General features: G+C 42.2%; 3 protein-coding genes and 1 pseudogene across 3 annotated transcripts; 1 reads left to right on the forward strand and 3 right to left on the reverse strand.

Annotated features, from left to right (window-relative positions):
• Window positions 1-25,690: 25,690 nt before the first annotated feature.
• On the forward strand, window positions 25,691-30,225 carry LOC139376153 (ranBP-type and C3HC4-type zinc finger-containing protein 1-like). Its single transcript, XM_071118399.1, has 9 exons — window positions 25,691-26,155; window positions 26,593-26,767; window positions 26,900-26,995; window positions 27,104-27,245; window positions 27,329-27,419; window positions 27,520-27,805; window positions 27,887-28,005; window positions 28,185-28,295; window positions 28,399-30,225. Exons 1-9 carry the CDS (start codon window positions 25,898-25,900, stop codon window positions 28,441-28,443), a joined length of 1,323 nt encoding a protein of 440 aa, XP_070974500.1. The 5' UTR covers window positions 25,691-25,897; the 3' UTR covers window positions 28,444-30,225.
• A 1,161-nt stretch (window positions 30,226-31,386) lies between these two features.
• On the reverse strand, window positions 31,387-37,696 carry LOC139377042 (glycosylphosphatidylinositol anchor attachment 1 protein-like; annotated as a pseudogene).
• A 675-nt stretch (window positions 37,697-38,371) lies between these two features.
• Window positions 38,372-40,035, reverse strand: LOC139377367 (exosome component 4). Its single transcript, XM_071120391.1, has 3 exons — window positions 39,782-40,035; window positions 39,116-39,322; window positions 38,372-38,864 (listed from the first exon to the last, which is right to left on the reverse strand). The coding sequence occupies exons 1-3, from the start codon at window positions 39,950-39,952 to the stop codon at window positions 38,505-38,507; spliced, it is 738 nt and encodes a 245-aa protein (XP_070976492.1). The 5' UTR covers window positions 39,953-40,035; the 3' UTR covers window positions 38,372-38,504.
• Window positions 40,036-42,187: 2,152 nt separating this feature from the next.
• On the reverse strand, window positions 42,188-55,610 carry LOC139376154 (cAMP-dependent protein kinase catalytic subunit beta-like). Its single transcript, XM_071118400.1, has 10 exons — window positions 55,153-55,610; window positions 51,238-51,299; window positions 50,838-50,966; window positions 48,908-49,006; window positions 48,553-48,635; window positions 47,262-47,388; window positions 45,918-46,013; window positions 45,637-45,759; window positions 45,208-45,372; window positions 42,188-44,477 (listed from the first exon to the last, which is right to left on the reverse strand). Exons 1-10 carry the CDS (start codon window positions 55,196-55,198, stop codon window positions 44,352-44,354), a joined length of 1,056 nt encoding a protein of 351 aa, XP_070974501.1. The 5' UTR covers window positions 55,199-55,610; the 3' UTR covers window positions 42,188-44,351.
• Window positions 55,611-65,527: the final 9,917 nt, after the last annotated feature.

Raw genomic sequence — 65,527 nt, forward strand, 5'->3', positions numbered from 1 at the left:
TGCCATGCATTAGCTGAATCAGGCCAGGCCAAGCGGCTGGCGCTAATTAGGTTCAAGTCCTCACACAGTGACTGTATCAGTGATGTCAATGTGGTGTCAGCCTGCTAGGCGCTATGGTGCCAACTGCCCTTTATTGGTGCTTTGGAAGCATGGGCTGATTGTTGTCACTGTCATCTTCCTGGAGTCAATGAATAACCAGAATACCTTAGTCAGACACTTAGGAAATTAGTAGATTCTTTGGAGTGGTCATTAGGGCTGGGAATTGCATATATATATATATACAGTACCAGTCAAAAGTTTGGACACACATACTCATTCAAAGGTTTTTCTTTATTTTTACTATTTTATGAAAAAACACATATGGAATAATGTAGTAACAAAAAAGTTTTAAACAAATCAAAATATATTTTAGTTGTTAGATTCTTCAAAGTAGCCACCCTTTGCCATGATGACAGATGTGCACACTCTTTGAATTCTCTCAACCAGCTTCACCTGGAATGCTTTTCCAACAGTCTTGAAGGAGTTCCCACATATGCTGAGCACTTGTTGGCTGCTTTTCCTTCACTCTGCGGTCCAACTCATCCAAAACCATCTCAATTGGTTTGAGGTCGGGTGATTGTGGAGGCCAGGTCATCTGATGCAGCACTCCATCACTCTCCTTCTTGGTCAAATTGCCCTTACACAGCCTGGGGCTGTGTTGGGTCAATGTCCTGTTGAAAAACTAACTATAGTCCCGCTAAGCGCAATTCCGATAGGATGGCGAATCGCTGCAGAATGCGGTGGGCCTTGAATTCTAAATAAATCACAGACAGTGTCACCAGCAAAGCACCCCCACACCATCACACCTCCTCCTCCATGCTTCATGGTGGGAACCACATATGCGGAGATCATCCGTTCACCTACACAGCGGTTGAAACCAAAAGTCTCATATTTGGACTCATCAGACCAAAGGACAGATTTCCACCATTCTAATGTCCATTACTTGAGTTTCTTGGCCCAAGCAGGTCTCTTCTTATTATTGGTGTCCTTTAATAGTGTTTTTTTTAACTAGGCAAGTCAGTTACGAACAAATTCTTATTTATAATGACAGCCAATGAACAACTGCCTTGTTCAGGGGCAGAACAACAGATTTTTACCTTGTCAGCTCGGGGATTCAATCTAGCAACCTTTCGGTTACTGGCCCAGCGCTCTAACCACAATGCTACCTGCCACCCCCACTGTACATGCTAGAATGAACTGTGTTCCTTGGCTGGATCTGACTGACTCTCTTAGAATCAGAGCAAAGGAAAGTTACTTCTGTGGACCCAACAGCACATTCACCATACCACCGGTTTATTTTCTGCAATTCGACCATGAAGGCCTGATTCACGCAGTCTCTTCTGAACAGTTGATGTTGAGATGTGTCTGTTACTTGAACTCTGTGAATCATTTATTTGGGCTGCAATTTTTGAGGCTGGTATATCTAATGAACTTATCTTCTGCAGCAGAGGTAACTCTGGGTCTTCCTTTCCTGTGGCGGTCCTCATGAGAGGCTGTTGTGAAAGCACTTGAAGAAACTTTCAAAGTTCTTGAAATGACTGACCTTCATGACTTCAAATGATGATATACTGTCATTTCTCTTTGCTTATTTGAGCTGTTCTTGCCATAATATGGACTTGGTCTTTTACCAAATAGGGCTATCTTCTGTATACCACCCATTTCTTGTCACAACACAACTGATTGGCTCAATCAGAAGGAAAGACATTTCACAAATGAACTTTTAACAAGGCACACTTGTTAATTGAAATGCATTCCAGGTGACTAACTCATGAAGCTGGTTGAGAGAATGCCAAGAGTGTGCAAAGCTGTCATCAAGGCAAAGGGTGGCGACATTGAAGAGTCTCAAATATAACATGTATTTTGATTTGTTTAATAATTTTTTGGTTACTACATGATTCCATATGTGTTATTTTATCATTTTGATGTCTTCACTATTACACTACAATGTAGAAAATAGTGAAAATAAAGAAAAACCCTTGAATGACTAGGTGTCCAAACTTTTGATTGGTACTGTATATAAAATATTTTTTTACAAATTGATACTTGGAATTAAGGTATTGATACAATATCAACAAGAATAATTGTCATGGCCGTCGAAGTGAAAGTGGTGAGCGTACATTTTCCTTTTATTTTAAATGTCACCAACAAACGAAGAAACAACCGTGAAGCTCACAGGGCTATTGTGCCACTAACAAAAGTCAACTACCCATACTGAAAGGAGGGAAAAAAGGGCTACCTAAGTATGATTCCCAATCAGAGACAACGATAGACAGCTGTCCCTGATTGAGAACCATACCCGGCCAAAACATAGAAATAAAGAAACATAGAAAACAAAACATAGAATTCCCAACCCACATCACACCCTGACCTAACCAAATAGATAAATTAAACGTCTCTCTAAGGTCAGGGCGTGACAATAATATTGTGATATGTAACTGGACCGATTTTTTCCCCCCATCACTAGTGGTCATAGGCTATAGTATATGGTACCCGCCATTACACTTATATTATGTGCATTAGTGTCTGAAAAGGGAACGTGAGGGGACTTGATCCTTTTAAGATCTGGTTCTCAGCTTTACTTTTTCTGTCAACCTCAGTTGAGGATGGATATGGAGTCGGATGACCATTCCGAGTGTCTGTTCTCAATATTCCTAGTATTTTATTTCTCAGTGCATAACACGCTGTCATGATTTCACTTAGTAAGTCAATCCAACACTACAAACAAGGCATACAACAAGAAAGGATCATTGAGTTTTGGAGGGAATCCTGATGACAGAGGGATGCCCCTGTCTGCCATGCACCACGACAAGTGTTTTCCAGCTGGCATGGGAGTTTATTATCAGAGCCCCTGACATCCATCATCCTCCATGGCCTGGCGGATATCACAAAATGCCTCCACCCCCTATTTTGAAGCCCTATCCAAAATAGCTGTGTCAACACACTAATGCCTTATGATTTGGGCTTGGATATGGAGGGTTGGTGAGGTGGGGGAGTCATCCATCTTGGACAGATGGGAGAGAGGGGCACCCTGAGTGACAAATGAGACCGCGTTGGTCCAGATTAGAGGACGGCTGTCTCATAATGGGATTTTGTCACGGCATGGGGCCGACTGGAGGCAGGGGATAGACCCTCACTTGCCTGCAGGGCTGGGGTCAATTCCGATGACATTCCAGTGAATTCAGGAAGTACAGGTAACTGACAAAATAAAGGAAACACTTGAGTAAATGAGAGATACAAAGTATTTTGAAAGTGGGTGCTTCCACACAGGTGTGGTTCCTGAGTTAATTAAGCAATTAACATCCCATCATACTTAGGCTCATGTACAGTATAACAATGCCCAATTGCCCATCATTTTGTCTACCATGGCCATAAGAAGAGATCTCAGTGACTTTGAAAGAGAGGTCTCAAAGGCACATGGGGGGTTTAAAGGGTGTGTGTGTATGTGTGTGTGTGTGTGTGTGTGTGTGTGTGTGTGTGTGTGTGTGTGTGTGTGTGTGTGTGTGTGTGTGTGTGGGTGTGGGTGTGGGTGTGTGTCTCAGTCACCAGATCTCAACCCAATTGAACACTTATGGGAGATTCTGGAGCGGCAATTGATACAGCGTTTTCCACCAGAATCAGCAAAACACCAAATTATGGAACTTCTCGTGGAAGAATGGTTTCGCATCCCTGTACATTAAAATTCCAATTATCTTTAATGCTTTGAAATTGAAATTGTAATTTGGCTTACTTTCTGAACTGACTGGAATTGAAATGGACCCCAACCCTGCTAGCCTGGTCCCAGACCTGTTTTGTGTTGTCTTGCCAACTTATATGGTCATTGTCACACCATAACATGTTGATAAGGCAGGAAAAACAAATCAGGGACTAGGCTAGAACGTCACCACAACGGTGGGTTCATTAGGCTGGGGGTGCTGGGGTACTGACTGAGGTCCTCAAAAGAATCCAGATCTTAAGTTAGCCTATGGAGTTAAAAGAGCTAGACTTTCCTCGGAAGGCGCCCCAGAAAGTATTTAAATATCTTAGCTTAACAACAGGAACACAAACGTAGCCTAGACCCAGCTCTGCAGCAGCTCGACTTTTATCTCACAACTTGCAAGACAATGCAGGAAGGATGTTTTTATCATCTATAGCCCTAATGGTAAATGTAGTGTATTTAATGTTTTGTCATGACAAAAACATGGCTGAAATTCATTCGTCATTGCATGTAGACCTACGTAGATCACTATTCTCTTATGCATTTATTGGGATGACTCATGTACCGAAGGCAGCTCTGCAGGGTAGTCATTAGCTGACATAGCAACAAAGACATACAATCTGATTTTAAACCTAACCTTAACCGCAATGCTAACCTTATGCCTAACCCTAACCTTAAATTAAGAAGAAAAAGTGCATTTTTGTTTTCATAGATTTTTCCCGATATTACTCCAATTTTGACTTTGCCGCTGGCAGATCTAGTAGAAATCGCTTTGCCTCCAAGACAAGATTCATCCCAATAAACACTAACCTACATTTGTTTCTAAGCCCTCTACAGTTAGCCAGTAACCTCTGTTTATTGCTCTTTGCCTTGGAAAGCCGCCAGTGAAGCTCTGGACAATTTAGGCCTCATGTCACAATGAGTACAGGCTATCTCTGTGTTTCAGATGGATGAAGAATGGGTGTGGATTGAAGGGGGATGGATGGAAAACAGTAGGGACAGCTTGGCAACACACACACCCCTCACATGGATCACAAGGGAACAAACCTGGGTTCAAACAGTAATTGTTTTCTCTCAGATACTTTGACAGCCGGTAGAGTTTGTATTTTTAGAACTATTCCATCGGCTTCATTGCGCCAGGAAAACTCCAATAATGCGCTGCTTTCAAAGAAAAAGGAATACTATTTCAACCAAGGTCCACTACGCCAGGGCGAAACATAAGACTAAAAGACATTAACATTCCTTCCACTGGCCCTTTAAGGAGATTCAGCTGTTGGTCAGTCAGGGGGCAGGGCAGAGATTTACTGTACCCTGCATCTCTACGGGGCTTTACCAGGGGTGATGAAATTTCCCCTCAGCTTGACTAATGAAACGGATATGTGTGTGATGACGTCGGGAATTGGCCTAGGGGGTTTGGTGTCACAAAAAAATGGTGATGACATGCCACCTTGACAATGATCTGTCCAAGGATATAGAATGATCTGTCCATAGAATCATTTGGCTATTTGATTTTGAATTGTAAGACCCCATGAGACCCCATGAGCTCCAAAAGTATTGGGACAGGGACATGTTTTGTTGTTGTTTTGTCTCTGTACTCCAGCACTTTGGATTTGAAATGATACAAATGACTATGTTGTTAAAGTGCAGACTGTCAGCTTTAGTTTGAGGGTATTTTTGTTCATATTGGTTGACCATGTAGAAATTACTGCACTTTTTGTACATATTCCCACCGTTTTAAGAGAAAAAAAAGTACATGTGTATTAAAGTAGTCAAAAGTTAAGTATTTGGTCCATATTCATACGTAGCATGCAATGACTACATCAAGCTTGTGACTACACGTTTGTTGGATGCATTTGCTGTTTGGTTTGGTTGTTTCAGATTATTTTATGCCCAATAGAAATAAATGGTAAATAATGTGTTGTGATTTAGGAGTCACTTTTATTGTAAATAAGAATAGAATATGTTTCTAAACACTTCTACATTAATGTGGATGCTACCATGATTATGGATAGTACTTATTGAATCGTGAATAATGATGAGTGAGAAAGTTACAGAGGCATTACTACTTTGACATAATGCTAACCTCCCCTGTTAATGTAATGGTGTCACGCACTGACCAAACCAACTGTTTCGTTCTTTTTCGTTGTTATTTTTGTTATTTCAGTGTTCAGTTTAAATAAAATCATGAACACGTACCACGCTGCATCTTGGTCCTCTCCTTCCAACAGCCGTTACAACTGGTGAGAAGTAAGCATGTCTTGGGGGTATGATATTTGTGCGTCTAACTTTCTCAATCATCATTATTCACGATTCATTCAGGATTATCCGTAATCATGGTAGCAACCACATTAATGTAAATGTATAAGATGAGGATGTGCTTTTAAAAAGGCAAGGGGAAATGGAAAACGTCTCACTTTTGCTGACACAAGCCAAGTTGGTCAAGAACTACTTTAGTTATACTTTACCAAATTGACTCAACAAACATGATCTAGCATATTTATATATTTAGTATCATCCCAGGGAACACTTTGGCCTGTGGCAGCTCATACTGACTCATAATTTGTCATGCTCTGCCACGACCACTCTGCATGTGTGGAACCTGGATCTGATCAGAGGGAAGAACACGGGTGAAAAATATGCAGCAATACAGGTGAAGTAACCTGGTCGGCCCAGATCTGTTTGTGCTGTATAGCCAGCTCCCAACAGCCTTAGTTCTCTATACAGCACAAACAGGCCTGGGGCGACTAGGCTACAGGTGAAAGAGTGTTTTACTCCACTGACGAGTGCAGCATTTGGTCTTACAGTGCCACATGCTGGCAGGGCAGAAAGAGTATCAGTGTTTGTTATGCCCTAGTTTGGGGATGGCTAAGGAGTATGTAAGAGAGCTTCTCGGGGAACATTATGGGAGCAGTTTTTGGCAGGGTTTCATAGAGCAGCAGGATAGACTATAAAGGTGTTTGATGTTTCTGTCATAACCCAGCCCTATTTACTTATTGGATGCCTATTATGATATTAGCTATATTTGATAGAATCATACAGCCAGTTGCATGGCATATTGTATGCTGGACTCATGTAATGCAGTGTGCAGCCGTCATGACCCAGTTATCAGCGATGAGCGTACCTCTGCAGGTGGGGAAGAACGACTCCAGAGAAACCTAAATAAATGGCAAACCCATACATGGGTCTAAACAGTAACATAAATGTGTGCGTGTGCATGTGTGCGTGTGAGTCTATATTAATAAACCAGGAATGAAAAGTATGTTATGTGCTCTCATCGGGAAAGTTACAAATCGAAAAACAGGCGGGTCCCTAATCAGCAATTCAGGTCATATAAAGGGACTTGTAGGTCAAAATATGTGGTATAATTAGTTCATGACTGGGGACATTTGTGAAATTATGCTAAAATACTGTGTGTGTCTACGTATGTCTCCAAAACCGTATGTTACAACAATTTGTCTATTTACAGTATGACACTTTTTATTGTAAACTATTTGTAATAACTCATTAACAACGCAATTAATGTAAGCTTACCATTACGCTGTACTCTTATTCATACTGTAATTCCCAGTCTTACCTGCCATGACCAGCTGTAGGGCTGAGCTTCTTCCCCGTTCACAACCCTGCCACAACCTGAGACTAATGGATACATACAGAGATAATGACTGGCAGTGGAAGTGGTCTCTCAAAAAACACTATCACAAAATAGCGTCCGCTTAGGTTCATTACGGGTAGTGAGAAAATCCACATATGCCCTATTTCATGAGCTACAATCCATGTTTTGTAAACCACCTAGGATTCTATCATTTCAGTGACCCTTTTTTTTCCACTTTTCTGTCATAGCTTTTAGAATAAACAATTGAAAAATATCATTCTAATGCACACTCACATGCTAGCACCAAAACAAATGCCAGTTCCATAATTTCTCAATTCTCCTTCACCCCAAGCCAAGGTCATGCTGTATGAGCTCATAGACCATTATATACCCAGTACAACCTCTAGGCCTGCCTGGGATCAGACCACCCACTCTCCACCTGCTGATCAGTTTGTGACAGGTGGCATTGAAAAACGATTGACATCCTACTGTAATTTTCTAACTGTTATAATAATTGCATATAGGCATTTATGGATTTAAAGACAATTGTGATGTATTCATTAATCATGAACTATTGTGCACAAGTAGTAGTTATAGAGGTCTTCTGGAGGAACTTGTCTGGTCAAATAAATCCATTCAGTTAATGAATACAAACTGTACTTTAAAAGTACCTTTTTTTTAATCTAAAAAATGGCAGGTTAGCAGGGTTTTTTTGCCATGGAGACAGCTCTGCAGAATGGTCACTAGCTGGCACAGCCACAAAGTCATACAATCTGATTTGAAATCTAAACTTAACCACACTGCTAATCCTAATGCCCACGCCTAATCTTAGACCATTTCAAGACTCATGACAAATGTCAACGTGCTAAAAGAAAATCACCCTACAGTAGCAATAATTGTGGAGTGGTACCTTATCGCTCCACGACAGAAGGTGTCAGTGTATACACTGTCATTCATTATTTTGTGTTGTCACTACGGAAGTGCGAGACATGGCACTATTGAAAGGAGTGATTTCTGGGTTAGAGTTAAGTGTGGAGGTGGAGCAATGGAAGTTGAAGATTTCTGGTGATGTGATGATTTCTGGTGTGTCTGCTGTGTCGAAGACCCAGCGGGGAGCGTGGTGAAACAGAGGAGTCACTGTCAGTCCTTTTGACTCAATATCTGACAAAGTCATGTTAAACAGTGCATTCAGAAAGTATTCAGACCCCTTGACTTTTTCCACATTTTGTTAAGTTACAGCCTTGTTCTAAAATGGAATTTTAAAAAATCCTCATCAATCTACACACAATACCGCATAAAGACAAAGCAAAAACAGCCCCAAAAAATTTTGCACTGAAATATGACATTTACATGAGTATTCAGACCCTGTACTTTGTTGAAGCACCTTTGGCAGTGATTACAGCCTCGAGTCTTCTTGGGTATGACGCTACCAGCTTGGCATACCTGTATTTGGGAGTTTTCCCCCAGTTTTGCAGATCCTCTCAAACTCTGTCAGGCTGGATGGGGAGCGTCGCTGCACAGCTATTTTCAGGTCTCTCCAGAGATGTTCAGACTTGTCCCGAAGCCAGTCCTGCTTTGTCTTGGCTGTGTGCTTAGGGTCGTTGTCCTATTGGAAGGTGAACCTTCGCCCCCAGTCTGAGGTCCTGACCGATCTGAATCAGGTTTTCATCAAGGATCTTTCTGTACTTTGCTCCGTTCATCTTTCCCTCGATCCTGACTAGTCTCCCAGTCCCTGCCACTGAAAAACATCCCCACAGCCTGATGATGTCACCACCATGCTTCAGCTTTCCTCCAGATGTGTCGCTTGGCATACAGCCCAAAGAGTAACATAAAGTTCTGATTGGTGGCGTGCTGCAGAGACTGGAGTAAAAACTAATGGGGGCATTGTTTAATGCGTTTCACAGGACAAAACATTCCAAGCATTCCGATGTACTTAAGCAGGGGAGGTACTACAGGTGCCCTAAAGGGACAAACTAGAATATCAATACAACATATTCCTCCCCCTTTACTTTTGATGAAGAAAAAAAGTAAAGTAAAAGTAAATATTCACTGTTTTGCATATTATTTTCCTTTTTAAATAACTGTTCTCTTAATGTAAATAAAGGACATTTTCAGAATAACCTTTACTGAGCTAGGGAAAGACTCAGACTTCTCAGACTTAACCCTGGGGTGTATTCTGCCCCAATGTCAGAGGTTAGTCTGAACGAAATATTCAACCTTTCAGGGGGTCGTCTTTCTCTTGAAGGGTAATGACGTTGTACAGTTGAGTTTACAGTCACATTGTCTCTGAGTCTGAGTGGTGATGGTGTATGCCCACACTGGGGTGCAACAGTACAGGTGAGTCTACAGTCACATTGTCTGAGTCTGATTGGTGATGGTGTATGCCCACACTGGGGTGCAACAGTACAGGTGAGTCTACAGTCACATTGTCTGAGTCTGATTGGTGATGGTGTATGCCCACACTGAGGTGCAACAGTACCCTGAGTACAGGTGTGTCTGTAGCACTTTCCAAATTTGTAGGTTGCTGCAGTGGATGTTCAGGTGATGGCTCATAGTCATGGTAGGTCTCCAGTAGCTGATCTTGGTTTGTCATTTGAAAAGAGTCATCTCTGAGGTCGGTTCCTGGCAACAGTTGATCCAAGTGTCTCTTCCAGATGTTCTCTGGTCTGTGAAATGTGTAGGACAAAGAGCCCTTTTGTGTGACCACTGTTGTTGGTTTCCACTTTGGACCTTTGCCGGCTGTTCCGAGCAAGAACTCTCTCTCCAGGTCTGAAGCAATGAAAAGCTAATTAACCTATTGAACGATAAGCATGGCTGGTCAAATGCATTTTCGTCAGGGAACCGATTAACCATCCCTGTATTCTATGCGTTCTCTGTGTGTGTGTGTGTACCCATTCCGGTCTTGTTCCAGGGGAGAGGAGCAGTTCTTCTTCGGTGCAATTGAGTCCAACGGTAACATGTTCATCAGAGACTCCTCAGCAGCCCACCCCCTCGCCCTATTGCTGCTAATCGACTGACATCACAGAGAGGTACAATTCAATTACCACAACATCAGTACAACTTTATGGTTCCTGAGTGGCATTAGAAACTATTGGTACTGTAGAGAAATCACCATTCACCAACTACTGCACATACACTTGCAGTGACACTTAACATATGTCGTTGAGGGCCTCAGTAGCTTTATCAATACCAATGTCAATTGAGACTGGAATTATACAGTTAAATTCCACATTGGTAAAAGGGGTGCAAGAAGCCAGTTGAATAGCCAGTGTTCAATGTACATAGGGCAGAAGTCTCTAAGGTGCCGCCTCTAAGATAGAGTAACGGGTGGTAGCCGGCTAGTGTTTAAGGTGCAGGGCCGGATACCAGGTGGAGGACGGCTAGTGATGGCTGTTTAACAGTCCGTTGACATGGAGAAAGAAGCTGTTTTTCATCCTCAGCGTTGATGCACCTTCACTGACTATAGATGGAAGCAGGGTGAAAAGGCTGTGGCTCGGGTGGCTGAGGTCCTTGATGATTTCCTTGGCCTTCCTGTGACATAGGGTGCTGTAGATTCCCTGTAGGGCAGGCAGTGTGCCCCCAGAGATGTGTTGGGCTGACCGCACCACCCTCTGGAGAGCCCTGTGGTTGCGGGCAGTGCAGTTGCTGTAACAGGAGGTGATACAGCCCGACAGAATGCTCTCTATGGTGCATCTGTAGAAGTTTATGAGGGTCTTAGGGGCCAAACCAATTTTATTCCGCCTCCAGAGTTTCAATACTGCTGTTAACTGGTATCTCTGTTAATTGGGGGCGCGGCACAATGTTTTTAATTTGCACACTTTGTTTACAAACAATCTGCCAACAATGGATTCACAGTGGTGGGGTGTTGGACTGATCTTGTTGATCGTGTACATACCCGCTACATACGGACTAAATTATAAAAACAATGCTGGCAGCGGAATCCAATACAGCAGGGAGTTCTTACTACAATGCAACTCCAACACAAACGCGATGGATATCCCAATGACCCATCTAATCCGTGATTGTCTGCGAGTGGACTACAAACCCAAATGCAAATGTGGGAAACGCGGGGGAATCAGACAAAGACTTAAAAACTGTAAGAACAAACTTCCCTTACTGATTAATGCCAGGTCACTGAGGGGGAAAGCGGATGAGCTGTCACAAATATCGGGAGGCCTGTTTGCTGGCATTTACTGAGACTCAGAGCTGACCGTGATCTGACAGTCACAGGGAAACTATACGGTGGGGGCGTCTGCCTGCTTGTCAGGGATCAGTGGTGTAAATGGATCCTGGTAAGAGAGAGACTCTGTACCCCCGACATTGAACTGCTTTCTGTGTCACTGCGACCCTACTATCTGCCCCGTGAGTTCCCCCAATTGTTTGTTACTGTTGTGTACATTCAACCTTAAGCTAATATAACAAAGGCATCAGAGATTATTTATAATCTGCCACAGAAACTGGAATCCAACTCCCCCGACGCACCCAAATGTATTTTAGGGGATTTTAACAACTGTATGGTACAAAGTCCTGTGCACATACCACCAGTATGTGAAATGTCACACTAGGAAAGATAGGACTCTTGACTTGTGCTATGGGACAATACCAAATGTGTTTTCTGCCACCACCAGACCTCCTCTGGGGACATCAGACCACAATGTGGTCTACCTCAGGCCTGTCGGGTCCTGGAGAGGGAGAAATCCACATTTAAAACTGTTCAGATCTGGAAGGACCACAGTATCACTTGTCTCCAGGGGTGTTTTGACTGTACTGTGGGAGGTATTTGGTCTCCAGGGGTGTGTTGACTGTACTGTGTGGGAGGTATTTTGTCTCCAGGGCTGTTTTGACTGTACTATGTGGGAGGTATTTGAGGACAGCAGCTCTGATCTTGATGAACTCACAGATGTTGTTTCAGACTATATAAACTGTGTTGAGTCTGTGTTGAGTCAGTTGTGCCTACTAAAACTTGTAAAATCTTCCCTAACAATAATCTTCCCTAACAATGGGTATCAAAACATCTAAAATCACTACTTGATAGGAAGAAGGCAGTTTATGCTGAGGGTGATAGACAGGCTTTAAGAGATGTACAATGTGAGATCAAAAGATAGATACTGGTGGACAAGGAGCCATACAAGAGTGGAGAGGAGCCTCTCCTCAGGAAACGCAAGGGTGGCCTGGCAAGGGATTAAATCCATGGCTAGTGCCCCCCACATAGGCAAGGGAAAAAAACAGTGCTGACCTTGGGAGATATGAGGGCCAGAACATGGCTAATGAACTGAACGTTTTCTTCTCAAGATTTGAATCAGACAACTTTGTCTGAGGTAAAACAACTGGAAGCATCATTACAAATGTTTGAGAGAGTTGTTGTTCAACAGTCTGATGTTTAAAAGTTGTTCAGGGGATGTAACGCACACAAAAGCCCAGGACCAGACTAAATAAGTGGACATGTGCTGAACAACTGGCTGGTGTTTTTACAGACATTTTCCAATCATCACTCGACCAGCAACACGTGCCAGTATTGTGGAAAAACTCAATAATTATACCAATTCCTAAAGCATCTAATCCCTCTGTGCTGAATGACTACCGCCCTGTCGCCTTGACATCTTTAGTAATGAAATGCCTTGAGAAACTTGTGAAAAGTCATATTCTCAGCGTCACCCAGAAGCTTCTCGACCCATTTCAGTTTGCCTATCAGCCTAGCAGAGGAGTTGATGATGCCATTTGTTTTTTATGTATAATTTCTTACATTGTTAGCCCAGAAAATCTCAAGTGTTATTACGTACAGTCTGGAAGAGCTATTGGATATAAAAGTGATGTCAACTTACCAACATTATGACCAGGAATACGTCTTTCCCGTTCGGAAATCACACTGCACACTGCCCTATCCCATCTGGACAAGAGGAATACCCATGTAAGAATACTATTCATTGACTACAGCTCAGCATTTAACACCATAGTACCCTCCAAACTCGTCATTAAGCTTGAGACCCTGGGTCTCAAACCCGCCCTGTGCAACTGGGTCCTGGACTTTCTGACGGGCCGCCCCCAGGTGTTGATGGTAGGAAACAACATCCCCCGCTGATCCTCAACACTGGGGCCCCACAAGGATGCGTTCTCAGCCATCTCCTGTACTTCCTGTTCACACATGACTGCGTGGACATGCACGCTTCCAACTCAATCATCAAGTCTACGACACTACAGTGGTAGTTCTGATTACCAACAACGACGAGACAGCCTACAGGGAGGAGGTGAGGGCCCTCGGAGTGTGGTGTCAGGAGTATAACCTCTCACTCAACGTCAACAAAACAAAGGAGACTCAAATCTCTGGCCACTTAAATAAATGGACTTAATAAAGGTGTCACAAGTCACTTTAAATATCACCACTATAATAATGTTTACATAGAAGTATCACTAGTTACTTTAAATAACAGCACTTTAAAATAATGTTTACGTATCCTACATTACTCATATGTATATGCTGTATTCTACACCATCTACTGCAACTTGCCTATGCCGCACGCCGTCGCTCATCCAGATATTTATATGTACATATTCTTATTGTCACGTTCGTCGTATGAGTGAGACCAAGGCGCAGCGTGAATACAGTTCCACATATTTTTAATGAACTGAAACTCAACAAAACAACCAACCAAACGAAACGTGACGCTACTGGTGTGCACACAGGCACCTGACTGTAGACAAGATCCCACAACAGAAAGTGGGAAAAAGGGCTGCCTAAATATGATCCCCAATCGAAAACAACGATAAACAGCTGTCTCTGATTGGGAACCATATCAGGCCAACATAGACGTACAAAACCCCTAGACATACAAAAACTTAGAGTACCCACCCTAGTCACACCCTGACCTAAACCAAAATATATAGAAAACAGAGATTTCTAAGGTCAGGGCGTGACACTTATTTATCCCTTTACATTTGTGTGTATAAGGTTGTTGTTTTGAATTTATTAGATTACTTGTTAGATATTACTGCATAGTCAGAACTAGAAGCACAAGCATTTCGCTACACTCGGATTAACATCTGCTTGCCATGTGTATGTGACCAATAAAATTTCATTTTATTTGGTTACAGCTATCATTGAAAGTAAGTATATATTTGACAAACTGTTTTATTCTGTTTTTGTTGGGAGTTAAGTAACTGGCTTCTGTTCAAGGTTTTAACTTGTGTTTGAGCTTTATCAAGCCAGGTATTGGGGTATTCTCTCAAGCAGAAACGCTCAAGGAGAGATTTTCATTGTCTATCATATTCTTCCTCTGTGTCACAGATGCAACCCAGTCTATGAAGTTGGCTGACTGGTAAACCAATTTTTAGGGGGAGAGGTTGATAAAAAATACTAAACTGACAGCTGATAGTTATCTGCAGGTTTTCTGTCAACTGTAGTACTTAGAGATTGTCCCTTCTTTGTAACAAGCACGTTTTAGAAATGTATAGAGTTAATGTTCTTTTCGTTAGTGAAGGAAATTGATTGTTCTCTAGAGTTAATGTAGTTAATGAAGAAATGTGTTTAATTTAATTTCGGAAACAATTGCAATTGCAAAAGCAATTGTCTATATAGTGGGTCCAATATTTAACATGATCTTTATAAGGATTATTTTCATAAATAAAATTCTAATTTCCCCATGACGAGATTTGCATAGTTCGGAGCTAATGGGTTTCCCATTGCTTTTCCAAAGGTCTTGTAAATTTAAAATGCTAACCTGCCGCCTCATTCTCACTCACTCTCATTCCACCTTTGTTCATTTTTCCTGCTACCTGTCATCACAAACATCATCAATCTTTATTCCCACCATCTTCTTTCCAGACACAAATAAATAGTACAAAAAAAGGCTTTTAAAATCCATGGGAATTAAGCAAGAAAGCAATATTGCAGTAGTGAATGGAGACCAACACATAACCATTTCAGGTCTATAAATAAGTAAAACAGTATAAGGTCAGTTACTGCAGGAAATTTGAGACAGTGACATCCTGCCCTAAGGGCACAGTCTGGTGGAAAAGTCCAGGTTTATGTATTTTTGTTTCTTTCTTTGCTGGATCTGTAGTGAAGTCATTGCCCAAAGGGCGCCAGATGGCAATAGAGATTGCATCATCTGTGGATCTGTTTGGGCAGTATGCAAATTAGAGTGGGTCTTGTGTTTCTGGGATAATGGTGATGTGAGCCATTACCAGCCTTTCGAAGCACTTCATGGTACGGATGTGAGTGCTACGGGTCTGTAGTCTTTTAGGCAGGTTGCCTTCGTGTTTTTGGGCACAGGGACTATGGTGGTCTGCTTGAAACATGTTGGTATTACAGTCTCAATCAGGGACATGAAATGTCAGTGAAGACACCTGCCAGTTGGTCAGCACATACCCGGAGCACACGTCCTGGTAATCCATCTGGCCCCGTGGCCTTGTGAATGTTGACCTGTTTAAAGGTCTTACTCACGTCAGCTACGGAGAGCGTGATCACACAGTCGTCCGGAACAGCTGATGCTCTCATGCATGCCTCAGGGTTGCTTGCCTCGAAGCGAGCATAGAAGTGATTTAGCTTGTCTGGTTGGCTTGTGTCACTGGGCAGCTCGCGTCTGTGCTTCCCTTTTGTAGTCTGTAATAGTTTGCAAGCCCTGCCACATAAGATGAGCGTCGGAGCCAGTGTAATACGATTCAATCTTAGCCCTGTATTGATGCTTTGCCTGTTTGATGGTTTGTCGAAGGGCATAGCAGGATTTCTTATAAGCTTCCAGGTTAGAGTCCCGCACCTTGAAAGAGGCAGCTCTACCCTTTAGCTCAGTGCGAATGTTGCCTGTAATCCATGGCTTCTGGTTGGGGTATGTACGTACAGTCACTGTGGAAATGACGTCCTCGATGCACTCATTGATAAAGCCAGTGACTGATGTGGTGTACTCCTCAATTCCATCGGAAGAATCCCGGAACATGTTCCAGTCTGTGATAGCAAAACAGTCCTATAGTTTAGCATGTGCTTCATCTGACCACCTTTTTATAGAGTGGGTCACTGGTGCTTCCTGCTTTAATTTGTGCTTGTAAGCAGGAATCAGGAGAATAGAATTGTGATCAGATTTACGAAATGGAGTGCGAGGTGATCTCAATGAACAGGAATGATGAAGTACGCATCCTTCAGGTTGAGCATGGTGAAATGTTGGCCGCTTGAGATTGCTTGCAACACCCATGCTGGCGAGAGCATCTTCAACTGGACCTCCTTTAAACATAGTAGTTCATAATAGTTCAAATACTACCGACCGACAGTACCAGCCTTAGTCTCATACAATATCTGAAAGAAAGGAGACATGAATGGGGTGTGAACTGCCTGACCATGGGGGAGGGGCAGAGAACACAAACTCACACACGTTTAGCGCAATCCTAGCTTATATATGTGTGGGTCGGCTGTAACTCACGCCACGTTTGTAGCTTATTCTACTATACGTGGGGGTGTTGGCAGGATGTAAGGAGTGTGCTTAGTCCTGCAGTGATCTACTCTCGTTAAACTAGCTACTGCATAGCTCGTTCACCGTGGAACACGCAAGAGTCTAAGTAAGATGGCTGCATCCTGTGTGAGATAAGAGTGGCACGCCTAACGACATGTGAATCACTCTCCGGGGAGAGGTGCAAGCCCACCAGAGCAAAACATACACAGACTCCCGATCTTGCGAAGGTAGGCGCGGTCCCTGAACCCGAAGGCTAATTGAGAGGGTTCTGGTAGATAAACAAGACATAGACAACTAGGACAAACCCTCAGTGCCGCAATACTGGTCTACCAAACCAAGTATCGCCCAGGTTGGAATACTGTCACAACAAGGACAAAACCCAAACGAGATGGCACAAGCCAAACCAAGTGGGGCGACAGCAGAGCAGCCAGATGGAGAGGCTCGCTAGCTTCTCCAAGCTATTGAATAGTTGTGCTTATGCACTCTAACATAGAGCTCTTACCAAGCGAATCCTCTCTGGAATGAAACAAGAAAAAGAAGAGGTGGGAGTGGTACGGCGGCAGCTGATTAACGGAGGCTGGCCGCAGCACTACCCGGTACACGAGACTAATCTGAAATTCTTACTCGGAACGTATCCTGCCGAGTGGAAGGATACCATATTGGAGTGATCCAATATAGTGCAACATAACCCTGATCACACTTGTAGGCGATGTCATGGCTACGCTGGCAAGCTAAGCTCATGCCCAGAAACACGTCATTGGGTCTAACAGTCGTCTCGCTTAGAACTGTGCATGTGCAGGCCATCAAATCAAAGGCGCCACTTCCAAATAAAGTTGTTTTAGACAAAAATGAAAACGTGTCAGTTTGTCACTTTCACACGGTTGGAGTAATAACATGTTCAACTACTTAAGACATTGGCTCGAATCTAGGTTGTGCCTTTAGATTTTGAGAATGTACAACTAAAAGGAATAATTTTTTACTTCTCTCATTGACTTCTCAAACCCCAACCCTGGCCTGGTCTGCTTGGTCCATTTCGCAAGCATTCCCAGAAGTCTAGCAATGTTGCGCCTTTGGGTTTAAAAACTCTGAAAAAACTTAGTGTATTTAAACTTCTGACCCACTGGAATTGTGAAACAGTGAATTATAAGTGAAATAATCTGTCTGTAAACAATTGTTGGAAAAACTACTTGTCATGCACAAAGTAGATGTCCTAACCGACTTGCCAAAACTATAGTTTGTTAACAAGAAATTGGTGGAGTGGTTGAAAAACAAGTTTTAATGACTCAAACCTAAGTGTATGTAAACTTCCGACTTCAACTGTATATGTACACCTCTCTCAAAGAGTTCAGTGTATGAAGTCAGAACATCTGCTGTCTCAGCCACTGCCTGTCACCAAGGGTGTACTCCAAGGCTCGATCCTAGGCACCTCAAAGGTCATGTGGTTTGGTAAGAAGAAGTCCCCTCTCCCCACAGGTGTGATTACTATCTCTGAGGGTTTAGAGCTTAAAGTAGTCATACATGTACTTGGGAGTATGGCTAGATGGTACACTGTCCTCTCAGCGCATATCAAAGCTGCAGACTAAAGATAAATGTATACTTTGTTTCCTCTATCGTAATCGCTCCTCTTTCACCCCAGCTGCCAAACTAACCCTGATTCAGATGACCATCCTACCAATGCTAGATTACGGAGACATCATTTATAGATCGGCAGGTAAGAGTGCTCTCGAATGGCTAGATGTTCTTTACCATCAGATTTGCCACCAATGCTCCTTATAGGACACATCACTGCACTCTATACTCCTCTGTAAACTGGTCATCTCTGTATACCCACAAGACCCACTGGTTGATGATTATTTATGAAAAAAACCTTAGGCCTCACTCCCCCCTATCTGAGATAACTACTTCAGTCCTCATCCTCCACATACAACACCTGTTCTGCCAGTCACATTCTGTTAAAGGTCCCCAAAGCACACACACCCCTGGTTCTCTTATCTTTTCAGTTCGCTGCAGCTAGCGACTGGAACGAGCTGCAACAAACACTCAAACTGGACAGTTTTTTTCTCAATCTCTTCATTCAAAGACTCAATCATGGACACTCTTACTGACAGTTGTGGCTGCTTTGCATGATGTATTGTTGTCTCTACCTTCTTGCCCTTTGTGCTGTCGTCTGTGCCCAATAATGTTTGTACCATGTTTTGTGCTGCTACCATGTTATGCTGATGCCATGTTGTGTTGTTACCATGCTGTGTTGTCATGTGTTGCTGCCATGCTATGTGGTCTTAGGTCTCTCTTTATGTAGTGTTGTTTTGTCTCTTGTCGTGATGTGTGTTGTCCTATATTTTTGTTACGTTTATTTTCATTTTTATTCCCAGACCCCGTCCCCGCAGGAGGCCTTTTGCCTTTTCATAGGCCATCGTTGTAAATAGGATTTTTTTTGTTAACTGAGTTGCCTAGTTAAATAAAGGTTAAGTAAAATAAATACAGTTGAAGTCGGAAGTTTACATACACTTAGGTTGGAGTCATTAAAACTCGTTTTTCAACCACTCCACCAATTTCTTGTTAACAAACTATAGTTTTGGCAAGTCGGTTAGGACATCTACTTTGTGCATGACACAAGTCATTTTTACAACAATTGTTTACAGACAAATTATTTCACTCATAGTTCCCTGTATCACAATTCCAGTGGGTCAGAAGTGTACATACACTAAGTTTACTGTGCCTTTAAACAGCTTGGAAAATTCCAGAAATGATGTCATGGCTTTAAAAGCTTCTGATAGGATAATTGACATTATTTTAGTCAATTGGAAGTGTACATGTGGATGTATTTCAAGGCCTACCTTCAAACTCAGTGCCGCTTTGCTTGAAATCATGGTAAAATCAAAAGAAATCAGCCAAGACCTCAGAAAAAAAATTGTAGACCTCCACAAGTCTGGTTCATCCTTGGAAGCAATTTCCAAACGCCTGAAGGAACCACGTTCATCTGTACAAACAATAGGACTCAAGTATAAAAACCATGGGACCACGCAGCTGTCATACCGCTCAGGAAGGCGACGCGTTCTGTCTCCTAGAGATGAACACACTTTGGTGTGAAAAGTGCAAATCAAACCCAGAACAACAGCAATGGACATTGTGAAGACGCTGGAGGAAACAGGTACAAAAGTATCTATATCCACGCTAAAATGAGCCCTATATCGACATAACATGAAAGGTCGCTCAGCAAGGAAGGAAGCCACTGCTCAAAAAACGTCATAAAAAAGACAGACTATGGTTTGCAACTGCACATTGGGGTCAAAGATCGTACTTTTTGGAGAAATGTCCTCTGGTCTGATGAAACAAAAATAGAACTGTTTGTCCATAATGACCATCGTTATGTTTGGAGGAAAAAGGGGGAACGCTTGCAAGCCGAAGAACACCATCCCAACCGTGAAGCACGGGGGTGGCAGCATCATGTTGTGGGGGTACTTTGCTGCAGGAGGGACTGGTGCACTTCACAAAATAAATGACATCATGAGCAAGGAAATATAGGAAATGTGGATATATTGAAGCAACATCTCAAGACATCAGTCAGTAAGTTAAAGCTTGGTCGCAAATGGGTCTTCCAAATGGACAATGACCCCAAGCATACTTCCAAAGTTGTGGCAAAATGGCTTAATAAGGACAACAAAGTCAAGGTATTGGAGTGGCCATCACAAAGCCCTGACCTCAATCCTATAGAAAATGTGTGGGCAGAACTGATAAAGCATGTGCGAGCAAGGTGGCCTACAAACCTGACCCAATCACATCAGCTCTGTCAGGAGGAATTGGCCAAAATTCACCCAACTTATTGTGGGAAGCTTGTGGAAGGCTACCTGAAACATTTGACCCAAGTTAAACAATTGAAAGGCAATGCTACCAAATACTAATTGAGTGTATGTAAACTTATGACCCACTGGGATTGTGATGAAAGAAATAAAAGATCATAAATAATAAATCATTCTCTCTACTATTATTCTGACATTTCACATTCTTAAAATAAAGTGGTGATCCTAACTGACCTAAGACAGGGAATTTTTACTATGATTAAATGTCAGGAATTATGAAAAACTGAGTTTAAATGTATTTGGCTAAAATGTATGTAAACTTCCGACTTCAACTGAATGTATGTGTGTGTGTATGTGTGTATGTGTGTATGTGTGTGTGTATGTGTGTATGTGTATGTGTATGTGTATGTGTATGTGTATGTGTATGTAGTGAAGTTAAAAAATAAAAATAATAAAACATACATTTGTTTTATTTATTTCACTACATTCCTAAAAAAAAAAACATGTACTTCTTACTCCATACACTTTCCTTGGCACCCAAAAGTACTCGTTACATTTTGAATGCTTAGCAGGACAGGAAAATGGTCCAATTTACGCACCTATAAAGGAAACATCCCAGGTCATCCCTATTGCCTCTGATCTGATGGACACACTAAACACAAATGCTTCATTTGTAAGTTATGTCTGCGTGTTGGAGTGTGCCCCTGGCTATCTATAAATAAATACAAAATAAGAACTGTGCCATCTGGTTTGCTTAATATAAGAAATGTTAAATTATTTATACTTTTACTTTTATACTTAAGTATATTTAAAATCAAATACTTTCAGACTTTTACTCAAGTAGTAATTACCTGGTTGAATTTCACTTTTACTTGAGTCATTTTCTATCAAGGTATCTTTACTTTTACTCAAGTATGACAATTGGGTACTTTTTCCACCACTGCCAAACAGATTAAATAACACATAGTATATCTAGCAAGCTAGATTTACTAGCAAACAGTGAGGATTAACAATAATACAACAATTTACCATTTTAAATCTCTAAAACTGAAGTTGGTTTTACTATAAAAAATATTTGCCTTAGCGTGTCTGTAGGTAGAATACTGTCTGCCTACCTATGCACCTAGGCAGACATGTTCTGGTCACTGTGCAAAAGTTGAAGGTTATGCCATATTTATTTCTATTAAGGTGAAATATTGTTGTAAATGTAATCTCTATGACTTTTGATGTTATGTTGGCACAGTTCAACTATTGTTCAAACTACAATAGAGTCATTTATTTAATTTGTTTGTCTTAGACAATACCGTGGTGCCTGGCTTCTTCCTGGGGTGGATTCTAGACACAAACAGAATGACTATGCCTGTGTCTCATTGCAGCAGAACCGTATCCCGTGAACTGAATCCCTCTCTAGGGACGAGACTTTATGCTGGACTTCAAGCAGATGACTCATGAGGAGCTGAATGGCAGTTTGATCATAACAACACTCCTCCCACAGCTTTACACGTATTCCCTGATCATGCTGTATGTTTCTTTGTGAATAGTAATTTCGTTCATGACCACCAGCTCTCTTAGCTACAGATTGTTACACCAGATAATGTGATTTAACCAAAAATGTTGGTATCCATTACTCGAAATTACAGGATAAATACTGTTTGCTGTAGCACAGAGAATTTTCTACCAACCTTAGCGATGCCGTCTTCATCCTCGATTCGGGGAAACATAAAATGTACGTGTCCAGTTGCAGGGGGTCAGTTTGAATTTGGAAAATGCTCCATTACTCTTTTTGCTCCATTTAATTAAAAAAAAAGTTTTATTTAACCTTTATTTTACTGCTCCATTTAAGTAATCCAACAATGTGTACAATGTCATCTTGTTATTTCAAGTCTTCTCTCATTGATCGAGACAGGTATCTGTCATCATGGGGGCACCGAGTGGCTCAGCAGTCTGAGGCACTGCATCTCAGCGCTAGAGGTGCCATTACAGACCCTAGTTCGATTCCAGGCTGTATCACATTCAGCTGTGAGTGGGAGTCCCATAGGGCGGCACACAATTGGCCCAGTGTTGTCTGGGGTAGGCCGTCATTGTAAATAAGAATTTGTTCTTAACGGACTTGCCTAGAAAAAATGTTTAAATCATGACACAGCACTTTGGGGTGGACACTCACCGGTCTCGACCAATGAGAGAAGACTTGAAATAGACAAGATATTGGTAAATGACATTATCTGTTGTAACAATCTGTAGCTACAGTTCTCTGCACTTGTGTGTCTCTACACATGAGACACAGTGAAGTGTATTACACTGTTCATACAACAAATGTATGTTTCATTTACCATATAACGTTGTTGTTAAATACCCAGTTCTCTAGAGTTAGCATTAAATAGTGTACACTCCCCTGTATTTTAGATTTGGACAAATAAACATTCTTCAGATATCATAATGTCTAACATTTGTTTGATACTCCAGAGCCCTGTACAGGTTAAAGAAATATATTCTGTGAATCCATAAAGACAGACAAATTTCGAAGATTGATAGAAAATATCCATATTTATTTGATGGTGGTTCTACACGGTCTTATGCTGAGCAATACTGGCATAGTTTACACAGGCAGCCCAATTCTGATCTTTTTCCCATTAATTGGTCTTAATCACATCAGATATTTTTCAGAACCGATCTAATTGGTCAAAATACCAATTAGTCAAAAAAAATATCAGAATTTGGCTGCTTGTGTAAACGCAGCGATAGTCCTTTATCCGGCTTCGGTACACTGGCAATGATGTTTGGCATGCTGGGCTGTGGAAGCTGAGACTCTTTGTGCTTATGGCGAATGGTCTTGTCCTGTCTGCGGTGAACGGCCAGCTGGATAACACTCTACCGAATGCGGTGTAGGTCTTCTTAACCACCAACTTTTTTGGACCTCTTGCAGAAAATTTGCTGGTACTGCATGTCTCCTGGAAAGAAATGGTTGTGGTGTTAGTATTTTACACATTTTGTGTAAGGGACGTAGGGCAACACATCTCTGTTGGTAAAGCTGTCAACCAAATGGGACTAGCTAGCGTATTGTTTAGGGACAAGGACATTGGGAGCGGCTTTTGAGAGGAAAGATCAGTCAACAAAGTGAATGGGCTGGGTGGCTGAAGGTGTGAAAAGTCTTAGGAGTGCAGTTCTTACACAGTATGAATTGTCATGTATGTTAGAGGATAAATGGCACCTCAATCGCTCTCATATACAACAACACATTTACTGTCTAAGCCAACATTTACTGTCTAAGCCAACATTTACTGTCTAACCCAGCGTTTCTCAAACTCAGTCCTGGGGACCCCAAGGGGTCCACATTTTGGTTTTATGCCCTAGCTGATTCAAATAATCAAAGCTTGATGAAGAGTTCATTATTTGAATCAGCTGTGTAGTGCTAGGGCAAAAACCAAAACGTGCACCCCTTGGGGTACCCAAGTTTGGGAAATGCTGGTCTAAGCACAACCCCAAAAAACTTGCCTCAGTTAAAAGTACTGTCTTTAAACCTCCCCCAGCCCATTGACTTAGACAGATCATTCTTGTCAATAGTAGCACTTTGCAGGGGCTTTTTGTAGACATGTCTTTTTATTGTGTTTTGAGAATCTGCAGAGAAGAATGTGGTGCTGTCATTACTGTTGGAGTCTTGATTTTACACCTTTCAGTGTCCCCTGCTGGTTTCTGTCCCACAATCTTGTGCTCCATAATCGCAATGTGTGCCCGCTCCCTCATGCTTTTGTACCCAAAATGCCGCCGCTTTGGGGTATTTTTCAGCAGGTTGTGTGGAATGACTCCAGATAACCTGAGTATTAAATTGATTACATGGTCTGAAAGGTGCTCTGTGGTCCCACAGACGTTCTGAGATTGCTGGATGTTGTTCGTTTGAAGTACACAATGCCATCGTCCAAGTTTGTGAGCATGCCCCATCTACCTTAGTGGGCAGTATCTGCATTCGCTATTAATGGCGGACTTTGTGGTTCATTATGAGCAGACGAATATACAGGAAGTCAAAACTTCACGATTCTACCAGTGAAATGAAAATGTGCTAGTTCTAGCTTGCGGTTTGGATAATGTTTAAGATAAAAATGTCATGTTTTTAATATAGTAATGACTATGCCGTGGCAGAGCAAGGGTGAAATTCCCCTTTAAACTTGAAAAGCTGGTGAATGGCAAGTTGAACGGTTGCTTCCTGGGCTTAAGGAGAATCGCCATATTCCATGTATCCTGTAAAGCCATATTCTGGTTCAGATCGTAGTCAGATATGACTGTATTGCGCAGCAGAGCATGAGCAAATGGCTCAGCTTCAAAATGTTAGTGATCAATTTAGTGATACCCGAGCCCTGCCCGTACCTTAGTTATGGATTAAAAACAGGCCTTACCCACCCCTAACATGAAGTTTAATGTCGGGTAGCAGAACTCCACTTTGCAGCATGAATGGAGAATATTTTATGTACAAACCAGTCCATGGGGGATATGAGCACAGATAGAACAATGAGACAGATATTTCACCGGATGTATAAATGTGAAGCATCCACTTGGCGTTTCCCCTCACTACCAAATATGGTTGAGTGGAAGCCCACTGGCCAGCAGTGGGAGAAGATGGAACAAGATGGATTTTGGCCGACATTCCCCAAATTTTGTCATCGATGAAACATTTGATCTCAATACAGTTCTGTTCTCAAAACTAGAATATGTTATGAACAGTGTACTAAGTTTTGTAGACTTTACTCTTTGCAAAACTTTTTTTAAATGCCATTGTTTGTTCTGCCCACTATGACTAATTTGTTCCCGTTGGAAACGGCAGGCTGTGGTCCATCTTGTGTATAGCCAGTTGCATAGATTCCATTTGGACGGTAAGATGAAACGACTCAATATCGCTAGTGAACGCGTTATTATTGTATTAGACTCACTTTAAGTATAATTGATTGTTTTCCTCCTCATTATCAATAATATACTTATTTGTCATTTGAAATATTATTATAATACCGAATACAGCATTCATTAACGTTGCATTAATTAACACGGTGTGCAAAAGCTGTTTTTTTTTTTCCATCTCGATCTCGGACCATGTTTATTAAGACCGGTTTCCATCGGAGGTAAATAAAGAACGAACCAAGCTACTTCCTGTTTTGATATTTTTTTTGGAGGGGCCGTTTCGTTTCGCTATCGTAGCTAGGATAGATACAAGCCAGATAGATATCTGCAATGAAACGCTATCACTTTACTAACATGTAGGCTGTTAAAAAACACGACTGATACAACTAGCGATACCGATATAACTACCGTTGTGCTTTGGAGGTTCTAACTGTTTTTGTGCTTGTGGGATATGGCACTGAGTTCTGGCGGTTGGGGTAAACCGCCTGTGCCAGCCCCGTCCCAGTCTGTACATGGCGGGCCCGCGCTGGCTAACTGCAATACCGTTTTGATGTCGGTACGGGTGTCGGTTTGCCATTCGGGTATTCGACCGCTTTGCCTCCCTGGAGCTGGCGATGAGGCTCTCCGTCTTCAACTTAGCATGGACCCCAGCAAAGCTGGAGAGTTTCGGCTAGCACTGAGGGACATTAGCGGAAGCGGCCGTAGTGTGGTAAGATACATACACTGCTCTGTAACGTCTAGATCTACTGTATCTCGACCCCTGATGTAATGCCATGTAATACATTTCATGCGTTGACATGAGAAATTGCACACGTTTGTTTGTTGGAGCAATATCTTTTTACAGAAAATACAGTAGTCACTGAATTGGAATCTTGTTTAATCAAATACTACAGTAATCCCATTGGTGGGAACCGATGTCTTGTGGTGATTACAGTTTACTTATCTGTCCTTGTGTTTGTCTGTACAAGGGAAGACAAGATTTTCTTTATGGAAGATTATTCCAGCATGTAAACAACTAAACATCAAAGTTAGCACATTGCCACTGGGGTTACAGTTTGTCCCTCTAAGGTGAAGTAGGTCCATATCCACGAAGTCCACAAAGATAAGAGATCTAAGCAAATTATTCTCTTCATTTCTTTCTCCCAGTTCATTGCTGAGTTTGACCTGCGCTCTGTGCAGTATGAGGTCAAGTCCCCATGCCTTCACGAAATGCGCTTGGCCACGCCCCCCCATGACTGTATCCGCTTCAACTTCCGCTGTAACCTGGAGGCTGAGCAGTGGGCCACTGTGGTGATGTCATCACTAAGAGAGGCACACAGAGGTCAGAGGGCATGGCAGTCTTTTTCCTCTTGTCTGCTTGTTTAGATGCATTCATGCCATTGTGTATTAGAAGTGTCTTCCTAGTATACCATACTATGGCTAGCACAATTGACCATTCTCTCCCTCACTGCAGTTGCTGTAAATAGTTCCCCACATCCTATGGATGACCGACAGCAGCACGAAGCAGCAGCTCTAGAACAGCGCAGCACAGCCTCCTTACCACTCACTGGTGAGTACCCTCACCACACGATTCCCCCACTCTCTCTTTCTACCACATTTGCAAGACTACACAGGGTACATTTTTCTGTGTGCGAGTGAACCTGTTCTCTCTCTGAAGAGGAGCTGTGCTTGGAGCTTGCCCGGGCGATCGAGGCAGGTGACAGCCAGGGTGCTGCTCAGCACGCGTCTGCTCTAGCTCGTCAGAAGGCAGTGCTCACTATCCAACTGTCTGAGAAGAGTTACGCCGAAGGAGAGATAAGGTGAGAAATAACAGGCAGTAGCTTGGGAGTAGTCCAAAAGAACATGGATAATTTGTGCTAATGAAGTTTCATGTCTCTTGCAGTTTGTCTGTGGCAGTGGAAGACATCTCCTCTTCCTGTTGCGTCACAGTGAAAGTTTTTCCCCACATGACTGTCGCAGCACTCAAGCAGCAGGTCAGATACATTTCTGTCTCTGTTTGCTAGAGTACTTGGGCTACATTCGGCAAATGAAACTGTCCACAAATCTTTCTCTCCTCTGTCATTGCTCTCTCAGGTGTTTTTGGAGTATGGCTTTCACCCTCGCGTGCAGCGCTGGGTGATTGGACAATGCCTGTGCACAGAGCCTAGGTCCCTGGCCTCGTATGGGGTCCAGAGGGATGGGGATACGGCCTACCTTTACTTGGTCTCAGCCCGCCATGCCCGCCTCACCCGCCAGCTATTCCAGCAGGACCAGGAGGGTGCCCACCTCACCCCACCTCCGCCTACCAGCAACGGGCCTCTTTCCCAGGACTGGAGGGGCTACAGCACCCTGCCCTCCAGGCTCAGCCACAACACCCAGGGTAAGTTTACCTCTTGGCATGCACTTGCGCACATGCTCACGCATGACTGAACTCCTTTTTCATTGTTGTGCTTGGCTGTAGGGAGCACCGGAAGTGGGGCCGAGAGGTTGGGTACGAGCGAGATCCGAGACGCCCTCAACCTGGAGACGCTGCATCTTAAAGATAAACCTGATAAGCCCAGCAAAGCCAGTAAAACACAGGTCAACCCCGATGTTTAAATTTGTGATTGACTGTTTTTACGCAAGATTGTCGAGTTGAGCACCTACTCTTCCTTTACTTGATAGTTCCATGTAGCTGGTATACCGCTGAACATCACTGGTTGATACACTAATAGAAAGTTCTTACTCTCACACATCCTCTCTGTCCTTCTGATCTGCAGACCGAATGGGCGTGTCCCTCCTGCACCTTCATCAACAAGCCTACCCGACCAGGCTGTGAGATCTGCAGTACAGCCAGACCTGATTCACGCAAGCACAGCCGCATACAACAGGTACTGTATCTATGGCATGCCTACAGACAGATGGCGCACATCACCGTTTATTCTCCCTTTAGTAAACTACAGTATTTTCTTTATTCTCATCTGTGTGATAAAGGAGAAAGGAAGAAGAGAGGAGCAGATCAGTGCATTGAGCAGTTAACTGCCTCAACCGTAACCTATACAATAACCTGGAAGACTGATCACTCACACACCAACTTAGAGCTACAAACCCACCACCACTACTGACATACTATGATGACAAACCTCTGGACGCTGCAGCACAGACATGGAACTCCACTTGCTGAGGCTCACAAAAGGAACTACCTGTATAGTCAATGAGCTGGCTTTTGACTCTGTGGACATGAGTCAGCATCCTTTGCCTTGTGGCAGACTTTACCATTTATTTATTTTACATAAGGGATGGGGGGGGGGGGGACTAGTCCAATATTTATTTTAGAGGGGTGGGTGGTGCTTCTCTCATCCCTCTACCTGATATATCTCAGATGAGATAATATTATATATATTTGAAGTTGGCCAACTGTGAAAGTTGATACTTTGAAAGCTGAAAAAAGCTGTTTTTAAAACCAGGGCCTGTATTCAAACAGTCTCAGAGTAGGAGTGCTGGCTGTCCCAACCCCCCAAAAAAATATTGGTTGACCGAAAGTAGTCTGTTCTTTTGACCAATCGATTGGTAAAAAAAGAAAAAAATCAATTTATAGACACACCCTATGTGTTTTAATAAAATCAACTATTTTCACTGAGCTTGTCTGCTGCTTTTAATGGCGCTGCCAGGTAGCCTTGGTCGACTTCTTTGTGTAATCAGGTGCATGTCTTTACTCAACATTGAGTGCTCCAAACAAAAAGACTGAGTAAATTGACAACTAAAAAATGGAATGAAATAAACCAAAACTTGTTTCTCACAAGTGTAGCATAGGTTGTGCGCTCTGCAAACAGTGTCCACTTTGACAATGAGAACAGTAAAAGACTAATAATAATGAATGTATTCACAGAAACTACCGTAAATACATTTACGGTAAATGTACTACTGGTGATACGGGTGTGCCATCCTCGCGGCCTCCAATGGATCTGTACATTGAGACAGGCGCGAATCAGACGGGTCTTGTGTGCCATAAAAAAATACGTTTGACTGCTCGACTAAAATCTTGGTCGCCCAAACAATCGACCAGTTGACTAAATGGGGTGAGCCCTAATCAGATTAGATCATAATTAAATCAACATGGGGGACCTGATCCTAGATCAGCACTCCTACTCTGAGACAATGAGGGGATTTGATTAATGCCCCGGTGAACCAGGTAAGAGTTGATTGCGTTCGTGTTGGAACCAAGCGATGTGCCCTGCTTTTGACAGTGAAGTCAGCTCAAAGCAACCATGATGTAGGTTAAGCAGGTGGGGTGATGAGTAGGCTTCTGTGTTTTCACATGCAAACATGATTGTGTGGATAAAAAACACTGACAATGAAAACTAGTTAAATTCAAACTGGTATTTTATGTGAAAGATGTTTCTGAACGATGCATCAGGATGCCTTGTTGACAACATGACCGAGCGGCGCAGATTGCTGTTTGATTTGAGATTGGCGCTTCTCTCTCACCGCTTTTGCCTGTTCATGGTTCAGCTTAATCAGGCACCCTCAGTGTGAATACAGGCCCAGGTCTTGTCTGTCATTGGTTGGTGCCATATTGTTTTATAGGAGAGGAATTGCTTGCTAGGAGGCTGTGGAAGTGACAGGGTTTTAAAGTGCTTTTATTTTTATAACATTGTATTTAGTGTTTAACAGAATGTTTGGCAATGTTAATGTTGACGTGTAATGCGTTTCACCTACTTTCCAATAAGTTTCTGTCCGGACTGTGATAGTGAATGTTTTGTTTTGTCAGAAACATGACTGTATAAAATGGTGTTAACTGAATAAACGTAAGTTAATCAAGTTTGAATTAAGTTTTTATTTGAGCATTTATAAATGAGTTCAAATACTTTTTTTTCTAAACATTTGAAAGTAAAGACAATTCTTAGTTCATACAGTAGATGCAATTATGGATGCTTTCTGGAGGGCTTTATTTACCATGAGGTTGGCAGTAGGATGGTGCTGCCTCCTTAACATTCTCTTTTGTCCCTTCCAATGTCAGTGGTACTGTTGTTCAGTTTGATCAACTAGCAGAATATTCACTAACATAACCAAGAAACATCCAAAACAGTTGCAGGTAGATATTTGGGTATGATAAACCAAAACAATCCCATGCACACAAGCCTGAATCCAATACAACCTTATAATTGTAATTCTGCCACACAAGCCCAACCTAATGCACTTAACCACTCCCGGGCATGTCAGTCAGTCTTAATCCTTGGTGAAAGGTCAGACCTGAGCACACCTCAGTTCATTCCATAAATGCAGGTCTAGAACCCATTTCATACTTCAGGATAGGTGGAGTTCCCATAAAGACAGGTCTGGGACCAGTCTTCCCCCTTTTACTTCCAGAAGAGGATGTTCCAGAGCAGCAGCCAGCAGGGGTAGATCGGCAGAGCCAGGAGCGGATAGATCAATGAGTCGTAGAGGGCGTGGTCCAGAATGCTCTAGGAGATGACGGACAGAAAGAGCATCCAACCGTCTTGCAGTAGAGCAGAGTGCAGCCGGGCTTAGCAGCACCATGTTGGCTGCAGACGGAGAGAGGGTAAAGACAATACTACAGAACTCTGGTAGGGAAACGTAACAGTGGAGCACCATGACTGTCGACAGCACTTCGACAGTGAAGGAGGGAGTGAAACATTACATGTACACAATATCCTCGCACTCAAGGAACAGTGGAACTAACACTGCATTGTTCCCTTAGGGCTCGATTCAATCCGTAGCACAGAAGACCTGCACTACAGCGCAATATAAATGTAAAGGCAATGTTCGCGGAGACTGAGTTCACGGTAAACACTGCATATGTCGGCCCAATCGGAAAATAATCTTTCAATTTCAATAGCGCTACAACGCTGATGTACAGAGCTACGGATTGAATCAAGCCCTTAGACATTAAACTAGAGTGCAACATCAATGAGAAGACACATACTGAGAAGCACAGGGAGAAACTTGTGGGTGAGAGTATTACTTGGGCGTGTGTGGTGTGATGAAGGCAGTGATGGGCACCAGGGACAGAGCCACGATGAAGCCCAGGGAGAAGTTGATTAGGGCAGTGCAGCCCAGTAAAACGGCCAGGTATAGTAGAACTACCAGCTTCAGCATCCTCCAGCCCTGCTCTGTGACCTGTCCTTGTCTAGAGGGGGAGAGAGTAGACAAAAGCCCTGTTTATACTTGGTGCTAAAATTACCAATTAAGTGTAAACCGATCTGGATGGTCAAACCATTGAAATAATCATTATACCGGCCACTAAAATCATTGACAGATAGCACAATACTGACCTATGGCATCAGTAACTGTCTTAAGATAAAGAAATTCATTTTATTTTTAAACAATATATTTAAAATGTGCATACAGGGAGGCACCAGCTAATCTGATGAAAATGCAGACACAATGGAGGGATAAGGGATCCATTTTAATACAATGTGTAGAAGGGTGAAATGAAAATGTAAGTGTTATCGTCGAACCACAACGCAATTTGGAACATATCCCACCCATTTTTCATGCGGCTGACACGTGGTAATGTTAAATAACGGTATTGTTTTTTTGGCACTGTGTTAATTAGTAATACGCTCAATTTTTACTGGTACGGCGTACCCCCACTATTTATTTTGCCGGATTGGTTTAGGCAGAGATTAGTGGCCGATAACGAGACGCGTCCAGACAGTAGTGGACGCATAAATTCAGACTACATGTGATTAGGTTACACATCTAGTTGTTTAGTAACCACTGCGCCACTCAGAATGCCCTTCTATATTTCATTCTATGATTACACCTAGGCTATTAAAAAATGTGTGCACACAGGGAGTCCCGCACCAGTAAGAAATTAAATCTACTTTCACCCCTGGATGCAACAAACCTTGATCAGATAGTGATTAGATCATATCACAATACTCATGTTAGAGCAAGGTGTTACTGAGGCTGGAGTTACAAAAAGGGACATGGTGAAATGAAATAATTTACTGCAGCCACAGTAACTTCAAGGTGTGTGTGATAATTGGGGAAAACCTGGCATAGATGCATATTTTTAGCGTGTGAGATAAGATAGCTATGCAGGTTGTGCAGTTTTTTTTCAACAAGCACATTGAGTAGCCAGACATAGAAAGAGTAGCCAGCCACACAGCGAAATTATTGAATACTTTGAGTTTCAATCAGTCTATTGTTTGTTTTTGGGGATATTGTCTAGGCCTATATGATCAGGAGTATTTTCAAAGTAAGGGAACATTAAACCTTTTTTTACATTTAACCTGTCTTCTCTTGAGATTAAAGTATTTTACTGCAAGATGTGCTGCCACAATGTTTGTTCTTCAAATTAAAACAGAAATGGAAGTAAATAGCCCAAATAGTTATTTTTTTTTATTAAAGGTTCAATTTATGATCAAACAAATTGTGTGATGAGCACTTTTACAAATGGAAAAATAGGTCTCTCAAATAAACAGAATAGATGCACAATTAAGTTCTGGGTCCATACATGTTAAGAGAAGAGAAAACGACAAATGTGTGTTAAATTCGTGTTTGCAACTCTGTGAATTGCAGTATGTCATTTATTCAAACAAAAAAAATACTTTAACATCTGACCCACAGATTAATTTAAGAATCTTGTAAGAGTCTGCTAACTTCAACAGGCTTCAAGCTTCCTTTTAAAGAGGCATTTGCTCAGCTATCTGCACTACAGGTATGATTGAAGAATGAAGGAAGTATTAATCATGGGCTTTGATACACAGAAAGCAGCAGTTGACTACTCCATTGTCAACATGTTGATTAATTCAGTAGACCTGTATCAATATCTTTGAAAATACCATAGAAGTATCATTAGCTTTTACAACAATTCAATCCGTTTTCTTTTATCATATTTTGGACCAGTGTGAGAGTGTCGCTCCACTAGCCTACCTATTGTTCCTGCAGATAACAGCCAAAAAGTCTACCAGTGTGCAACTGATGAGTCAATCACTTTAACATCACTGTCTAGCAAGTCCTGATGGACTTCATATCAAAAATACAAATGAGAACTTTAGTTTACTTGTCCCAATGTGATATCATAGACATAACTACATTGTATGATTTATGAATGTAAAGGATATGAGATCACCTTTATTCAGTCAGTTCCACACCATTTATAAACCAGTCAAGCTTGCTGTTCCTCAATCAAATCAGAGTAAGCTTTTGCGCCAGCACTTCGTGGCTGTATACGAATTGCAAAGGAAAATAAATGAATGTGCCAAAAAACAATAGGCTGTGTAGATGACAATAGCAGTGAGGACCACAATTTCAGTCTCGGACACAGGGAAGTGTTGCACAGCCATCTGCTGAGAGAGGATGGGGAGGGTGTACAGAGCTACCCCTGTCATATGACTGATCACTACTGGAGTCAGTATAGACAGGATCCCTGGGCTGGAGGACAGGGGAGAAAGTATTCCAACCCATCCTCCCCTCTTGGCCAATTCCAACCATCCTCCCCTCTTGTCCAAGTCTCCCTTTGGAAAAAGGTAATCTGACATCAATTGGACTACCTGGTTAAATAATGATTCAATAAAACTAGAATCCCCAAGGTCCCAGAGGTCGATAGACACATGCAGTAGCATGATGACAGCCAGCTGGCCGAAGGCGGGCATGTAATAACCACTGGAGGCAAAGCGAGAGAGTGAGGGCATGAGAAGTAGGACTGGTGCAGATGCTCCAGGAGGTTGTTCAGCTTCCGGTATATCCCCTTCAGGAGCCTGAGGATGAGGGGGACACACAGGTTTATTTGCATGGAATTTTAAAGAGTGAAAATGTCCCCATAGAAAATACAAAAATGTTAAATGTTTTCTGATCATCTGAATTGAAGCTTGGACGTCAGTAGCTGACCTGCCGATGGTGGTGGTGTCGGTCTTGTACTGTCTGAAGGTGTTGATGCCCCTGACGGTAGCAGTCTCTATATGGTATCTAAGGAATGGGCCGTGGTTCCCCCGGGCCCGCCCGCTGGCCTGCTTCAACACCATCATGGTCTGGGCCGCGTGGATGTAGCCCAACGTACTGTCCCAGTCATTCCTCTGTAGCTGGGCAGTCGGATAATTAAACGTGTTACTACTGGCTCGTCCTTACCTGACACAAATACAGAGGAAGGGACAAGCTGAAATGTTTGTGGTGTGCTATTATTAGACTATTAAATCAAAGTACCTCTGCAAGTATATCAAATAAATTACTCACTGAAGTAACTGCTGGCATTTGGACTTCCTCCTTACCTTGCCCTGGATGGTACACAGGTACACTATCTTCTGGCAGAAGGCTTAGAAAAGGTTGGCCCGGTCCAGGTTTGGCAGCTGGCCATTGAGCCCCTCCAGAACCAGGTGCAGACTGGTGATGATGTCACTGCTCTGCTCCAGAGACAGTGCTTCCTGGATGGAGCCACCTCTCCCCTGCAGCAGTCATCCCCCTCTTCAAAGGGGGCGACACCCTGGACCCAAACTGTTACAGACCAATATCCATCCTGCCCTGCCTATCTAAGGTCTTCGAAAGCCAAGTCAACAAACAGATCACTGACCATCTTGAATCCCACCGTACCTTCTCCGCTGTGCAATCTGGTTTCCGAGCCGGTCACGGGTGTACCTCAGCCACGCTCAAGGTACTAAACGATATCATAACCGCCATCGATAAAAGACAGTACTGTGCAGCCGTCTTCATAGACCTTGCCAAGGCTTTCGACTCTGTCAATCACCATATTCTTATCGGCAGACTCAGTAGCTTCGGTTTTTCGGATGACTGCCTTGCCTGGTTCACCAATTACTTTGCAGACAGAGTTCAGTGTGTCAAATCGGAGGGCATGCTGTCCGGTCCTCTGGCAGTCTCTATGGGGGTGCCACAGGGTTCAATTCTCGGGCCGACTCTTTTCTCTGTATATATCAATGATGTTTCTCATGCTGCGGGCGATTCCCTGATCCACCTCTACGCAGACGACACCATTCTATATACTTCCGGCCCGTCCTTGGACACTGTGCTATCTAACCTCCAAACGAGCTTCAATGCCATACAGCACTCCTTCCGTGGCCTCCAACTGCTCTTAAACGCTAGTAAAACCAAATGCATGCTTTTCAACCGTTCGCTGCCTGCACCCGCACGCCTGACCAGCATCACCACCCTGGATGGTTCCGACCTTGAATATGTGGACATCTATAAGTACCTAGGTGTCTGGCTAGACTCTAAACTCTCCTTCCAGACCCATATCAAACATCTCCAATCGAAAATCAAATCAAGAGTCGGCTTCCTATTCCGCAACAAAGCCTCCTTCACTCACGCCGCCAAACTTACCCTAGTAAAACTGACTATCCTACCGATCCTCGACTTCGGCGATGTCATCTACAAAATTGCTTCCAACACTCTACTCAGCAAACTGGATGCAGTTTATCACAGTGCCATCCGTTTTGTCACTAAAGCACCTTATACCACCCACCACTGCGACTTGTATGCTCTAGTCGGCTGGCCCTCGCTACATATTCGTCGCCAGACCCACTGGCTCCAGGTCATCTACAAGTCCATGCTAGGTAAAGCTCCGCCTTATCTCAGTTCACTGGTTACGATGGCAACACCCATCCGTAGCACGCGCTCCAGCAGGTGTATCTCACTGATCATCCCTAAAGCCAACACCTCATTTGGCCGCCTTTCGTTCCAGTTCTCTGCTGCCTGTGATTGGAACGAATTGCAAAAATCGCTGAAGTTGGAGACTTTTATCTCCCTCACCAACTTCAAACATCTGCTATCTGAGCAGCTAACCGATCGCTGCAGCTGTACATAGTCTATTGGTAAATAGCCCACCCATTTTCACCTACCTCATCCCCATACTGTTTTTATTTATTTATTTTTCTGCTCTTTTGCACACCAATATCTCTATCTCTACCTTTACATAACCATCTGATCATTTATCACTCCAGTGTTAATCTGCATAATTGTAATTATTTGCCTACCTTCTCATGCCTTTTGCACACAATGTATATATAGACTCCCCTTTTTTCTACTGTGTTATTGACTTGTTAATTGTTTACTCCATGTGTAACTCTGTGTTGTCTGTTCACACTGCTATGCCTTATCTTGGCCAGGTCGCAGTTGCAAATGAGAACTTGTTCTCAACTAGCCTACCTGGTTAAATAAAGGTGAAATAAAAAAATAAAGAGACCAGTCACCACCTGGGGGACCCAGAGTGAGGCACAGTGGTGGCAGGTTTGGGGTTGATGGTACAGAGACATTTAGAATACATACAGAGTCCATAATGGTGTCTCTACGACTGGTGCATTACAGGGTTACATCATTACAGAGATGCAGGTACTGACCATTGGTGTTGGTGTGGTGGTATCCCTCGAGCCAGGCCTGCATGCCGATCAGGTCATGTTGATTCACCAGAAAGGTATCCTTAGCCCAGTGGACCTGACCTGAGAAGAGACCGAATCATTGACTGATTAATTAAAGAAAGGAGGTAGGAGTGTATGCTTGTGTGGTGCTTCTCCAATGGTCTGTGTAAGTAGTATGCTTACTCCTGAAGTACTGGTTGTCGTTGTTTCCCTCACCACAGGGGGCGCCCAGCACCAGGGCATCAGTATGAGGGGCTCTGGGGGCCCGCAGGATCCCATAAATGTTAGTGCCATGCACCATCTGACCGAGACTGATAAACAAATAGAGAAAAGGATGAGTGAGAGAAAGAGAAGAAATTAAAGCCTGAGAGGAAAGAATGCATCTGTGTGAAAGTGTGCGCGCACTGGGATCAAATGCATGTTTAGACATCTTTGTCTTAGCACACACTCGCATATCTCTCATATCTTTGTTTTCATCGGGGAAGGGAAGTTTGCAGGTGAAGCTCTGAGTAAACACTTCCAGCCCTTGAGACTGCATAGTATACACCAGCCAATCCACTGGCATCCCACTACAAAGGAGAGAAATGCAGAAGGAATATTATGGGAGAGGACAGGGGGATTATATCATTCTTACAGCTGGAATTGTGATAGGTAAATTAAGGACTGAATGTCAAAATTGGGGTTAGTGATAGGAAGGGCAGATCATTTTTCCTTACACTCGTGATATGCTATAGGAAGAAGGCTTATCAGGCTGACTCACCCTACGTTTATAGGGGAACAATTTAAATGATACCCTACAAAGTGGATTGGGTACATCAAGAGGATGCCCAGTTCCATTCCATTCCCCAACGGATTCTCCCTCAGGATTCTACAAGGACTCACCAAATTGGTGCATTGAAACAGGTGAGAAGGTCGGTCAGGGCTCGCCTTTGGTTTGAGTCAGACAGCAGTCCCATATTGTTGCCTTGTACCACTCACACTGGCTCAGCTGGACCCTAGGAAACTAAGACTCACACAATAATATTCAATAATGTTGCGTTAGCTTTAGCGCTCAACATCGTTAAACTAGCTAGCTAACGTACCTGCTAACCCAATATTGATTGGAAAGATGTGTTAGCTGGCGTCATAGAACCAGCTACGTTGAACGCGCAAATACCGAAACGGTGTTTATTTTCAACCAGACAATGCGTCTTAATACCTTTACAAATGTGTAGTTGTAAGCCAGAGCCTACCTCTAGGGGCACAGTAAGGGTAACACCCAAGATGACAGGTGCAGATAGGCCATACTACGCAACATGTTTTTCCTCGTTTCTTACCGGACTATTGTGTGACGGACCAACTCAACTCTCGCTTTAGCAAAAAACACACTTTACATGTTACGTTTATATTTTGTTCAGTATACATAAATATAGATCGCAGTATTGCCATTTATGATTGGCTCTCCCTGATGGTTTGGAAGATGACCTTAACAAAAAAACAAAAAAAACAGCATCAGGTGATGCTACAAATCATTAGTTTTATTTTTGCTGATTGATTTATCTGATGTAGACCCGTATATCTATGGCTCTCTGTCAACCAATCTCAGTCAAGTTTATGGATCATTCAAAACAGACAGAAGACATCAATGGGTTTAGATTTAATTTTTTAATAAAGCATTTCATACAAAAGCATAACACGATTGTACAATAAAAAAAATTACTCCATCTGCTCCTCTACCTCCCCTGCCTTTCACGCAGACCAATCTACCCCAAAGTCCAAGCTACATCACTCTCCAGTCAGCGCAGACACCTCCTGTAGATGCTGCCTCACCACCTCGTCCAACACTTTGCTGACGCCCTTACAGGCCGTCATTGCAGCCTCCATCAGTGTCTCTAGGTGGTCCTGGTGGAGTCGGGCGTCCATCTGTAGCAGGGCAATGTGCCCGCCACGAGGCAACAATGCCAGGGCCAGTGATGTGCCCCCGCCACTCTCTTCAGCATGGCACAGGTCTGCCAATGGGGTCTCATCCACAAAGCCTGCAGTGCAGGCGCACACATAGTCACGCATGGGGATGCCCGCATCGACTACTGCCAGAGTAGCGGCGTTCACACACGCGCTGTAGTTTCCTCCATCTGACTGCAAGATCTGAGAGGGAAGAGGGAGTGTGAAATGTTTCAATTCAAGTTAGGTTGTTTTTTTAAACCCCATGTTTCAGGGTTCAAATTGATGAAGAAATCTCTATACCTGAGAACATGAAACTAACCAAACAAAACTTAATTGGTTCCAAATCCCAAAGACAGGATATACAACCACTTTAATTTCACCATTTTATGAATAGCATCAGACTCCACCACAACCCATGTTATAGTTCATTCATATCTGAAATAGTGTGGTACCTTGACATAAATGTCTATTTGAGAGCGTGGGTACAGATTAGTCAACACTGCTGCCTCGAAAGTCTGCTTGAGGTGAAGGCTCATCTCTGTGGACTTGCGGTCCCCGTGGGGTCTTCTCTTCCTTTCAGCTGTACTGAAGGTAGCCATGCTGTATTGGCAGTTGATGACAGCACGGTCATGGAGGGTCTTGCTGCGGGAACCTCGCACCTGGAGAACAGAGTACATTTGATTTTAAATGCGCTCCTCTAGAAACCCCTAACTGCAGTCTCACTGATTCTTCAAGTATTGCGCCAACTGTTCCTTCTCAATCACTGCATTGGTGGCAGCAGTAATACACCCTCACGTTATCTTGGGCCATAGGTGGGAAAGTGTAGTCTCCCTATGTATACTACCACATCTACTAAGAGGTCTGGACCCGAGGCACAGGTGGAAGTGTGCAGGGTGGCTAGTTTAGCTCTCTAGACTAGAACCAGGGGGCTGAACACATTAACGTTAGCTATGTTGGAAAAATTACAAGTTGGATAAACAAACTGATCTGAAATGCTAGCCGAGCTGAAGCAATTTCCATAGCTAATTAATCTCAGTTGTATATTAGCTAGCGTGTTATCTATGTAACGTTAGCTAACAAGGTATCTTGCTAACACGCTATTTTAGCAAGAAACTTACTTCATGAGGACCATACACAACTGCCAGCGCTTTGGTATTTCCCTGTTCTATGTACGCAGACCCGTCAGCTTGGGCAAATACACCCATACGAGCTTGTACTTTCCGCAGTTCAGCAGCTTTTCTTCCATCAAGACGATATCCTTGATCCGACAATAACTCCAGGCCTGCCATATTTCAACGTTTGAACTGGCGATAAAAAAAATTAAACTACACACGTGTGTTATACACTACATTACCCACACGCCCACTGGAGTAGATACGGTGGCTTTAGGCAACCGACATAGTGATGTACAGTTCGCGAACGAATCTTTTCACTGACTCGATTTTTCGTTTTTCTGAGTGACTCATTCATTTTAGTCGTTCGTTTGACCTACTAGTGCTGGTTGTAATGAGACAAACAGCAGGATTAATACACGCTCCTACGGCTCTGTGGCCCCCGAGATATGCTCCAACCACTAACTGTCATATGAGCACAGTAAAATAGATCATGAAATAAGCATAGAGAAGAACAATACATGTTTAGAACGGATAATTATTCACATGATGCAAGAATGAGTGCAATTAATTGATTATTGCATGTTATGGACACAGCTTTGTACAACCAAAACATGCACAGCCTCTGCTCAAATTACTCGAACTCGAGAACGATTCGTTTGGGACTGTGCTTATCACCCTCACAACAAGCAATGCATTCCGCCAAGAGTTGTTCACAATATAGTTTTGTTGCGCCACAACTAGACCTCGTTTCAAATGTATCAATAAATAATATTATTTGTATGCCTAGCAATCAACACATGTACATTGTTTAAAGCACACGTTTACAAGTCTTGTCACAAATGATAGCTCCAATATACCCCCTATGGTCATCGACTCGAGTTTTCAGTTCATCTTTCGCTGATAGGGGGGGGGGGGGGGGGGGTCCTGCGTGCTCTGAGTATTACTCAATCAAATGAACGAAATTAGTCGAAAGATTCGTTCTTCTGACTGAACGAGTCGAACAGATCCAAGTCAGTAATAAGAGCCGAACTTCCAATCACTAACCTATAACTAAACCAAATACCTTGTGGCGACCTATCCAAAGACATTTAAAGTAGTGATTAACTTTTTATTAACCAAATCTCTGTTTGATGTAAATTGCATGGAAATATAACAATTTTCCATTCACTCTTTTACGAGCATGCGCGTGCTTTCTCATTTGTCGTATCACCACAAGCTCGTACTCATAAGTATCGCTTGAGTCCAACAAAATGGAATAAGGTTGTGGATAAAGTAATACACAATTTCATGTGTACAACCTCTATAGACCTGCATCACTGTACAGAGAGCATTGCTATTTACAAAATGACATTTTTTGTGTGTCTTTGTGTTTATCCATGGCCCTCTAGCCGAATATGTACTTGTAGCTCTTTCCTGCAGTCAAAATACCCAGTGTCCTCATGGGTGTAACGTTATTATTTTTCATAATTAATAAAACATCATCTACAACATTTTTTTTTACAGAAAATTGTGTTTGTTATAATTCGTATGTGCTGTATATAAAGTGTCATATTTGGATGCAAACTCAAATTGGAATACGTTTGAACTCTGTATCTAATATGGTACCAGTCTCCTTTTTTAAGCCCATAACCATGTGTGTGACGTATAGAGTTTTGTTTCAAAGTAGATTTGTTTAAGACCAAGAAACACTGTGACCCTGATTTAGCCCGCCGCAGTAAAAGCTTTTAAGGAGCCTAAAGTTACCGTACGTTAATACTTAAGGTTCAAGGACCTTATTTTCAGAGGTAGACTGGCTATGGCAGCCAAAACAGCCAAATACTCCATACAAACGTGAGTAGATCCTCAATTGCAATGCGGTTCTAGAAACGTAAAGCCTTTTACTTTCGTATCACATCAACATCATTTAACAAACGCTAAATATACACTAACTGTACAGTTTTACCCGGCTTTATCACAGTTGCAGCAGTGTTTTTCCTCAGTGACAATACGTTTCTGGCGGCCTTCCGTTACGTACAGGTGTTCGAAAACATGCTAGATAGCTGATTAGCACAGGTGGTCCCTGTCATCCGTAAACACGCGCTGTAACATGGATATGGCCGTGTGGGAACACTAACCCTATTAAAATGTGTGTATCACATTCCATCTCGCTGATATGAAAGATAAATATTATGCTAACAAAAATGTACCGCAAGCGATGCGTGTTAATGTTCAGACTGAGCGTTAATTAAACTCCCCCGTACAGAAGACGCCCTTGTTCAATACATTGACTAATGTAATAGAACTGAGAGTCATGGTGGAGGGCTAGTGGCTCCCATAATGAAGCAGAAGGAGCAATGAGGAAGTATATTGCTGGTGCGGTAAGTTTCACAAAAGCAAGTGAAATCTAAAGGAAAAAAAATGTCTGGACACTTATAACATTACATTTACATAAAAACATAGATTTGGTACAAAATAAAAGTGAACCACCCATTTAAGACTTTTGACATAATGATTTTGGAATGACAGTCACAGGGAAGAGGGTTTAAGGTCCGTTCAGGGTAACTCCTAATTAAACTACATTGGTGTTTAGGCACATTTAATTTTGGAGGCAAACTGCCATTTTTTTTCATATATAGCAGTCTACTAGTAAATCAGACCTATTCTTACTATATTGAACCGCTTCAGCTTCTTAAGAGCTTGGATTCCACATTTAACACATCTCCCACTGCCATACAAATATTTTAAGACAGCGAAGAAAAACACATTTTCTTCAGGAAATGTAATCATTTGTGAATTGTAAACAGTCAAATATTGATGGAATTTCCTGAATGACTTCAATTACAGCCAAACTCATTGAAATGATTGCTGTTGTAATGCCAAAGCCATCTCATTTGACTGGGAAATTATGAAATTATTTAACTGAGAGAAGTGGACATGCCAAACAAAACCTATGACATATGCGAAAGTGATCCATTTTTTAAACAAGTACATGAACATTTCAGTCATGATGTGTGATGAAGCCTGGTCTCTCAGATGTTATCCTGCTTTATATAGTTTGACAAATATAAGGCCCACACATGAACACTCCTAGAGCAGTATGCCGTTATTTACAAGATCACAAAAAAGAACTTTCCAAACGTTGACACTTTAAAAAATAAAATGTATTAGCATCTCTAATGTGTATAAATAAAAACATATGAAACAATGCATATACTTATAATGTAATGAGCTGAACAATGACTGGATTATATGTGATACAAAGGTCAAGGAGCAGTCTTGTTTGTTTTTTTTGCCAGTGTATGTCTGTGAGAAAAAAACTAATGTACCTTAATCAAGCATTTCAAACTATGCATACCTATAAGTTGCAACACTACATTCTGTCATAAGAATGAAACAAACAAGGAAAGGAGGGAAGTCAAGAACAGCAATAGGGAAAAACATGGGGAAAAATTGTGTTTTGCAATCTCTTTTGAGGAGTTTGCAAGACTGCTTAGCATCAATATATTGTTATGAAGTGTGTACTGGTTTTACTAACAATGTTGAGGCAAAAGCCACAACACAATACACACTGAACTGATCAATTTAAAGAGCGCACCTCAAAAGGACTTGATTTCACTTTAACACATCAGGAGCTCCACAAAATCATTTAAAAGTGTCCTTTTATGAGCGGACCTGAAATCTTAGGGAACAAAAAACCTTCAGTTTTAATCCATGTATTAAAATGTTAAATAAAAAGGAGAATACAAATTCAACATTTTCTAGAATTTCTCTGAACACTGTTTTGTTATTTTCTGTTTGTAGTTGGGTTCGCCATTCCCTGCAATGACTTCCCCGTTACTGTGCTAGAATACCAATGGGCCAGAGAATGGACGCTTTGTGGGGCCGTTGGAATTGGTCTAAAGGGTTCTACAGGCAAAGGCAAAGAAAGGGACTTCTCTTCCTCTGTCACCCAATTAGTTGTATTTTGGTCATGCTCTTAGCACCCAATGGTGTTTAATGCGTCTTCGTGACAAAATATACAAAAAGGACCAATACTATTTCTGAAATCTGGCCAAAACATTGTCCTAGTAGAAGGTGAGAATAATTTTCTATTGAAAAGCATCAGATTTGTAACAGACCATAAAATCGAAACTGTTGACGACTGGAGGCACTGCCCTACAAAACCACACAACCATGTGTGATACTGCCACAGACAAGTCGGTTTGAAGTTACACTGTGTGGACTTACATGAAATTGGCCTCTCTCGTATAGTTACCCTCTCTGGTTTTCCTCCTAAATCGAAAAATATCACATCTGTAAAGGGGAGCACAACATCCAAGACAACAACTGCTTCAAAGTTCAAAAACAGAGTGGGTAGAGGGGATAAAAAAAAAGGTGGTGTGTCTGCTTTAATACGCAGGTATGTGTGACAGTGAAGGTGTTATCATTGGCACCCAAGGATCATGGCGACCTCATTCAGCCTTGTGGAATGAAGGAACTACGTAGTAATAGTTGAACAATGGTCTCTGCTCCAACCCCAAGTCTTTAGAAGAGTGCAAAGATCCCCTTATTTTTCATGTGTGTTTTAGCCCTGATATATCCACGTGTGCACGTCCTAAAACTCGGAAAACTCCTTTGCGCATTTTTCCGTTACGGAAACGCGGATCTCCTCCTCCTCGTAGTCGTCGAAGTTGCTCGTGTCGCCAGCGCCTCGACACTTTGGTATGAACGGGGCTTCCACCTGACAACACAGAGAGCAGGATAACCAGGAGCGGCGTTAGAGTGTGCCTTAAGAGGAGACCAAGCTAGTACTTCAATGAGATTCTAATACTGCAAGAATTTCCAGATGCCTAGGTAATACGTCCTGTCAGCAAAATGCATGATGAAGTAATTCTACTAAGTCAAATAGAAAACATTATGACACCATATAAAGACTGTTGTTGTAAGATGATAATACACAGGAAAAGCACTACTGGACACTAATAAAATACAGAGGCCTTGTCTGAATACCTGTACACTTGTGTTAGGATTTTTGGCGATGCAAAAATATAAAGTTTTATAGAATGTGACATTTTAAAAATGTAGTATACTTTAAATCCCAGGATGTCATACTCGTTTCGGCGTTTCATTTAGAATTCACTGCACACTATTGAGGAAGAGAGTAAGTCTTTTCAGACCCACGTCTGTTTGACAACAGCTAATAATCAGAATAGGGGACATGCTCTGCAGAAATGTACGAATGGCGTGGAACAAGAGATTGTGCATGTAGATTACGCCTTCTCGGTATGGCTGAGTAGTAATGTTGATATTTGTTGCTGAAATAGTATGTAGTATGATTAACACACAGTATGTCGTGTTAGTAATTAGTAGGTAAGAATTTGGCCAATGTGTTTCATAAAAGTTAGGTGCTATAAAGAGCAATTCAACTTCGCATTGATTGTCCTCATCCTCCGACACCGCCTTGTATGTACCTTCCTCTCGTAGATGGCAATCCAGTCCGTTGTAGCGAACCACTTGTGTCCTTTGATGTCGTTGACGCCGTTCTTCAGGTTGCCATAGCGTTTGGTCAGGTCCACCTGCAGCAGGTTCCTCAGCAGGTCCTTCAGGTCAGAGCTGAAGTGGGATGGGAAGCGGACCTACAGGGGGGGGGGGGGACACACACACACAGAGATTTGTCTAAATGGTCATGTATTGAGAAATGTTCATTTGCTCCTAGTTGGAACTGTATAGTGATTAAAGTGATTAAAGACAGAAGAGGCTAAGCCAAAAGCAAGCCATGCATTCATTGGTTAAACTTACTCCATGAGAACATGACAGGTGTTCAAAATGTGTTAAAACTAGAGGTTAAATAGGTAGGCCATTTCAGACATGCTTTATGTAAAAAATGGACTTGTCCATACCTTTCCAGACACAATCTTCTCATAGATCTGAATAGGCTGGTCAGCGAAGAAGGGAGGGTATCCAGCAGCCATCTCATATATAAGGACCCCCAGGGCCCACCAGTCCACTGCTTTGTTGTAGCCCTACACACAGCACAATGACAAATGTAGTTCACATACACATATGTAATCTAAATTCATGGCAACAAACTAATGTTCCATGTCTTCAAATGTAGTAATTTAATGCACTGTGTGTGTGTGTGTGTGTGTGTGTGAGAGAAAGAGTCAGACAGGACTCTCACCTTGCTGAGAATGATCTCGGGCGCCAGGTACTCTGGAGTTCCACACAACGTCCAGGTTCTGCCTTTTACCCTCTTGGCAAATCCAAAGTCGGTCACCTGACCACCAAGAACACGTACAGTCAGTAAAGCAACTTAGCAGAGAAAACATAACCCATCATTTTTGCACAGCACTTTGAGATATCAGCTGATGTAAGAAGGGCTTTAGAAATACATTTGATTTGACATTGCAGTGTACGCCATAGGCAGTGATGTGTCACGCACAGTGCTCCAGTTGGGCCGGTGCTCACCGGTACACAGTACTGGCACCTCAAATGTTCTACTGCTTGAGAACAAGGATGCAAACTGGCGAGGGCCCAAAATGGTAACACAAAAATTCACTTGGAAACATGAAAAATCTGTGTGAGGAGCAAGAAAATTGGCTTATTTTCAGATAATAACAAGTAATAAATACACATTTGAATAATCGCAACACTCCTAACTTTATAAACCACAATAGACAGAGAAAATTGTGTCCTGGGGTAGGGGGGAGTTGGGCTCTTTGGTCTGGTTTAAGGTTGATCATGACAGGTAATGATAATCTGCCTCCCCAGATAGCTATCTAAAATCTGTTTTACTTGCCAAATTCTGTTCTTGGTTTAGCTTTTCCAGGTTTCAGAATTCTCTCTCAAAATCACCCTTTTACTGATAGAGCATAATATTGTTGGTTTTCAGTCCACCACAATGCTTAAAAACACAGCAGGAGACCACATTTGAGGTAAAAAAAAAAAGTATTAATATATGTGGGAGAGTGTAGTTGCCCTTTAATTCAATTGTGCACCAGCAAGAGCCTATTGTGTTTGGCTAGTAGCAGTGTTTCTGTAGCGGTGTTTCATGTGAACCTGATTGGTACAACGTTATCATATCATTCTGCCAGCCAGGTAAGCCTACTTTGCAGACAACATTTAATTGGGAAGGTTTTTTAGGGGAAAACCTTTAGAAATGTTTCAGCATACTAACTGGCTACACAACACACACAGAAGTTTTACAACTTCAGGACGTTGCAGGAAATACACATCACTGATGCATGATTTTCAGGAATTATTAGTTCAATACCTTTAACTTCCTGTGCTCAGTCAATGATTTCAATATGAGACACAGACCCCTTCCCCTTTTTCTCTTCGGATCTACACGATTCACTTGGATGGGCTATTTTGAAATCAAAACGGTGAATATCTCCCGAAAAGAGACAGGTTTGCACCCCTGTCAGTAGGCCTACCAGCATCCCTTATGCAACATTGGCTCTAAAATAAGAACCCTGGTGCTGTACAATGAAAATGATCCACTTGAAGCACTGGTCACGCATACCTGGATGTAGCCATGTTGATCGATTAGAAGGTTCTCAGGCTTCAGATCTCTGTAGATAATGTCTAGTGAATGGAGGTACTCAAATGTCAGTACTATCTGGGCCGCGTAAAACCGTGCGTGGGGTTCACTGTGAAGGAAAAGTAGGAGAATCTGTTTAACTGATCACGTAGTAAGCACAAAAATGTAATTGGAGTTGTAATTAACTACCAGCACTGAATTTAAAATAAACACACAGACCCCCCCCCCTTCTGTATTTATTTGGACAGTGAAGCGAAAACATTTAATGCACTGTATCTAGTCCCCCCCCCCATTTGAAGGTGTCATAAGTATTTGGATTTCTGTTGTAGTGTATTCTGTTGGTACAAAAGTTACAAAAAAAAGGTACGAAAGTTGACTATTTGGTCCCATATTCCCAGCATGCAATGACTACGTCAAGGTTGTGACTCTACAAACTTGTTGGATGCATTTGCAGGATTGTGTCGTGTGGTAGGTAGCCTGGTGGGTAGGAGCGTTGGGCCGGTAAAAAAAGGTTGCTGGATCGAAGCTACCGGCACCTCTCTGACACATTTATGTTGACTACATTCAGTTGTACAACTGGTATCCCCTTTCTCAATAGAAATGAATGAGAAATAACAGTGTCATTTTGGAGTAATTTTAATTGTAAATAAGAATAGAATATGTTTCTGAACACTTCTACAATACTGTGGATGCTACCATGATTACGGATAATCATTGCGTTTCAGCCTTATTTAAAATAAACGTAACTCCAAAATAACACGTTATTTATAATTCATTTCTGTTGGGCACAAAATAATCTGAAACACAACCAAAACAAACTGAAAACGCATCCAATAACATTGTTGATTCACGTGATGTAGTCGTGATGTAGTCATTGCGTGCTGGGAATATGGGACCAAATACTCAACTTTTAAACTTTTAAAACTTAATTTTCTAAACACTTCCAACAACCTTCAAAATGGAGAGACTAGATACATAAAGTGCATTCAAGTCTAAATGGTAAAACATATGTATGAAAATACCCTCAAATAAAAAGGGGACATTCTGTACTGTCACCTCAGAACTTTTGATCTGAAATCCAATTCTGGAGAACAAAGCCAAATTAAAATGTTGTAAATTCACTGTCCAAAAAAAAAAAAATACATAGATGAATGTAGGTATAAAAAAAAAAGTTTCCCAAAATAATTTTCAATCAACAAATGGAAAATCAATAAACAACTTATAATCAACCAGATATTGTATTGACGAGCAGAACGTTCAGACAGACGCTCACCTGAACCTTCCGATTCGTCTTAGATGTGAAAACATCTCTCCTCCTGGAACATACTCCATCACCATGTACAAATTGGAGTTGTCCTGTGGAGGGACACAGACCGACATAAACAAATCTAGTCAGATACTGAGGAAACTGAATAATAAAAAGACCATATGTATGAAGCGTCTCATAGTGCTGGGATCAGCCCCCCCCCCCCCCCCGCCCCCATTTAAATCAAATTCATTATGATCAAAAGGAAAAACGAGCCCTAAATCAGCACTCCTAGTTTGAGACGCTTGATTCATAGCCTCTGATCTCAATGGCCAGATTAAAAACACTGTATGCAGAAGGGGGAGAAAAAAATGAACTGTACCTTGAAGGCATAATCAAGTCTGACGAGGAAGGGAAAAGACACGGCCTGCAATATTCTCTTCTCATTTAACGTGTGTTCTATTTGCTTGAGTTTCACCACCTACCAGACAAAGAAGTGATCATCAGACAACAGTCTTGACCGACAGTTCAATTACAATTTAATGATGGCATGACAAAGTTCTAGAGGTTTTCTTTGGGGGGGTGGGGGGGGGCAGGACAGCTTTAGTCTCGTAATTACCAGACTGAGGTAGCAGACCATTTATGTTAGCTCGCGAGATCAGGAGGCTTGTGTGGCTAGGACAGCTTTTAGATTGCATTCCAGTAATCACATTTTTTGTCACTCGCGCCAAATACAACAGCTGTAGAAATGCTTACTTACAAGCCCTTAACCAACAATGCAGTTAAAAAAAAGAGTAATGAAAATATTTGCTAAATAAAAAAATATGTTACAATAACGAGGCTATATACAGGGGGTACCGGTAGCGAATCAATGTGTGGGGTACAGGTTAGTCGAGGTCATTTGTACATAGGGGTAAAGTGACTATGCATATATAAACAGCGAGCAGCAGCAGTGTAAAAACAAAGGGGAGGGGGGCTTGACAATTTTTTTGTCCCTTCCTCTGACAACGCCTAGTATATAGGTCCTGGGTGGCAGGAAGCTTGGCCCTAGTGATGTACTGGGCCATACGCAATACCCTCTGTAACGCCTTGCGGTCGGATGCCAACCAGTTGCCATACCAGGCGGTGATGCAACCGGTCAGGATGCTCTCGATGGTGCAGCCGTAGAACTTTGATGATCTGGGGACCCATGCCAAATCTTTTCAGTCTCCTGAGGGGGAAAAGGTGTTGTCATGCCCTCTTCACGACTGTCTTGGTATGTTTGGACCAGGATAGTTTGTGGGTGATGTGGACACCAAGGAGCTTGAAACTCTCGACCCGCTCCACTACAGCCCCGTCAATGTTCAGCCCTCATTTACCTGTAGTCCACGATCAGCTCCTTTGTCTTGCTCACATTGAGGGAGAGGTTGGAAAGAGACTAAGGTATTATAATCCAGACACTAACAGGTCCGATCATATCCGTGCATGTGATGGGAGGAACCACTGGCAGACATTACTGCCGGCCGGCCGGTACTAACATTACACAATCATACTTATGTTATGCCACCAGATAACATCTACAGCAGTGGTATTCAAAGTTGGGGTCGCAACCTTGCAGAGGCGTTGCACAATAAAAAATTACAAATATTTGAGTACATGTTATTGTATGGAAAAAGTCACAACATACATTTGAGAAAGATAATCAAAATAAATAAATTGACTTGATAAAAATTGTATTTGTTTTCTTTAATTTTGATAAGAGATGAAAGTGTTATGAATTAAAAGGTATTTGTTGATGTAAAAATCTTAAATGTACCGATTTTTAAGGTTGTGTCATTAGATTTGGGTTGGGGTCGCGAGAACTTCTGGCGGAAAAAAATGGGTTCTCCAGAACTTCTGTCGGAAAAAAATGGGTTCCCCAGAAATTCTGGCGGAAAGAAATGGGGTCCCGCTGGAAAAGTTTGAATACGACTGATCTACAGTGTTATTTAATTCTTGCCCCATTTTTTGTTTGATATTATTTTATTGGAGAGTGGAATTGCACATTATCTTTACTGTATTTTTGATGCTTTATTTAGACGGGTACAAACAGCTGGGATGAGAGTAAGGAGGTAGACGGGGTTGAACCCAGGTCTTCGGTGGGGAGGCATGCTTGTGCTTGCTGCCTGGAGTGATACCCACTCGACCAAGGCTTTGCACTTGTTGCCCCGTTTGATGCCCTAAAATAGCATCTCTTCATCCTCTTCCCATAGCAAGGCGATACATTGCCTTGTCAGCTCATACATGGGTCACCCGTCCTTGGAAAGGCCAGCTGTTTTCCACTGGGAACCAACCTTTTGCTTGTCCAGTATTTTCATGGCGAAGAACTGCTCTGTTCCTTTATGTTTGACCAGCATGACTCTTCCAAACGAGCCTGTACCCAGGGTCTTTAGCCTGTCAAAGTCATCTAGGCCCGTCGTGCTCTAGAATGGGGTCACACAAAACACAGGGTGTGGATTACCTAATGGATATACCACAGCAGCAGTCCCAGGTTTTACTCAGTTCAACTTAGATATTCCCCACATCCACGCCTCCTTTTCTATACACATTGGTGAAGGACTTTGGACCTTCTCCCCAATTCGGTTGGGAAGAAGGCAAAGAGATAGGATGTGAGGAATCACAAAAAGAATAAAATGAGAGTCCCCAAACCCTGGATTTGTAGCTCCAACCTTAAGAGCATTGAAAACATCTCACCTGTGGTGGACATTCCCATTTCCGTAAGAAGTCTTCTTTGGCTTTGGCTAGGAACTCTTTCACTGTATGGAAGAAAGATATACACGGGCACAATTAGCTAACAGGAAGGAATTGTCTGTCAACCCATGATGCATTCCTATTTATTGACCTGGGATTTGATTTGCATGGAGTGGGCAACAGTAAGTACAAAGGAAATCTTAATGGAATCTTATGTGGAAATTCTTGAACAGTGACCGGGTATCAACTGTAACAAAATCAGTATGAAATGGAATTCAATGGAGACAAAGACTGGTAAGGTCTAACTAACCAAACTCCTATCTGCATTTTACATCCACAAAATGCATGTACGGAGAAGGGGGGGGGGGGGGGGCGACAACATCCAAACGTTTTTTTCCTAGTTATTCATTTTAAAAAAACACACCAACCAAGACGGGCAGTCTAAGTAAGAAGTGATGCCAAGAGCTCCCTTTGTATTTTTTTCAAATAGATAGGGGGATGTACGAATTCACTAAGACAGGCGAAGAGGCTGGGCTCTCTCGAAGCATGCAGAACTCTTGTGCATCACTTTCTTTCTGCACCGACTGTGCATTAGGGCCCAATACTGTTCACGGGAAGGCTTTAACACTCAGAGTATTATATACAGAATTGTTTTTGACGAACAAGGACAAACCAAAACACATGGAAGAACACAGCAGACAGGAGATATCCAGAATGACAGAATGCAGATGACAAAAACACAGAGGTTTAGGTAATGGTTTTGGCAGAACCTAGATGGAAGCATATACTGAACCACTACTACAAGCCAAGCTTGGGTTCATTTACAATAGAATCAACGCGTGCAAGGTTTCGGACTTCTGTCATTTTGGGAATCTAGTGGAAGAATGGGCATACCAAATGTCTCTATAGATCACCCAAGGATTTGCAGGAACAATGTGGAAGGGATGATGTGGAAGAAAGAGAGAGAGAGAGAATGCATAAATCTAACAAGTATATCAGATCAACAAACATGGACCACATGCAGTGAAGAACAATAGAAGATGACAACGAAGGAAATACAAAGATAGTATTAGAGACAGAGAGAAAGAGTTGTCATTCTTCTTCTGCAATTCAGTTTGGCAAAGAAAAACATCAGGTGACTAATTACAATGTTTGTTAATGACTCCTGTGGGTAAGAAAGTTTAAACAGACATGACTAGGATGGCAAATTATGTACAAATACAAAGATGTAGCAAACAGAAAAAGGCTTCAATAATTGTGCAGTTATTTTTATATAGGCTACAGTGTGTTGAACCACTAAAAATCCCACATTACCCTGGCTTGACAAGTAGACTATGCTGTATATGATAAAATATATATTTAAAAAATTAACACATTAACCCAGTCACTTCCGCTGAAAAACTTTTGGTACCCTTCCCCAGATCTGTGGCTCGACATAATCCTGTCTCTGAGCTCTACGGACAATTCCTTCGACCTCATGGCTTGGTTTTTGCTCTGACATGCACTGTCAACTGTGGAACCCTATATAGACAGGTGTGCGCTTTTCCAAATAATGTCCAATCAATTGAATTTTCCACAGGTGGACTCCAATCAAGTTGTAGAAACATCTCAAGGATGACCAATGGAAACTGGATGCACCTGAGCTCAATTTCAAGTCTCATAGCAATGGGTCTGAATACTTGTGTAAATAAGGTATGTTTTTTTTATTTTTAATATATTTGAAAAATTCTACAAAACCTGTTTTCACTTTGTCATTATGAGGTGTGTTTGAATTTAGGATTTTTTATTTGTTTAATACATTTTAGAATAAGGCTGTAACGTAACAAAATGTGGAAAAAGTAAAGGGGTCGCAATACTTTCAGAATGCACTGTATGACCACCTAGCTAATGTAAATGTTTACATAATCAGAGCTGGTTATGGTTAACTGTACTGAATGTGATCACTTTTAAAAGACATAAGCTAGGTGTCCATTGTACAGTAGAACAATGTTCACCTCAGTACAGTTTTTAGAGATGAGCACCACTAAGTTCATATTTTTAGAACATGGTTGGCTAATGCAAGATTTTCCTTTTTTTTTTTTTTTTTTTTAAATGTGCCTAACATGTTTAACAACATGGAAGGTTGATATGGAACAGTGAAACAAGGCTCAGAATTCAGTGTCAGAATTAGCCTACCTCCCTACCTCCTTCCCTCCCTGTCAAACTGAGAGTCAAACTGAGAGCCAAACAAAGAGCTATTATCAGGAACCAGGTTGCCAGACCTGTAAACAGCAACAGGGCAGACAAATCTGTAGCAGCAGCAGTTGAGGGCACTGTGGCTTAGACAGGTTTAACACCAGAAGGTTGAGAGACTGGGGCTCATGTTATGTCAAACCAGACAGGAAAACAGACAGCACAGCACAGGCTTTTGGTTGCACTGATCAGATCAAAGAACACCGCTTGCTTCCTGAAACTGGAAAGATACCTGTGGCTTACCAGGTTCCTGTGCCTCTGCCTGGTCTCTTCCAACACTTCAGTAAATGTCATATGAACAGATTAACAGCATTGTAAAGTGACAAAGCTTTTAAATGACCTAGATACATTACTACCTACCATAAATGTTCAAATTTGTCCGTACATTTTTATAAAAAGTGAAGTAGATGGAACAGCATATATGCACACTCACAAGCCAGTGGCATTTCCCAGACTAACTTGAGTAAGATTAGTTTGCAAGCAGTTCACACACATTCAGATCTGGACACAAACCAATGCGTCAATATTCCTGACTGTATAGGACTTCATGGGGAAACATTTCAAAATGTATCAAGTCATGCAGTGCATTGATTATCAGCATACATATGTCAAAGTGTACCACTGCAAATTAATACAGTCCCAGGGCTAGTTGCGTCAAAGCTTGTAATTCCCCTTATCCTCTTACGAAGGTCTGGTGACAAGCTGTCCCAGTCAATGACAAACTGTGCTGTATGTGTGTGCATGTAGAACTGCACATCACTAAGATTAAACAGACTCTAAACCAAAATGACTTGTGAGATAAATCACTTGGGAAGGTTGCATTACGGGCCTGGTTTTATGAATGGCAAGTGGGCATTTGTCATTTCTTCACCATATTTGGTCACTGTTTAGAGGAGCGCTAGAGAGTACTGTAGAGGGAAAGCTGTGTGTGTGTGTGTGTATATATATATATATATACAGCGCCTCAAGACTGATGTGGAGGCAGTCTGATAATTGAAACCCCATACTTAATAAACGACTTATCCTTAGGTGTTATTAATCTAACATGACAATTGTAAATAGTTTAGGAGTGGAGTGAACTTCTGGTTGCTAACGATCTATCACACTTGTAAGATTACACATTAGCTAGCTAAAACAACTCGAATCTACAAACGCAATGTCGAAACAACAGGCCTCATAGGCTATGAGACCAACACACGTCAGATAGTCTAGACATTGCTATGCTACAGTACCGTAGCTGGCATTGAACATTACTCTGGCTTGGTGATGTCTCACGGGCCTGGCGGTGGCTCACTAACGCTGATATACAGCTAGCTCTCACTGACGTTAGCTAGGTAGACAACATCATAGCGAAAGTGCTAAAACAACCCGCTAGCTAGCTAATGTTAATGGATAGCTAGGCCTCTGGACCAGGTTGTAACTATTTAGTTACGCATCCCTTGTACTGGTGATCTAGCTGGGATTAATTCACAAACCAATTACTATAAATTATCGTCGATAGCAAAATATAGGGGCGAGGGTGTAATTCATGTAAATGTTTAAAACATCAGGGATACATTTGCGTGTGCGCCCTCCCGATGTTGTCCATTTAAAAAAAAAGTCAAACGTGACAATGTTCGCATACTAACTGGGTAGTTAGCTAACTTTAGCTAGTAAAGATAATGCTACACGGCCGCCCCAACTCACCGCTCTCCAGCTCGTTGCCTTTCTTGGCGGTAGCAGCGTTTCCCATCTTATGGAAGACACGGCGATCGCTCAGACTGCGGGAGATGGCGGTAGCTAGCTACAGCTGTTGTTGAGTGGCGTTCCCCTTGTTGGCAAAATCGTTAATTTGGAACAATATAGAGAAATTCAATTGATAACGTTACAGCCAAATATGAAAGAAGGAGCCCAAATCCCTGTTCACCACCCCCCTTCTTTAGATACTCCCCTTCCTGGCTCTTCTATATCTCGCTGACATGCAGCTAGCGGTCACTGCTCTCACACTTCTCCCCCCCCCCCCAAGCGTTCACTGTTGATTGCTTGGTCAAAGACTTTCTATATGTGAAGAGATGGGATATCACACTCAATCTGTTTCCGCCTTTACTAAAGGCTTAAATTATAGGCTTGTGAGTTGGTTCAGGGGAGAACGACTGCCCCCTCTCACTGAAGCCACAGAAATTCAAGGCCGACGCGGTACTACAGGCATCGTTTGCAGGAAACAGGATCCCCCATTATAGTGAATGTAAAAATGGCATTCTCAATCTTCTTGGTCAATCTTCGTGTAAATACAAACATACACCAGATGTATGTCCGTGAACTGATTATAAAATAAATCTCACACAGAAGACGTTATAACGATAATTAAGTTGCTAATGGCAGCCTGCAGTACCCTGGTCTGACTTCAACATCACCTTCAACATTGCTCTAATAATAAGGGTTTAACCACACACTTGGTGGGAATTGTAACTTTTCTAAATTATTCAATTATCTTTGGTTACGTGGCTCATATAGCAAGGACCACCATATGATCAAATACAGCTAACCCTTTAGCTAAATAGTTGTGGTAACTACAATACATGGGCAAAAGTATGTGGACACCTACTCGTCGAACATCTCATTCCAAAATCATGGGCAATATTATGGAATTGGTCCCCCCCTTTGTTCCTATAACAGCCTCCACTCTTCTGGGAAGGCTTGCCCCTAGATGTTGGAACATTGCTGCGGGGACTTGCTTCCATTCATTCACTACAGTCCCTGGTTCGAATCCAGGCCGTATCAAATCCGGCCGTGATTGGGAGTCCAATAGGGTGCACAATTGGCCCAGCGTCGTCCAGGTTTGACAAGGATAGGCCGTCATTCTAAATAAGAATTTGTTTTTATCTGACTTGTCTAGTTAAATAAAGGTTAAAAAAAATGCCTTAGTGAGGTCGTCCACTAATGTTGGGCAATTAGGCCTGGCTCACAGTCAGCATTCCAATTCATCCCAAAGGTGTTCGATGGGGTTGAGGTCAGGGCTCTGTGCAGGCCAGCCAAATTCTTCCACACCAATCTCAACAAACCATTTCTGCATGGACCTTGCTTGGTGCACATGGGCATTGTCATGCTAAAACAGGAAAGGGCCTTCCCCAAACTGTTGCCACAAAGTTGGAAGCACAGCATTGCCTAAAATGTCATTGTATGCTATAGCGTTAAGATATCCCTTCACTGGAACTAAAGGGCCTAGCCCGAACCATGAAAAACAGCCCCAGACCATTATTCCTCCTCCACCAAACTTTACAGTTGGCACTATGCATTGGGGCAGGTAGCGATCTCCTGGCATCTACCAAACCCAGATCCGTCTGTCGGATTGCCAGATGGTGAAGCGTGATTCATCACTCCAGATAACGCATTTTCACTGCTACAGATTCCAATGGAGACAAGCTTTACATCACTTCAGCCAATGTTTGACATTGCACATTGTGATTTTAGGCTTGTGTGCGGCTGCTCGGGCCATGGAAACCTATTTCATGAAGCTCCCAATGAACAGTTCCTGTGCTGACGTTGCTTCCAGAGGCAGCTTAGAACTCGGTAGTGAGTGTTGCAACCGAGGACAGACGATTTTCACTTGGCGGTCCTGTTCTGTGTGCTTGTGTGGCCTGCCATTTTGCGGGTGAGCCGTTGTGGCTCCTAATTATTGTCATTTCAAAATAACAGCACTTACAGTTGACGGGGCAGCTCTAGCAGGGCAGAAATTTGACGAACTGACCAGTTGGATGACGGTCCGATGACGGTGCCACTTTGAAAGTCACTGAGCTCTTCAGTAAGGTCATTTTTGCATATAAAGAAAATATTCACTGTATTGGCAAGACATTCTATATAACAAAAAGCATTAAGATCTGAACATGATAAAGATCTGAGAAAGAGTAAAAATGTTGCAAAATAACTCACTCTTCAGTCTCCATTGACTTGCAATGGATTTGATTATACTGCATACACTCTATGGGAGTGTGTGAGAGAGAGTGTGTGGATTTCTTTAGATATTGTCTATATATAAATTGGTCTGCATACCAACAAATATTAAGATCTGATCATTTGAACATGTATTCAAATGTGTAAATGCATCCAAAGACTAAATATAGTACCATACAGAAAGGGATGTATTTCACAAACAACATTGAGTTGATCATATAGGTAACAACACTATACATTTTAAACAGTTTAATTCTGAAAAAAAAGAAGAAACCTGCACACCGCTCTTGATAGTATCACTGCTCTTTAATAAGCGTTATTTCAAAATAGTTATGGTACCAGTCAAAGGTTTGTACACACATACTCATTCAAGGGTTTTTCTTTATTTGAACTATGTTCTACATTTTAGAATAATAGTGAAGATATTAGACCAGTGGAAATCTGTCCTTTGGTCTGATGAGTCCAAATGTGAGATTTTTGGTCTTTGTGAGACACAGAGTAGGTGAACGGATAATCTCTGCATGTGTAGTTCCCACCGTGAAGCATGGAGGAGGAGGTGTAATGGTGTGGGGGTGCTTTGCTGGTGACACTGTTGGTAATTTATTTCGAATTCAAGGCACACTTAACCATCATGGCTACCACACCATTCTGCAGCGATACGCCATACCATCTCTTTTGCGCTTAGTGGGACTATCATTTGTTTTTCAACAGGACAATGACCCAACACAGTTCCAGGCTTTGTAAGGCTTATTTGACCAAGAAGGAGAGTGATGGAGTGCTGCATCAGATGACCTAGCCTCCACAATCACCCGACCTCAACGCAATTGAGATGTTTTGGGATGAGTTGGACCGCAGAGTGAAGGAAATTCAGCCAACAAGTGCTCAGCATATGTGAAGCATTCCAGGTGAAGCTGGTTGAGAGAATGCCAAGAGTGTGTCATCAAGGCAAAGGGTGGCTATATTTTATTTGTTTAACACTTTTTGGGTTACTAGATTTGATTCCATATGTGTTATATCATAGTGTTGATGTGTTCACTATTATTCTACAATGTAGAAAATAGTCAAAAATTAAGAAAAACCCTTGAATGAATAGGTCTGTCCAAACTTTTGACTGGTACTGGATGGTGAAGTAATTTTAATGATTCTTTCAAATGTTCTCAAAATCCCAACTTTGATTGACACTGTAAGTATGATAGATCATTGCAATCTTAATATTTCAATTTGGCCTGTCTAGACACTTGAACGATGTTGACACAAAATGTTATGCATTTACACAAAACAGAATTTGTGCTGTGGCGCATTTTGATATTGTACTATACATACAGTGGGGCAAAAAAGTATTTAGTCAGCCACCAATTGTGCAAGTTCTCTTACTTAAAAAGATGAGAGAGGCCTGTAATTTTCATCATAGGTACACTTCAACTACGACAGACAAAATGAGAAAAAAAATCCAGAAAATCACATTGTAGGATTTTTTATTAATTTATTTGCAAATTATGGTGGAAAATAAGTATTTGGTCAATAACAAAAGTTTATCTCAATACTTTGTTGTATACCCTTAGTTGGCAATGACAGAGATCAAACCTTTTCTGTAAGTCTTCACAAGGTTTTCACACACTGTTGCTGGTATTTTGGCCCATTCCTCCATGCAGATCTCCTCTAGAGCAGTGATGTTTTGGGGCTGTTGCTGGGCAACACGGACTTTCAACTCCCTCCAAAGATGTTCTATGGGGTTGAGATCTGGAGACTGGCTAGGCCACTCCAGGACCTTGAAATGCTTCTTACGAAGCCACTCCTTCGTTGCCCGGGCGGTGTGTTTGGGATCATTGTCATGCTGAAAGACCCAGCCACGTTTCATCTTCAATGCCCTTGCTGATGGAAGGAGGTTTTCAATCAAAATCTCACGATACATGGCCCCATTCATTCTTTCCTTTACACGGATCAGTCGTCCTGGTACCTTTGCAGAAAAACAGCCCCAAGGCATGATGTTTCCACCCCCATGCTTCACAGTAGGTATGGTGTTCTTTGGATGCAACTCAGCATTCTTTGTCCTCCAAACACGATGAGTTGAGTTTTTACCAAAAAGTTATATTTTGGTTTCATCTGACCATATGACATTCTCCCAATCTTCTTCTGGATCATCCAAATGCTCTCTAGCAAACTTGGCCTGGACATGTACTGGCTTAAGCAGGGGGACACGTCTGGCACTGCAGGATTTGAGTCCCTGGCAGCGTAGTGTGTTACTGATGGTAGGCTTTGTTGTTACTTTGGTCCCAGCTCTCTGCAGGTCATTCACTAGGTCCCCCCGTGTGGTTCTGGGATTTTTGCTCACCGTTCTTGTGATCATTTTGACCCCATGGGGTGAGATCTTGCGTGGAGCCCCAGATCGAGGGAGATTATCAGTGATCTTGTATGTCTTCCATTTCCTAATAATTGCTCCCACAGTTGATTTCTGCAAACCAAGCTGCTTACCTATTGCAGATTCAGTCTTCCCAGCCTGGTGCAGGTCTACAATTTTGCTTGTGGTGTCCTTTGACAGCTCTTTGGTCTTGGCCATTGTGGAGTTTGGAGTGTGACTGTTTGAGGTTGTGGACAGGCGTCTTTTATACTGATAACAAGTTCAAACAGGTGCCATTAATACAGGTAACGAGTGGAGGACAGAGGAGCCTCTTAAAGAAGAAGTTACTGGTCTGTGAGAGCCAGAAATCTTGCTTGTTTGTAGGTGACAAAATACTTATTTTCCACCATAATTTGCAAATAACTTCGGACAGAATAACAGACAGAACACAGAGCATAAAGTGATCCATTTGAACATTCTAGAGCAGTCAAATGTGTAATGCCATAATGGGCCATGTTTTCAAATGAGGAAGTCCTTGAATTCAAGTTGTTATTTGTCACTCATATATCACTTTTTGTGATCAGCTTTCACCTCATATTTCAATATTCCAAGCTCCTTCCACAATTTGATTTGAACATAAACATTGAAAAAGCTGAAGTTATGAACAATTCATCAGCCCATCTCTGACTGTCATTGAGTGATTCTTTCCCTTTGGTCATAAATGTAGTAGTAGCAAGAGTAGTAGTAGCTGTAGTAGGTTTTATTGGCTTCTCGCAGTTATAGACTGAATTGTACACCAATGTACAGTCATGACATCGATCACATATAATATCAAATAGTAAAATCCTAAACCAACAAAACACTTAATATAATGTTAAAATATGCAAAATATAGAAAACAACATTATTACAATGACAAGGTTTGGGTGGCAGCTTTAGAAAATACATCTTTAGAGTCCTTGGGGAGGCATTTCTAAGGCTTCTGGGCTATATTGAGCGAGCATTGATCAGTTTAGTGTGGAATGGGATGGGAGAGTTCTGATAACAGCCTGTGCGTGTCATGGGAGTGTTACGTTTTTGGCTGTTGCAGGATGCCCATCCTGCTCTCCAAGGACATGATTACGAGGGTTTCCAGGGTTTCCTGGTAGCAGGTGTATAACCTGTCCAGAATTATTCTGCAGGCTCTCTTCTGGACACGTTCCAGCTGAGCAGTTTGAGGCCAGGCAGGGACAGCACACTCCAGAACTGGTCTTATGTAGCCCACGTAGATGAACAGTAGGCCTGCTGTAGCTACAGAGAAACGTTCAATGTGCTTGAGGAGGAACAGCTTCCTGCTCTTAAAATATATTTATATATATTTAAGTAAGACTAGGCCTCCATCTAGTGGAAATGTGTGACATACTGTAGATTTAATTCACCGCAATAGTTTCAAATACAATAGCCATATAGCTCTTTCAACAATTGCATTGATATTTATTTTGTATATAATGTTCATATCTGATTCCTTACACATATTTTTTATTAATTCTAACAGTCAAACTTCATGTGATGAAATTAAGAAATAAATAATTAATTTACCATTCTGTGATAATGTAAACATTGACTATATCTCACTGTTTATAAGTCCAAAGTATTTGAGGTTGGTTAAAGGGTCTTCAAAGTACAGACACCCTGATCTTTTCCTATTGAGATAACATGGACTTTTTACCCTAGATTTTCTCATGCACATACCATATATGGTTTCAAATTGATCTAACAGTACATACAATATCCAGCAGGGGGAAGCATTACTCTGTGAAGTAAATTGTTGATTCAACTTCGGAAAATGAAGCATTATATAGTATACTAACTTGTAAGCATTGAGCCTTTGCTTGAGGACCACTTTTAGCAGCCTCAAATTTGCAGGAAACGATTTAAGTGAGTTTGACTAGCTTGTTCTAGTAAGTAGATTGTCATTCTTGCACCAAATGCATGTACAGATAGATCATTCTAATCCAAGGAGAATGCATTTTAAAGTCAGGCTGTGTGCAATAATGTGAAGACACATGGATATTAAATGTGAAAGTGAGTCTGTTTTCACTCTTTCATTCCCTCTATTTTCCCATTCCTCTCACCAACAAACAGCATGTCATGTTCATCCCAAAGAACCAGCTGCTCTCCATATTGCCTTTCTTGCTTTCCGTTTTATGTTCTTTGCAAAGCAGGGTCAAAGGGAATGCAGATTGATGTTCTCAAATGATTGAATGAGAGGCCACATATTTTCCCATCACTGTTATGACTAATGTACAGTAACCCTGTCCCATAGTTTTAGTTTTGCATTATTTATCTTGTACATGTTCACTGACCTCCAAAAAGGAATTGAATTGGAGAGACTCCCCTTGCATGGGATGTCCATTTCCTACCTGCCTTTCATTTCATTGTGGTGGTGGTACGCCGGCCAGGTCATGTACTGTAGTCTATGGCCAAACACCTGTGTTTGTGCTTTGCCAATGTGAGTGGGGTCACCACATGTTGAAAATAAAATCCTCCTGTGTTTTTTATCATGGGAAAGTTATCACTGTTCTGTGAGGTGGTTAGAGTGAGACTAATTTAGAAGTTATGAGACGGTTATAGGGATAGGAGAAGAGAGAGGGAGGACTGAGGACACACAGAGAGGGAGAGAGAGACAGAGAGAGATGATCTGGCAATCTCTTTATTATCAATCACTAGCTCCTATTAGGATGTTGCATGTGGTTCCAGGACATTACCCATTTCCTCCCCTGTATATCAGAGCCTGCATTCCCCCCCCCTCCATCCTAATTCACTCCAGATGAGCACAAGGGGACATTTGATTTAGTGTGCAAAGACACATGTATACAGCTGTGTCTGCCTGTCTCAAACAGCTGGTGCCGGGCCCGAAATACAACAGCAGGCAAGCCCCAATCACACATTTGTTTATGTAATTAAAACAGAGAAAATCTGAGCCAAAGAAAGATATTTTTCTCTTTCTGTTCTCATCAGCTGAGGACTGATCTGGTATTTCATTGGGATATAGTTCTTGGCTTTGTTTGCCACTCATATAGTGAGTGCTGAAAAGTACAGTTCATGGTCTAATGATGTGCAGGTGATATAAGCCATGTGCTGCCGTCAGAAGACATTCCAATAGCATGTCAACAGTGTAGTCTTGAGCACTGACCCCTTCCTTCCACTGACGATGTACTTTTGGCACTGACAAGCTCAAACAACGTTTTGTATACGTGGAGCGAGTGTATTATGTACTTGCTGATGATTTGCATTTATTTCATCCATTTTAGAGTAAGGCAAAATGTGGGGGTCTGGATTCTTTCCGAAGGCAGTGTATGTTTTTGATACAGTCTATTGCAAAGATGCAGCCTTCTTGCAGACCTTTGATGCAGCCATTTCTCTTCCAAGAGCAGAGCATTAATTATTTTGTTAGAAAATGTATTATACACCAAAGCAAATACTTCCTGACTCCTTGAGTCATCGAGTCCTGAGCTCAACACAACATAGATTGGCTATACAGTAGAGGCAACTGACAAGCAGCCTTCATGTCTTAGTTACACCAGGTTTTTTCCAGCTCTACCAGGTTTTTTTCCAGCTCTACCATGTTTTTCTCCAGCTCTACCAGGTTTTCCCCAGCTCTACCAGGTTTTCCCCAGCTCTACCAGGTTTTCCCCAGCTCTACCAGGTTTTCTCCAGCTCTACCAGGTTTTCTCCAGCTCTACCATGTTTTTCTCCAGCTCTACCAGGTTTTCCCCAGCTCTACCAGGTTTTCCCCAGCTCTACCAGGTTTTCCCCAGCTCTACCATGTTTTTCTCCAGCTCTACCAGATTTTCCCCAGCTCTACCAGGTTTTCCCCAGCTCTACCAGGTTTTCCCCAGCTCTACCAGGTTTTCCCCAGCTCTACCAGGTTTTCTCCAGCTCTACCAGGTTTTCCCCAGCTCTACCAGGTTTTCCCCAGCTCTACCAGGTTTTCCCCAGCTCTACCAGGTTTTCCCCAGCTCTACCAGGTTTTCCCAAGCTCTACCAGGTTTTCCCCAGCTCTACCAGGTTTTCCCCAGCTCTACCAGGTTTTCTCCAGCTCTACCAGGTTTTCCCGGGCTCCACCAGGTTTTCCCCAGCTCTACCAGTTTTTTCCAGCTCTACCAGGTTTTTTCCAGCTCTACCAGGTTTTTTCCAGCTCTACCAGGTTTTCCCCAGATCTACCAGGTTTTCCCAAGCTCTACCAGGTTTATTCCAGCTCTACCAGGTTTATTCCAGCTCTACCAGGTTTTTTCCAGCTCTACCAGGTTTTCCCCAGCTCGACCAGTTTTTTTTTCCCAGCGCCACACAGTTGTATCTTTGTAACTCTCTCCTCTCCTGAGTGTCAAGGATTTGATCCAGGAGATTTACCGTTTAGTGCCCCCTCTGCCACCTCTCGACTGGTCGGGTCTGGGCACTCTGTCCCAGAACAGCAGGGTGCCCTTAGTCTGTATTTGTCTGGGAATGTTGATTTGAAAACCATAAGGTGTAGTAGGGTTCGTGTCTATTTTGTTTCACTCACTGTACCAGATCTCTTTGTCCCATTGTGGGTTATGGCTGTCTGGCTGCAGAGAGAAAGCCTGTGCTGCTGTTTTATGCTTCTATAGAATGAACCCTGCATGGCTGGACTCTCTAGTGTCTGCAACATAAATGGTTGTAATTTCCCCTACACAGACTATTATGAGAGAGATAGAGCTAATTTACTTTTCAGAACAGAGGATGGCTCCAGAGTGCTCAGTTGAACAAGCAACTAATTTGAGATAGATGGCCAATCTGCCTTTGAAGTGCTGCTTCAGAGTTATACAGCTCAGAATCTTCCCTGGTACTTACAGAACATGAAAAGGATACTACAGTCCTTTTTTTGTGACACCACTGACTGTCCTCAAGTCACCCAAGCATTACATTTGTGTTGGTATGTGCAGTGTTGTTAAGTAGCCTAATGAATGAAAGAAGGAAAAGATGATGATACTTGTGATGTTGTTTCAAATCAAATCCAAATTTTATTGATCATATACACATGTTTCGCAGATGTTATTGCGCGTGTAGCGAAATGCTTGCTTTCTCTAGTGCGTTTTGTTTATTTTACCCAGAGAGGAGAATATATCTTTCAATTGGTAAGAAATGAAATTGTATTCTCCTCTGAACAACCAACTCCAAATAGTTACAGTTTACAGGAGGACATTCAAGCTTGACATTAGAGGCAGTGCAAAGATGCAGAGAGACCCAGTCTCAGCTACGCAGTCTACTGCCACATTTTGGAGACGGAGCAAAGATTATGGGAGGATAGTACTGCATACAACATGGCCGTCTGATCCAGATCAAAGCAGAGACAATGAAAGCCAGAGTGAGTGCTCCAGCCCCAGTAAGCTCCTTTTTAAATGTCTGCCTCCAATACCCCACCCACACTGACGGTTACATCACTCTCTTCAACTGTTTCCATACCCAAATGATCAACTTCTCGGAGAGAGGCTCACATACTATTGGAGGCCCCTTTTGCATGAAGACTGGACATTGCACAGTAAGTGGCTCAGACATAAATCCTTCAAAAGGAATGCAAACACCCCGGTAAATGCTCCGCTGAACGGCAATGTCGTGAAGCCTATGTAATGCTAATATAGATACGACATGACACAGGTCCTAACCATTTATGATGGGATATATATGATGACAAATGGCTTGTCATTACTCATGCAGGGGGTTGAGATAGAAACTAAGCAAGATGTTGTCTCACAGGGCGGCTCTGACAGGAAGTTCAGCTGGAGAAGTGTTACCC

Source organism: Oncorhynchus clarkii, chromosome 20, assembly GCF_045791955.1.
Source record: "Oncorhynchus clarkii lewisi isolate Uvic-CL-2024 chromosome 20, UVic_Ocla_1.0, whole genome shotgun sequence".
NCBI classification, from domain to species: Eukaryota; Metazoa; Chordata; class Actinopteri; order Salmoniformes; family Salmonidae; genus Oncorhynchus; species Oncorhynchus clarkii.

Excerpts from the sequence above, each read along its gene's own strand:
- LOC139376153 (XM_071118399.1), top strand. The coding sequence starts at position 25,898 with ATGGCACTGAGTTCTGGCGGTTGGGGTAAACCGCCTGTGCCAGCCCCG. Across the intron at positions 26,156-26,592 it reads GCGGAAGCGGCCGTAGTGTG|TTCATTGCTGAGTTTGACCT; the intron begins GTAAGATACATA and ends TCTTTCTCCCAG. Across the intron at positions 28,296-28,398 it reads AGCACAGCCGCATACAACAG|GAGAAAGGAAGAAGAGAGGA; the intron begins GTACTGTATCTA and ends TGTGTGATAAAG.
- LOC139377367 (XM_071120391.1), bottom strand. The coding sequence starts at position 39,952 with ATGGCAGGCCTGGAGTTATTGTCGGATCAAGGATATCGTCTTGATGGA. Across the intron at positions 39,323-39,781 it reads TTGTGTATGGTCCTCATGAA|GTGCGAGGTTCCCGCAGCAA; the intron begins GTAAGTTTCTTG and ends TCTGTTCTCCAG. Across the intron at positions 38,865-39,115 it reads AAATAGACATTTATGTCAAG|ATCTTGCAGTCAGATGGAGG; the intron begins GTACCACACTAT and ends CTTCCCTCTCAG.
- LOC139376154 (XM_071118400.1), bottom strand. The coding sequence starts at position 55,198 with ATGGGAAACGCTGCTACCGCCAAGAAAGGCAACGAGCTGGAGAGCG. Across the intron at positions 45,760-45,917 it reads CCGAGATCATTCTCAGCAAG|GGCTACAACAAAGCAGTGGA; the intron begins GTGAGAGTCCTG and ends TGCTGTGTGTAG. Across the intron at positions 44,478-45,207 it reads TTGCCATCTACGAGAGGAAG|GTGGAAGCCCCGTTCATACC; the intron begins GTACATACAAGG and ends CTGTGTTGTCAG.